Source organism: Amia ocellicauda, chromosome 4 (assembly GCF_036373705.1).
Source record: "Amia ocellicauda isolate fAmiCal2 chromosome 4, fAmiCal2.hap1, whole genome shotgun sequence".
NCBI lineage: Eukaryota > Metazoa > Chordata > Actinopteri > Amiiformes > Amiidae > Amia > Amia ocellicauda.
In genome coordinates, this window is record NC_089853.1 from 54,111,287 (window position 1) to 54,172,234 (window position 60,948).

Consider the following 60,948-nt stretch of genomic DNA (forward strand, 5'->3'; position numbering starts at 1 on the left):
GTCACCAAGAGAACAATTGGTAACACACTACGCCATGAAGGACTGAAGTCCTGCAGTGCCCGCAAGGTCCCCCTGCTCAAGAAAGCACATGTACAGGCCCGTCTGAAGTTTGCCAATGAACATCTGAATGATTCAGAGGAGAACTGGGTGAAAGTGTTGTGGTCAGATGAGACCAAAATTGAGCTCTTTGGCATCAACTCAACTTGCCGTGTTTGGAGGAGGAGGAATGACCCTAAGAACACCATCCCCACCGTCAAACATGGAGGTGGAAACATTATGCTTTGGGGGTGTTTTTCTGCTAAGGGGACAGGACAACTGCACCGCATCAAAGGGACGATGGACGGGGCCATGTACCGTCAAATCTTGGGTGAGAACCTCCTTCTCTCAGCCAGGGCATTGAAAATGGGTTGTGGATGGGTATTCCAGCATGACAATGAGCCAAAACACACAGCCAAGGCAACAAAGGAGTGGCTCAAGAAGAAGCACATTAAGGTCCTATAGAAAATCTGTGGAGGGAGCTGAAGGTTCGAGTTGCCAAACGTCAGCCTCAAAACCTTAATGACTTGGAGAGGATCTGCAAAGAGGAGTGGGACAAAATCCCTCCTGAGATGTGTGCAAACCTGGTGGCCAACTACAAGAAACGTCTGACCTCTGTGATTGCCAACAAGGGTTTTGCCACCAAGTACTAAGTCGAAGGGGTCAAATACTTATTTCCCTCATTACCATGCAAATCAATTTATAACTTTTTTGAAATGAGTTTTTCTGGATTTTGTTGTTGTTATTCTGTCTCTCACTGTTAAAATACACCTACTATTAAAATTATAGACCGATCATTTCTTTGTCAGTGGGCAAACGTACAAAATCAGCAGGGGATCAAATACTATTTCCCTCACTGTATACAGTTGACAGTGTTGTGAAAAGGTGCTTCCTCTGTATACTTTTACAAGTTCAACCTCAGCAGATAAAGTAGAAGAGACTGAAAAACTAAAAAAGGTTACAAAGAAACAAAGTATGGAAAATGATTGTGAATCTCCTTTAAGACAATTCTACAAAATTGTAAAGTAAACTTTGTTATGGATATTTCAGTTAAGTACTGGCTTCAGCATTCTTGTCCATATGAGAACATCAGCGAATGTAGGTAACTTTAGACAGGTAATGGCAAAGGTTGCCAAAAAAAGAAAAGGGATTTTTAATAACCAGGCAAAGAAAGAAGAGTAGGTCAAAGCTCAGCATAGCCATAGCTGAGTTTCATTTTTATTTCAGAAAGAGGACATAAGATCCATCTCACTCCGTATCCAGTGCCCACCTGTATCAATTGTGCAATTATCCCCACATTCCTTCTGAGAATAGGCTGTAAACGAAATTACAGCTTTCAGCACTTACAGTCTCCATTAGGGCCTGCATGATACACATGGCCAAGAGGGTGTTTGTGCCTGCTCAGTTTGGTGCTTGTTTTCTTTCCCAGACATATTCTTTAATCCAGTTTTACTCAAACTTATATGTCAAGGTTCTGTGTGTTATATATGTAGAGTGGTTGATCATTTTGGCACATGCACATGATCTGCCCGTCACATGCAACCCACATGTACCGAGTTCGAATCCCCCTTGCGTTATGATTTGTTTTGAGAAAGTGCTAGCTTTATTTGGGAAAAATACATTAATCATACCTTTGTGAATAGTCAACATATTGTATATTTTTGCTAATAGAATTATTATCCTAGGGGATTTTCTGGCTGTCACACACACACACACACATATATATATATATATATATATATATATATATATATATATACATATACACTCACCTAAAGGATTATTAGGAACACCATACTAATACTGTGTTTGACCCCCTTTCGCCTTCAGAACTGCCTTAATTCTACGTGGCATTGATTTAGCAAGGTGCTGAAAGCATTCTTTAGAAATGTTGGCCCATATTGATAGGATAGCATCTTGCAGTTGATGGAGATTTGTGGGATGCACATCCAGGGCACGAAGCTCCCATTCCATCACATCCCAAAGATGCTCTATTGGGTTGAGATCTGGTGACTGTGGGGGCCAGTTTAGTACAGTGAACTCATTGTCATGTTCAAGAAACCAATTTGAAATGATTCGACCTTTGTGACATGGTGCATTATCCTGCTGGAAGTAGCCATCAGAGGATGGGTACATGGTGGTCATAAAGGGACGGACATGGTCAGAAACAATGCTCAGGTAGGCCGTGGCATTTAAACGATGCCCAATTGGCACTAAGGGGCCTAAAGTGTGCCAAGAAAACATCCCCCACACCATTACACCACCACCACCAGCCTGCACAGTGGTAACAAGGCATGATGGATCCATGTTCTCATTCTGTTTACGCCAAATTCTGACTCTACCATCTGAATGTCTCAACAGAAATCGAGACTCATCAGACCAGGCAACATTTTTCCAGTCTTCAACTGTCCAATTTTGGTGAGCTTGTGCAAATTGTAGCTCTTTTTCCTATTTGTAGTGGAGATGAGTGGTACCTGGTGGGGTCTTCTGCTGTTGTAGCCCATCTGCCTCAAGGTTGTACGTGTTGTGGCTTCACAAATGCTTTGCTGCATACCTCGGTTGTAACGAGTGGTTATTTCAGTCAAAGTTGCTCTTCTATCAGCTTGAATCAGTCGGCCCATTCTCCTCTGACCTCTAGCATGAACAAGGCATTTTCGCCCACAGGACTGCCGCATACTGGATGTTTTTCCCTTTTCACACCATTCTTTGTAAACCCTAGAAATGGTTGTGCGTGAAAATCCCAGTAACTGAGCAGATTGTGAAATACTCAGACCGGCCCGTCTGGCACCAACAACCATGCCACGCTCAAAATTGCTTAAATCACCTTTCTTTCCCATTCAGACATTCAGTTTGGAGTTCAGGAGATTGTCTTGACCAGGACCACACCCCTAAATGCATTGAAGCAACTGCCATGTGATTGGTTGATTAGATAATTGCATTAATGAGAAATTGAACAGGTGTTCCTAATAATCCTTTAGGTGAGTGTATATACAGTAAGTGACAAAATTTAAATGAGAGCTCAAAATCTGTTATACATTTTCTAACTAGTTTGACCCAATCAGGTTCTTCAGGGAATGTTTTATTTGGTATAATGGCTTATATATACAGCTTTGGAAAACATTAAGAGACCACTTCATGTTGATTTCTGAACTTGGAGTGGTCTCTTAATTTTTTCCAGAGCTGTTACATGGGATAAATAAACATTATGTAGAGTTAAGCATTAGCCTTAAGAACTCTGATCTACAAAGCAACCATGTACTGGGAAAAGTTTACACAGAGAAGTGTTGAATATGGCTCATAAACATAGTGTAACTAAGAGTTTAATGATGGTTTGAGTTTATTTATAAAGTAGGTTTATAGTTAGCCTAGGTTGTTTATATTCAATAAAAATCACCACATACCCTCCTCACCTATCCCATTGCACAAGCACATCCATCCATCCATCCATGCATTATCTACACAGCTTGTCCTGGTGAAGGTCGTGGTGGCAGCATACTAAACAGGGTGGACCAGACCTCCCTTTCCCAAGGGACAGATTCCAGCTCGTGGTAAGGCTGCCTGTGCAGCTTTACCGGACACACCTCAACCTATCCTGAAGGGTAAGTTCAGCAACACTGCGGAGAAACCTAATTTCTGCCGTTTGTAACTGCGATCTCGTCCTTTCGGTCATTACCCAACGTTCATGACCATAGGTGAGAATGCAGATTGACATGTAAACCGCAAGCTTTGTCCGAGGACTTCACCACCACAGACCGATACAGCACCCACAATACTGCAGATGCTGCAGTGATCCACCTGCCAATCTCATGCTCCCTCTTTCCATTACTCGTGAACAGAACCCAGATGTACTTAAACTCCTCCACTAAGGACAGCTGCTCCCCCCTAACCTGGAGCGAGCAATCCGCTCTTTTCCAAGAGAGAACATGGCCTCAGACTTGTAGGTGCTGATCCTTATTCCAACCGCTTCACACTCGGCAGCGAAACATTTGAGTGCGTGTCGGAGGTCACAGTCAGATGGGGCAAGAAGCACAACATCTGCAAACAGCAGCGATGCCACCTCCAAGCCCCCAAACTGGATACTCTCCCTACCTCGGCTGTGCCTTGATATCCTGTCCATGAAAATCACAAACAGGAGTGGAGACAAGACACACCCTGAATGTTTTTGAATTAACACAGAGAATACGGACACAGCTCTCGCTCTGAGAATAAAAGGATCGGATGGCACGCATAAACGGCCCCGGCACCCCATACTCCCACAACACCTCCCAAAAGACATCCCACGGAACACGGTCGTATGCCTTCACCAAGTCCTCAAAACACTTGTATACTGTATTTGCATACCCCAATGCCCCCTCAATTGTCTGTGAGAGGACAAAGAGCAGGTCTGTTATTCCACGGCCTGGACAGAATCCACATTGTTCCTCCTGAATCTGAGGTTCAACTAACGGACAAAGTCTCCTCTCCAGCACTCCAGGCATAGGCTTTACAAGGGAGGCTGAGTGTGATCCATCTATAGTTGGAACACACCCTCTGTCCCCTTTCTTGAAGATGGGGACCACCACCCCAGTTTGCCAATCCAGAGGAACTGTACCTGCCTTCCATGCAACATTGAAGAGGCACGTTAGCCACGCCACCCCAAAACTGTCAACCTCAGCTACAGCGATAGATTCGATCTCGACGGAGCTATCCAGCACTGCCTCCTGCAAGGTTGAGGAGTTCCTCAAAGTGTTCTTTCCTAAACGATCTCACCAGTAGTGGACAGTGTTTCCCCACCCTTGCTGAGAACAGCTTGGGCGCCGTCTCGCCGTCCCCACCTAAGGCATTGAATGGTTTTCCAGAACAACTTTGAAGCCGTGCAATAGTCATTCTCCATGGCTTCTCCAAACTACTCCCATACCCGAGCTTTTGCTTTAGTGACCTCTGTTGCTGTGGCCCTCTTGGCCAGCCGGTACCTCTCAATCGACTCTGGAGACCAATGCGCGAGCATCGTTTGGAAGGCCTCCTTCTTTGACTTGACAGCTTTCTTCACCGCCGGTATCCACCAGCGGGTCCTAGTGTTGCCATCTTGACAGGTACCAACCACCTTCATGCCACAGCTTGTTGTGGCCACCTCCACAATTGAGGTCTTGAACAAGATCACTCACTCGGGATACAGGAGAAATTTGTCCGGAGGTGGGAGTTGAAATCATTCCTCACAGTATCGTCAGCCAGACATTCCCAGCAGATCCTTACTGCTCATTTGCGTCTCCCAGGTGTATTCGGGCCGGAGTCCCATTTGTCGGATCCAACTCACCATCAAGTGGTGATCAGTTGACAGCTCTGCCCCTCTCTTCACCCGAGTGTCCAAAACATACGGCCTTAGGTCCAATGATACAGCTATAAAGTCAATCATCGACCTTCGGCCTAAGGTGCTAAATTTGAATATTTATTTATACTTTTAATGATTTATTTATGGGTGGCACAGTGGCACAGTGGTTAGCACTGCTGCCTTACAGCTCCAGGGGTCCTTGGTTCAAGTCTTGGCTCAGGGTGTCTGTCTGTGTGGAGTTTGCATGTTCTCCCCGTGTCTGTGTGGGTTTCCTCTGGTTTCCTCCCACTGTCCAAAAACATGCAGGTTAGCTATGCTAAAACTGAGACCCACATGGATAAGCAGTTTCAAAAATGGATGGATGCATAATTTATTTATTTTGTTCTCTTGTATTTATTGTTTTAATTTGGTCATGGATCATCCTCCATATAGGTTAACTGTAAACTATATAAGAATAAACTAACTAGGTTAGCTATAAACAATTTTCACACAGCTAACTCTCACAATCTCTTAATGATCTTACAGATCTCTCACAACAAAGTGACACCACACATTTACATTTTTTGGTTTTGCCGCCTCGACAGTCAGGTGTTTGTGACACGAAATGAAACAGGTTTTGTTCAATATCACGTGTTTCGATACCTGGCGTCACATGACCAGAAGTGTTTTTGGAACACATCGTTGTTCTGATGCAGTAAATGTCAAAGAGATTGGGACAGTATCAAGCATCACTGCCGAGTGGCCCATCATTAACTCACACAGATCCTAAATAATTAAATGAAGCACAGTTTAGGCAAAATATTGATAAGTATAAACAGCATTTGATTTTATGTCATCCTGATAAGAGCACCATGGTATTACCGCTTGGCCACAGAAATCTATTTGAAACAGATTAACAGACTTCCAAGATAACCAATAGCTGCTATGACTGTGTCTGCCAACAGCTGTAAATGTTTTGAGTGTTTCATGAAGCCTCGACTCAAATGTTTAAATCATTTTGGTGTTTTGGACAGCCTTGTTCTGCCCATAACTAGGCATAGGTATCAGTTATATATAGCCAAGTGTGATGAGCTTCACCTGTGAATGTCCATTACTGAGAGAATTAGCAGCAGGTGTGCTTCTCTGTTGCTGTGTGGAAATTTCCACACTGCTGTCCGTGGTGCTGCTGCTGGGAGCTCCTACTGCTGTCCAGGGTCCTAACGCTGGGAGAGCTGCCTGGGTCTTCCAGTGGTCCTGAAAATAGAGGAAATGTGCAGCACACAGTGGTGGTGTATGTCTATGAGTAGTGCTGTGATCACAAAATCGAAAGGAGGTCCTTGTTCTTTGTAGAGAGAATAAAGGGGGCACAAGAAAACATACTTACATGACATGAGTTTAAGAGAAATACAGTGATGATAAGATAAAGTGCTTGGAATAATAAAAGTAGTGCTTAATTAATAGTGCTCTCATCATTTTAATTGCTTCTGGACAAGCACCGCTTCCCTAGCTTACTATGACCGCTCACCGCTGATACATACATATACACATAAATACATACACACATATCTGTATTCTGTAAAGAGCACATTTGAAAGCTTTTCCTTCCTTATCTCACATAAATCTCACATCAGTTTCCTGCAGATTTTACACAAATGCTGAAAACTATATTGTCAGATCAGTTGCATCCTCCAGTCACACAACATTATGTATGTTTTTTAGTTAATATTTGGTTTCTTACTGACGTTATGACAAAGTGGGCTTGAGTGTTTGCACAGCATCACAATAATATTTCTGTACAGCACTGATTGAGCATAGCCTGTCACCGAGCACCACAGGGATTCCTATTGTTTTTGTGTTTTTTTGTACTTGAGATTTCACTTGCGTAATTTAAATAATTGTTTGTCTAATTGGTTAAATGAAACCCACAAGAAAATCTCATTTGGTTTGTAAGCAGAGGTTAAGTGAAAGCCCCCATAGCCATTTTGTGAGGACCAGTGCTATACTACCAATGTTGACTGTTTGTATACTTCCCCCACCCACCCCCCCACTGCAAGCACACCAGTCATCACTCTCTACGCCACAACACTAACCTAGCACCTGACCTTCTAGCTGGCGGTCTGTATAATCAGTTAAAGCTTGCTTCACTAAACCCCTAAGAGCCAAAATTGAAAATGTGCTGAAGGGCTAATCATTTAAGGTCAGATCATTTCAGGGGTAAAAGTCAGTGCTTTCCCTTTCAGCATTTCATGTCCTGTTCTGAAAGCAGCAAAGCCTAAGACGTATTTTAAGAAACAGTGGCTCACACACAGTTTCCTTGTCTCAGTCCATGTCTGTGCCCCCTACATGCTGGCTTTATCTGAAATCCCCTGTGTTGCAATCCCAACCTTTTTCACTATGTCTTTCTTTCTTTCCCTTGTCTGTCTATATATGCTTCAAGGCTATCCCATATCTCAGCACCTTCTGTAAACTTTCCAAAATGCATCTCAGTTAATAGAGAGGAGTGGTGGTTAGGGTTTTTGGACTAGAGGTTTGGGAGTTTGAATCTTGTATAAAACACTGCTGTTGTACCATTGAGCAAGGTACTTTACCCAGATTGCTCCTTTAAAAATAGCTGTATAAATCTGTGTCAATAGCTTGGCATTAAAGATCATCAGGTAAGTGCATTTAAATGTGTAAACTGAATACACTATGATCTGTTTTTTTTACAACCTATAAACTGATATTCCCAGTGCAACTCAATACTTCACACTGCAGGCTTGAGCTCCAGTTATAAATGCTTTATTTTTACTTCTAATTTTCTGCCTGCTCAATACATATTGGAATATGGCACCATGTTTGCTGGTGTCTTGAACTGTAGTATTGTTGTGTAACCTGGCATGGTGTTCATTAAAGCACTCTCCACAATTCCTTGTACATTTATAGTGTTTTTTAAATGTTAGTCATGTAAGAGAGGGAGTCAGGATTTTTTTTTTTTTAACTTGGACCTGTCTAATTTATATTATATTGCAGTTCACATTAATCAAAAGTTGCTGTTAAGTGTCAAATCTGTCAGGAAAGTTTTCTTCAGAAAGAAATAAACACATAGACACATGCCTGGAAATAATTTCACAAGGTTACTTAAGCAGATTATAAGAATTTACTTTTTTAAATAGAAATGGTTAAGAGCCTATACAATGCAGAAGCAATTAAAAGTTGGTTATAAAAGTAAATAGCCCGCATAACAAGGCACACACGACCGCAGAGGAGTCTAACCCCTTGTTGCGGAGTGATTAATTCACTGAGATCCAGATGCAAGTGCCCTACATACCGCCTTTTTTGCATGTAAATTATCTTCTGCATCACATTTTTTTTGGCAGAGTCATTAAGGCCAGGGGAACTGTTTGTGAAGGAGAAGGGTCTGCAGTAGCAACAGCCACAGCCGCAGCTGTAGTCTCTGTAGAGTTGGCACTTAATTTGCATTGCCAGATTATCCCACGCAGAAATCCTCTGTGATAGAACAGCAGTGCAGAGGCACACAGTGAGACCGCCAGGGACTGTTGAAAGGGGTGGGGATGTGGGTTAGTTCCAGAAATACTGTTCTGACGAGGGGAATGAAGATTTCTTTGCACCATATAAAACCAATTACCCAGGCCTCCAAAGTGATAGTGGGTTTTGAACGTTAGTGTGCACCTATTATAGCCTCAATCTTCCACAGTCTGCCCATGTCCCGGCCTCCCCGTGTGAGTCGACACCGTATTCACTTGTTGCCAACTTGTTGAATGTTAGTAGTACTGAAAGAAAAAAGAAAAAGCAGGTACATATTGCAATACATAATCCCACGACATTTTCAGCTGTTTAATGCTGCTCCATGGGAAATTATGTGTAGAGTGAACACAAACTCTCGCTAAATTGGCATTGCTACTTAATTACGGCAAGACAGTCTAGACAGTCATCATGAAATTCAAAACAGCAACTGCATCCTGATTTTGTATTTCAGTAGACGTATTCAGATTTTTTGTCTTTGTGCTTTTATCCACCTTAGATTTTCCAAGTTTCTTCAACAGGATTCCCACACATACTGAAAATCTAGAAAACCACAAATGTAATTTCCAGGCCTGGAAAAGTAATGGAAAATAATCAAAACTGTAAATATCCTTGAAAAGTCCAGGAAAATGGCAAACAATATATATTTTGGAAGAATTAATAAAGTATTAGCTAGGGGGCTGTGTACCAGGTCGAGGCCGCCATGTCTGTTTCAAAGTGGCAGTTATTGCGAGAGTGTGGCTGATAATTGTTGGCAGGTTGTGAGGATAAGACAAGAGTAGGTAAATATATCAATATAATTCACAGTAAAACTTTGTCATGAATGCATGTTGATTATTATTATTGTCACTGTTGTATCCCACACATCCCGCAAGTCACAAGTTCACCACTAGAGGTCATCATCACCAGATTACTAAACCCTCACATTCCCCAGCAATCAGCCACTTAACATTCCTTGGCACCATATGCACTTGTTCTATCATCCTCAAACTCCCATTGGACCCATTTCTAAGTATTCCCTTTGTTATTGATTGCCTGTTTACGACCTCCACGTGTACCTCAATCACCGATTCCCGGATTCTCCTTACCAGCCTGTTCGCCTTATCATTGACCCCCTGCTTGCCTTATCGATGACTTCTGGATTTCCTTGGCCATTACTGTTTGTCGGCATTGACCCCAGCCTGTTCCTGACCACCTCTCACTCCGCACCTGGGTTCCCCACCATGGCAGTCCTTCGTTACAGAAGACTTAGCCAAACAATGGACCCAGCACAGATGTCCAGTATCAGAACCTTCGTGGCAGCTCGGGACGCTCAGTTAGAAGATCATGACGTGAAACTGCAACAGATTGCTGATGCCCTCAATCAACTGTTGCAGGGAACACCACTGAGTGCTGTACCTGCATATCCAGCAGCGGCTGCAGCTCCCCCTGCAGTACCTGTAGTGATGTCATGGTCCGGAGAAATTTGATGGCACTCCTGACAGATGAGGGATTCCTACTGCAATGTTCCCTGTACTTCACCAACCAGCCCTCCGCCTTCCCAGATGACACCGCAAGATTCGCTTTTGTCATCACCCTTTTGACTGGAAAAGCCTTGCAGTGGGCATCGGTAGTGTGGAAACAGCAAGGGACCATCACACGCTCCTTGGGGATCTTCCTTGCTCATTTCAAAGATGTCTTCAACCATCCAGCTGAAGGAAGGGGTGCGGAAGAGCAGCTTCTTACCCTTCAACAGGGCACCTCCTCAGCAGCGGATTATGCGCTCCAGTTCCGGACTACAAGCAGTGGTAGGAACGAACTTACCCTGCTTGTCGCATTCAGACAGGGACTGCATGTAGATGTGCAATCGGAGCTGGCATGTAGGGATGAGGACCTGGGTTTAGAGGAGATCATCCAGCTGGCTGTTCGCTTAGACAACCTTCTCAGGGCACAAAGACGTCCCACGACAGACTTCCCATGTCAGCCTGCCAAATACCTTCAAACACCACATTTCCTGATTGCGAACCAATGCCACTAGGACGCACGCAACTAACAACCGGAGAGAGATGGAGGAGAATATGACATCTCCTCTGCCTTTACTGTGGCCAAGAGGGGCACTTCCGTGATGTTGGTCCTGTTCGCCCAGGCTCACCACCTACTTCCTCCTTGAGTACAGGAAATTGTCCTCTGTTTATTAATCATGTCAAGCTCATGTGGGGAACTAACAGTGTGTTTGCGTCTGCTTTGATTGATTCAGGGTCGGCTGGGAACTTCATCTCCAGAACAACAGTAGAACACTTGGACATTCCCCTCATCCAGTGCACACCCTCACTTCATATCAAGGCAATAAATAATCAATCCATAGGCTCTGGTCGTGTTTCCCATCGCACCAAACCCCTATCTATGCAAATTGGCATGCTTCATCTGGAAGAACTGTGCCTCCTTGTAATTGATTCCCCTGGTGCTGAGGTCATTTTGGGACTCCCCTGGTTAACCTTCCACAACCCCCAACAGGTGCGCTGGGCACTCTTCTTCACACATTTTGATTTCACCCTTACCTACCTCCTGGGCTCCAAGAACACCAAGGCGGATGCATTATCCAGGTTGTATGATGCTGACGCTGTTCATATTTCCACAGACCCGATACTTTCCCCTGTGTGCATTGTGGCACCTATTAGATGGGACATCATGACCCAAATCCACCAGGCACTGCCCACCGTTCCAGTGCCTCCCGACTGTCCTTCACATCTGACCTATGTCCCCGCCTCGGTACGGTCTCAGCTGATGCACTGGCTCCATTCTTATCCCACGTCTGTACATCATGGGGTTCATTGGACCATCTCCCTGATCCAGAGGAAGTTCTGGTGGCCAGCGCTGTCACAGGAGGTGGCTCAGTTCGTGGCAGCATGTCAGACATATACACAATCGAAAACACCCTGGCAAGTACCAGCAGGTCTACTGGAGCCTCTTCCAACACCACAGCGACCCTGGTCACACGTGATGAGGTTTGGCAGGCTGCGCACACCCGTCTCCAACAGGCTGTTCACTGTCAGAAGGTCCAGGCGGATCGCCGGCATCGGCCTGCTCCCCTATATCTTCCTGCACAGGAGGTGTGGTTCTCCACTATGGACATCTGTCTCTGTCTCCCCTGTAGGAAACTCAGTCCTCTGTTCATCGGGCCCTTCAAAATCCTTCACCAGGTCAACCCAGTTGCCTATTCCTTGCAGCTGCCTCCCACGTATCGCATCTCACCGACGTTCTACGTTTTCCTGTTGAAGCCTTTCATGCCCAGTCCTTATCTGGATTCCAGTCCTGCAGACATCCCTTCTGCCTCGCCTGTGGTGCCTCCCCCACCTTCGTTGCTGCTGGATGATGGTCCCATTTACACCGTCCGGACTTTCCTTCGCTCCCATCGTCATACGACTGGTCTCCAGTATCTCGTTGACTGGGAGGAGTACGCTCCTGAGGAGCGGTCTTGGGTTCCTACCTCAGGTATCTTGGATCCCTCATTACTCAATGACTTCCACTCATCCCACGGCTCCTGCTCTCAAACACCGGGGTCGACCTCGCTGCTAAGCCCTGTCAGTTCTGTCACTGTTGTATCCCACACATCCCGCAATTCACAAGCTCACCACCAGAGGTCATCATCACCGGAATACTAAACCCTCACATTCCCCAGCAATCAGCCACTTAACAATTCTTGGCACCATGTGCACTTGTTCTATCATCCTCAAACTCCCATTGCACCAGCACTCTCCTTCACTGCCCTCTGTTCCCCTCTGCTACACATAATAACCCCTCTGTGACTTCCATTCTCTGCTAAGTCTTGTCTTTGTTCCTGTTGCATTTCTAAGTATTCCCTTTGTTATTGATTGCCTGTTTACGACCTCCACGTGTACCTCAACCACCAATTCCTGGATTCTCCCTACCAGCCTGTTCGCCTGATCATTGACCCCCTGCTTGCCTTATCGACCAAGACTTCTGGATTTCCCTGGCCATTAACGTTTGTCGGCATTGACCCCAGCCTGTTCCTGACCACCTGTCACTCCACACCTGGGTTCCCCACCAGTGCAGTCCTTTTTTTACAATTATTATTATTATTATTATTATTATTATTATTATTATTATTATTATTATTATTATTATTATTATTAATAATAATAATAATAATAATAATAATAATAATAATAATATATTATTATTTTATCCTTTGACCCATCCTCTAATCTCTAATAAAATACAGTATATTGGTGGGTTTCCTCTTGAGTAGAAAAAGCAGCATGTTATCCAGGCTTTGACCATTTTCTTTTAAATTAATTATTAAAATTGATAATAATAGCATTTGCCCCTGATACTCATAAGTCTAAAGTTTAGAAATTACATATCTGAACACATTATAGGCCTAATGTGCCGTGCATGCATTTTTATACAATTGTTAAAAAATACATTTTCATAACATCTAAAATAAAGAATTAGAAATTAGTACATATTTTTGGTACATAATCTGCAAGTTTTAAAATGAGAATGTACACTCACCTAAAGGATTATTAGGAACACCATACTAATACTGTGTTTGACCCCCTTTCACCTTCAGAACTGCCTTAATTCTACGTGGCATTGATTCAACAAGGTGCTGAAAGCATTCTTTAGAAATGTTGGCCCATATTGATAGGATAGCATCTTGCAGTTGATGGAGATTTGTGGGATGCACATCCAGGGCACGAAGCTCCCGTTCCACCACATCCCAAAGATGCTCTATTGGGTTGAGATCTGGTGACTGTGGGGGCCAGTTTAGTACAGTGATCTCATTGTCATGTTCAAGAAACCAATTTGAAATGATTCAACCTTTGTGACATGGTGCATTATCCTGCTGGAAGTAGCCATCAGAGGATGGGTACATGGTGGTCATAAAGGGATGGACATGGTCAGAAACAATGCTCAGGTAGGCCGTGGCATTTAAACGATGCCCAATTGGCACTAAGGGGCCTGAAGTGTGCCAAGAAAACATCCCCCACACCATTACACCACCACCACCAGCCTGCACAGTGGTAACAAGGCATGATGGATCCATGTTCTCATTCTGTTTACGCCAAATTCTGACTCTACCATCTGAATGTCTCAACAGAAATCGAGACTCATCAGACCAGGCAACATTTTTCCAGTCTTCAACTGTCCAATTTTGGTGAGCTTGTGCAAATTGTAGCCTCTTTTTCCTATTTGTAGTGGAGATGAGTGGTACCTGGTGGGGTCTTCTGCTGTTGTAGCCCATCCGCCTCAAGGTTGTATGTGTTGTGGCTTCACAAATGCTTTGCTGCATATCTCGGTTGTAACGAGTGGTTATTTCAGTCAAAGTTGCTCTTCTATCAGCTTGAATCAGTCGGCCCATTCTCCTCTGACCTCTAGCATCAACAAGGCATTTTCGCCCACAGGACTGCCGCATACTGGATGTTTTTCCCTTTTCACACCATTCTTTGTAAACCCTAGAAATGGTTGTGCATGAAAATCCCAGTAACTGAGCAGATTGTGAAATACTCAGACCGGCCCGTCTGGCACCAACAACCATGCCACGCTCAAAATTGCTTAAATCACCTTTCTTTCATATTCAGACATTCAGTTTGGAGTTCAGGAGATTGTCTTGACCAGGACCACACCCCTAAATGCATTGAAGCAACTGCCATGTGATTGGTTGGTTAGATAATTGCATTAATGAGAAATTGAACAGGTGTTCCTAATAATCCTTTAGGTGAGTGTATACATTAGTTGATTGATTTTTAAACCCAATATATATCACTATTTTAAGAAATTACTGTGGTTGTTTTATGAAGCCAAATTAAAGCTTTATGGCCTCTTTTGTTAGATGGGCAACAGGGCTGAAGCTGCAGCTATGCCAAGACATTCAGAAAGAACAGCTCCTCACAATTACAATATCCTGTTAATTTGATCAAGGGGAGTCTATGTATAACACTAATATATGTGTTAACAAGACAAATACTGGAAGCAAATTAAATAATGATTACATGCAAAAACAAATACATTATTAAATAAATAAATAAATAATTTAATTAAATAAAACTGTAAGAGAAAGTTCTACTATCATAACATTTCTAGGTAAGACTAATTAAATTAATTTCTGTTTAACATTTAATTTACACATTCATTATGTTTGGTTTAGGGATGTCTTGACACATCTGTCCAGTCTTAAGGTAACTTGAAAGTAACAAGCCAAGAAACCACCTCCACTATAAATATCCTCTGATGTAACTGCATGATGTCAGATATTAAGATGCAGGTAATTTGAAGATAACCGCAAATGTCTTTGGAACAACTTTGTAAGCTTCAGATATCAATTAAATATCACTACCCTCAAATCAAAGGAAGCTGTGATTAATTTTATGATGGATTAAATATTATTTGAAGGTGCATTAAAATACCTATTAATACATAAATGTGCATATAGACATCTCATACTGTTCATATGTGAAGTCTCAGACTTTAACAATGCATCTAAATAAGCTACAAGATTGTGTCTAGCAGAATAACGTCACTTAAATATAACATACACACTAATTACTGTGCAGCATTTACAAGAAGCCTTCAATCATAAGGGTTTATAATGGCATAGCCAGAAGCTTATTAAAATATATGTTGAAACTGGGTATTTAGTGAAAGTAGCTTTTCCAGATCTGGCACACGCTGCTAAAGCTTATTTTTAACTGGGCTTGAAAGGTGTGGCAATTAAAATGCACTGAAAGAGGCATGAGATGTTTAATATACAAGGTACTTATAAAGACCAATTCAAACTGGATCAGAAAAACTGCAACATGTAGCAATGACATTTGGTGCACACAGAAAAGGAATATACATTGGGAACATATCCCCATGAGGAGTGACAGTACATGTGTACCACATTTCATTGCTCCACAGTCAAGTGTTTTCATGATTCAGTTGTGTAACTTTATAAGGACCCTATGTATGCTGCTGAAACACAATCCACTTTGTCTGTCCATCATTTCTCACAACAGTCAACAATAGCTAATGAAGCTTCATGCAGGGAAACCCAGAAAGCACTCTCAAATTATAATACAGCAGTCTCTGTATTTTACAACTCGTTAATGTGTGGTTAATGATTTAGATCACTTAGTGCTTCACTGTGTGCTCTCTCATGTAATCATAGGTCTGGGGCAAGTCATGTCCCAGTAACTACAGACCAAGGATTATGCAGCATTTGATAAATAAATGTACCACCCCCACCTCCTGTGTTGTATTGGTAAATTAGCATGTGGTTAAATAAAAGTAGAGCAAGCTTTAATCGGCAACAAAATACATCACTTTGTCAGTAACAGACATTTTGACTTACTGAATCACTGTTTCCTAATCATCACCCTAGACAAATTCACTTATGTGCATTTCAGAAGGGAAGGGGATACTGATCCCAGCTAAATGTCTTTCTAAATCAGTATTCAACTATCAGCACCACTGGAGCACCATCACAGATTTGGATAATCCACCATCTCAGTGCCCTAAACAGAAGCAATTACATCAAACCAGGAAGACCACGTGCAATGAAATATGAAATGCTCTGAGGAGAAGAAGAATTAAAATAAATAAAGTGGGATAAGTTGAAAGTAAGCAAACTTAAAAAATATATATTTTAAATTATTTATTATTATTAAAATCACTATCGGGTACACAGCTTACAGCAACAGCAACATTTATTTTGTTTTAGGTCAGCCTCATCAGACCTCAGCCACCTGATTTTAACCACAACTCAGAAAATATGATAGGATACTTAGAACAATTTGTTTCCCATAAGCCATCAGAAAATAGCAACACGAACAATTGCTGTTGCAGATACTTGGTCATGGGGAGCACACTGAAAACAGCTATATCACAAGTTCCTTGGACTTTTCCACATTTCATTGTGTTAATGAAATCAGAATGGATTTAATCGGGAGTTTCTGCCACTGATCAACACAGAAAATGTCCATAATGTCAAAGTGAAAAATATAATCTGCAAATTGTTCTAAATTAATTACAAATAGAAAACAAAAAATACTTGAATGCATAAGTAATCACATCTGCTTCACGGTAGGGATGATGTTCTCAGGATGATGTGCGGTGTTAGGCTTAGCGCCTTGTAGTGCTTAGCGTTGAGGCCAAAAAGCTCTATTTTGATCTCATCAGACCATGGAATCTTCCTCCACTTGTTCTCAGAGTCTCCCACATGCCTTCTGGCAAACTCTGGCCGAGGTTTGATGTGTGTTTTTTTCTGTCCCATAAAGGCCACTTTTGAGAAGCACCTGGGCTATTGTTGCAGTATGCAGTCACCCAGCTCAGCTGTGGAAGACTGTAACTCCTTTAGAGTTGCCATGGGCCTCTTGGTGGCCTCCTTGACTAGTGCCTTTCTTGCCCGGATACTCAGTTTTTGAGGATGGCCTGATCTAGGCAGATGTACAGTTGTGCCATATACTCTCCATTTCTTAATTATGAACTTTACTGTGCTCTGGGGGATATTCAATACCTTGGATATGTACTTACACCAATCAGCCATAACATTATGATCACTGACAGGTGAAGGGAATAACACTGATAATCTCGTTATCATGGCATCTGTCAGTGGGTGGGATATATTAGGCAGCAAGTGAACATTTTATCCTCAAAGTTGATGTGTTAGCAGGAAAAATGGGCAAGCGTAAGGATCTGAGTGACTTTAACAAGGGCCAAATTGTGATGGCTAGACGACTGGGTCAGAGCATCTCCAAAACTGCAGCTCTTGTGGAGTTTTCCCGGTCTGCAGTGGTCAGTACCTATCAAAAGTGGTCCAAGGAAGGAAAAGCGGTGAACCGGCGACATGGTCACGGGCGGCCAAGGCTCACTGATGCATGTGGGGAGCAAAGGCTGACCCATGTGGTCCTATCCAACAGACGAGCTACTGCAGCTCAAATTGCTGAAAAAGTTAAAGCTGGTTCTAATAGAAAGGTGTCAGAACACACAGTGCATCGCAATTTGTTGCGTATTGGGCTGCATAGCCACAGACCAGTCAGGGTGTCCATGCTGACCCCTGTCTACTGCTGAAAGTGCCTACACTGGGCACGTGAGCATCAGAACTGGACCACGGAGCAATGGAAGAAGGTGGCGTGGTCTGATGAATCATGTTTTCTTTTACATCACGTGGATGGCCAGGTGCGTGTGTGTCGCTTACCTGGAGAACCAGGATGCACTATGGGAAGAAGGCAAGCCGGCGGAGGCAGTGTGATGCTTTGGGCAATGTTCTGCTGGGAAACCTTGGGATCTGCCATTCATGTGGATGTTACTTTGACACGTACCACCTACCTAAGCATTGTTGCAGACCATGTACACCCTTTCATGAAAACGGTATTCCCTGATGGCACTGGCCTCTTTCAGCAGGATAATGCGCCCTGCCACAAACCAAAAATGGTTCAGGAATGGTTTGAGGAACACAACAACGAGTTTAAGGTGTTGACTTTTTGCAGATTATATTTTTCAATTGGACATTTTGTGTTGATCAGTGGCAAAAACTCCTGATTAAATCTGTTCTGATTTCATTTCAATGAAATGTGGAAAAGTCCAAGGGGGTGAATACTTTTGAGAGCCATGGTATACATACAAAAAAGTATTTGATCCCCTGCTGATTTTGTACATTTGCCCACTGACAAAGAAATGATCAGTCTGTAATTTTAATGGTATGGGGAATTTTAACAGTGAGAGAAAAAATCCAGAAAAACGCATTTCAAAAAAGTTATAAATTGATTTGCATGTTAATGAGGGAAATAAGTATTTGACCCCTTCGACTTAGTACTTGGTGGCAAAACCCTTGTTGGCAATCACAGAGGTCAGACGTTTCTTGTAGTTGGCCACCAGGTTTGCACACATCTCAGGAGGGATTTTGTCCCACTCCTCTTTGCAGATCCTCTCCAAGTCATTAAGGTTTCAAGGCTGACGTTTGGCAACTCGAACCTTCAGCTCCCTCCACAGATTTTCTATGAGATTAAGGTCTGGCTAGGCCACTCCAGGACCTTAATGTGCTTCTTCTTGAGCCACTCCTTTGTTGCCTTGGCTGTGTGTTTTGGGTCATTGTCATGCTGGAATACCCATCCACGACCCATTTTCAATGCCCTGGCTGAGGGAAGGAGGTTCTCACCCAAGATTTGACGGTACATGGCCCCGTCCATCGTCCCTTTGATGCGGTGCAGTTGTCCTGTCCCCTTAGCAGAAAAACACCCCCAAAGCATAATGTTTCCACCACCATGTTTGACAGTGGGGATGGTGTTCTTGGGGTCATTCCTCCTCCTCCAAACAAGGGGAGTTGAGTTTATGCCAAAGAGCTCGATTTTGGTCTCATCTGACCACAACACTTTCACCCAGTTCTCCTCTGAATCATTCAGATGTTCATTGGCAAACTTCAGACGGGCCTGTACATGTGCTTTCTTGAGCAGGGGGACCTTGCGGGTGCTGCAGGATTTCAATCCTTCACGGCGTAGTGTGTTACCAATTGTTTTCTTGGTGACTATGGTCCCAGCTGCCTTGAGATCGTGAACAAGATCCTCCCGTGTAGTTCTGGGCTGATTCCTCACTGTTCTCATTATCACTGATACTCCACGAGGTGAGATCTTGCATGGAGCCCCAGACCGAGGGAGACTTGACAGTTATTTTGTGTTTCTTCCATTTGCGAATAATCGCACCAACTCTCACCTTCTCACCAAGCTGCTTGGCGATGGTCTTGTAGTCCATTCCAGCCTTGTGTAGGTCTATAATCCTGTCCCTGACATCCTTGGACAGCTCTTTGGTCTTGGCCATGGTGGAGAGTTTGGAATCTGATTGATTGATTGCTTCTGTGGACAGTTGTCTTGTATACAGTTAACGAGCTGAGATTAGGAGCACTCCCTTTAAGAGAGTGCTCCTAATCTCAGCTCATTACCTGTATAAAAGACACCTGGGAGCCAGAAATCTTGCTGATTGATAGGGGATCAAATACTTATTTCCCTCATTAACATGCAAATCAATTTATAACTTTTTTGAAATGTGTTTTTTCTGGATTTGTTTGTTGTTATTCTGTCTCTCACTGTTAAAATACACCTACCATTAAAATTATAGACTGATCATTTCTTTGTCAGTGGGCAAACGTACAAAATCAGCAGGGGATCAAATACTTTTTTCCCTCACTGTATATACATATATATATATATATATATATATATATATAAAAATTAACCCATTTACACAATAAAATGGTAAGAAAAGTATGTTTAATTTATATGAACAGCAACATCTTTTATTATTATTATTATTATTATTATTATTATTATTATTATTATTATTAATGAGTGTAATTCTATGCTCTCAAATTAGCCTGCCCCACTTATGCGTGACCAGACATTGTAATTTACATTGGATCAGGACTACTTTACTTTTTAAATGTAAAATCTTTCAAATACAGTTAACAGAAAATAAAACTTCTACAGTAAATTAATAACTGTAACAGAAAAAACACCAACCAAGTACATACTCACTCTAAAAATGGAAGATTCTTCAGCGGTTCTATTTAGAACCTTTGGGTTGTTTGTGAGTTTAAGGGTTCGTTTAAGAACTGTGAGCTCTGTGGTAAACACAAGGGAGCATTTAAGAACCCTTTTTCATCATGATCACGATTGATTTAACATACATTTAAGGTTCTTTAAGGATCCTTGTTTGCAGGGAACCTTGGTAAAAGGTTCTAATAAGAACCTTAAGGGTTCCTCCACAGGATCAACCCTGGGAATCCAAAAAGGTTCTTATTAGAACCTTCACTTCTTAGAGTTTACTTACTTACTTAGAGTACTGTAATTGTATATGAAAATATACATGTTTAGTTAAATTAGTGATACCATAAGCTTTAATTAATTTCTAATACATTTTAGGACAGCCCTATAACTCTTAATATGTCACCACAAAGTGGATAGAGAGCAGAAGATCACAACAATATTAATATGAATACTTCACGCACTGCACAGTTGGCGCCCCTTTCTCAAAATCTGTTGACTCTTCCGGAGAAGCAGGCTTGGCTGATGTGACTTGCTTGCTGTCCAATGGCATCAGTCAAATATATTTTACAATGTACTCTCCCTTTCCGTAATTGCTTCTGAAAATGCTGCAGCAGCTGCTTTATTTTTTCAGCACTTCCAAATCTCACAGCCACTGCAAATGTCGCAGTCGCTGCTTTATTTTTTCAGCACTTACAAACCTCGCAGCCACTGCAAATCTCGCAGCTGCTGTTTTATTTTTTCAGCACTTCAAATCTCGCAGCCACTGCTTTATTTTTTGAGCAGTTGCACTTCAGGGCCACCATACTGATTAGCTGATTGACCATTTAAGGAAATTAAGGAATTCAAATGCATTCTCATTCCAGCAAATCAGACAGAATTAAAGTCTATTAACTAATGAAGAATAGGGCAGTTAATTATTCTGAAATCAATAGCAGAATTAATGTAATATATGTATATAAATTTGTAAAAATGTCCTTTTGAGAAATGACTCAGTGATTAAGTCTGATCAACCACTTTTGTAGTCTTCCCATATATTTTTACAATGCAAATATCATTATTTATCAAATCATTCCTCAAAATGGAGGCAAGTATCAGTTACTAAATATTGAAGCCACAAACTCCTGTTTCTGGCTTTATTATTGTGGTTGACAACACTAGATATCCAATTGGTATGAAAAGTCAGAATATTCCTTTGAACATTGCAATGCAACACCTGTATTTTATAACCAAGATCACTTGGCTGTTCATCAAGGACAGAACATTTCCCCAATGATTGTTAGGCTTACCACTGAAACAAAACATGAAAAAAAAATGTAAAAGTGTTTATGTGGCTTTTTCAGTGCCAAACAACTATGAAGAAAAGGCTGAACATATACATTCACCTAAATTCTTTGGCTTGAGAAAGTAAATTAAATTTAAGTAATTGTTATCTATCCATAATTTTGGTACTTATCACGGAAATGCATTAATATTTCCAAAGAAGCTCTCTTTAAAATTGTTAGTACTGTAATTCATCTCTAGCTGTTTAGAGTGGTGGTCTGTAAAAGAGTAACGGCTCCTTTGCTTCCTATTCTGCTTCAGTATAATTTATTAATACAGGTTTTGCTATAATTTTAATGGTTGGGATAACAGATTTAATTGTTCTGTACAGATACAGTTTAATTTGTTTTCTGTTCTGCCTCCATTAATTAATTACTCTACCAGCTTCAGTAAACAGCTTCATTAAACTCATACCTAAAGGCCATTCTTTCAGCAATAAGAAGCGAGAGACAATTACACAATTTGAACCATGTTAATAAAATATTAGCATGCCAGCTCTAGCAGTGAACATTGTTGCTATTATCTGTACTGCAACTTAATTAAGCTAATGGTCTAGTTTCGGACTGTGCCCCTTTATTCGAATGTATGTGGTTGTGCTTTGGGGGACCTCATCGGCATTAATAAGGGAAACTGTTTAAAATACATTCCATGTCATATAAAATATATGCTTTTTCTGAATCTAAATTGCCAGCTTGTGTTTCTTTTCTAAGGAATACAGTTCCCTTTCTTAGGAATACAGTTCCTTTTTTGAATGCCATGAAAGTGTAACAAGCAATCTTTTCTGACACAAGGACTTTCTCTGTTTTCATCTTCTCCAATTTGTTTCTTTATTGTGATTTCTGGAAATAGACTGTTATTGTCTTTTTTTCCTTTCTTCATTTTGATTTCAAGAAGAGAACAGAGGTAATGAATGAGTGTCTCCAAGTGTCTTCGGATTGTAGATATATTCTGCTTCTTACAGATTTTAAAAAATACTGGACAACTCAGATAGAAAAGCCCAATTAAACTCAATCCTGATTAGACTTCACCAACATCTGCATTTAACATCCATTCCTCCTTGCAGCACAGTTTCTAATACAGTAAGAGAAGTTGTCTCATTTACCATTAGAGTTCATCCCAGAGGTGTTATATGCAAATAAGGTCAATATTTTAAACAGGCTAAATATGCTCTTAGCACAATTCTTCATGAACTACAGTATGTTGTTAATCTCCCAGCTTTGTGATGTTATAGTAAAAAAAAATGTATGTCTATGCCAAAAGAAGAACTGCATTTCTTTCCCTGTGTGTCTGTGTGAACAAGGTCACTGTCTCACTGTCTCACTGTGCTACGGTACTGTACTACAGTTCTACCCTGATGCCTAGAATAACAGAGTCTGACAAAAACCAGTTTTCACCAGCAATTTGGGCTTGATACATCATACAAACCCCCCTTATATGAATAATTCTCCCCAGTTTGACTATATATGGGTTTTCCTGAGCAGTTGTCAGGCAGAAACCAAACTTACAGTCATCACAGGACAGACATGTGGGCCTGTTATCTTTCTCTCCAGTGTGGTCTGCATGAAAGTGCCTGTAGTTTTTTACTTCTCTAAGACTGTTCTCGAGATTGCCTCTTGAACCTCTTCCTTGCAGCTGCTTGTAATAAAAACCTTTTGATTGGAGGTACATCTCTCTCTGCATTCCTGCTATTCTTCACCAATGATATACTATTGTCCTTAACATTATTGTTATATATGTTGCACCTTCACACGCAAAAAAACCCCAACAACTTCAACATAGCTATAGCCCTGAGACCTCCACAGTCAGAAAGTCCAAGGTATCAAACAAGCCACACAAACTGAATCAATCTGGACAATGATGAAGGTCATTATTTGAGATGACTGAAACCCTAAGAAATAGGTAAGTTTTTTACCCAAATGATTTACACATTCTGTGCAAATTCTGCAGGGCTCAAGACATCTCTGCTGCAGTCCAACATAAGGAAGGAAGGATTAGTTGTAATAAAGTGTGTGGTTCTGCTGGATGATTGATTATTTATTTTATATATGTACACTGGATAGATAATAGTATTACATTGAAATGGCTGCCCCAGATTTTTGTCCAGGTGGGCACAATGTATTTTTAAGGGACTGCATTGCTATCCAAACTTTTCCACCTGAGGAAGTATAGGCAAAACATTTTCTGTCATAAAGTTTATCTTTGGAGAAGAAAAAAATAATAATTAATGAGTGCCTTGTGCCTTAACAAGAGCTTGTATTAATCAACACATTATTTAATTAGCAAAGCGAGAGCTTGTGTCACCAAAACAAAATAAATTCCACAGACTCTCTGGGACAGAAATTTGATGTCTTATGTCCCTAAAGGAGTTTTGGCAATTAGACTATGAAGACCTAAATACTCTGTAACTGAACCAGTTAAGGAAGGAAACATGCAATGGCACAGATTAAATCAAAAGTTTGACCCCGAGATTTAAGGAAATATTAAGATACATCGATCCATTTTTATTGAGATTTCCAACTCGGGACGAAGTGCTCACCTTGGGTTGAAAAATGTTATGTCAATTGTTACCCATGTATTGTAGCGCCAAAAAAAAAAAAAAAGAACAATGGATCTCTGTCAACCTCCACTTACTCTTTAGTTGCAGCACGGTAACGCCCCGTAGATCAGTCTGTAAAACACTGCAGTGGGATAGAAAAGAAGGAAGATGCTATAATCAGAGGCTAACTAACAGGCAGATTCCTGGGCCCAGAGAGGGAGTAGGACGTATTCATATTGTAGGAATCCTTTATTGATGCAGTAAGGTCACTTCACTGTGGAACGGGAGAATTTTGCTGTGGCTAGGACCCCTCAGGATGATAAAAAATGTATTATTAAAATGATCAAATGCAATAATTTAAAGAAACTGTCAATACTATTGAAATACTATTTATTTTATATGCATTATGAAATCCTGCTTAGTAGCTGTCAGTTTTATCCCGATACTTTTCCCATAATTTTTTTACACTATCAAATCAAACACTTTTTTGAAGGTTTCTGACAGTCAGAATTTGGTGGATTACCATAAAAGTGGTGAAAACAGTGTTCTGTATGTTAATGAGATAATTCTCAGTTTCACATCCTCACTGAACAGGAAAGGAGGCCAAGCAAGGAGGAAAATGGAGTTGAAGTAAGAACATTTGAAACCATGTTGGGCAGGCTTCTTTGACAGATTACATAATAAGTTGTATTCAACTCATTCAAAATATGAATGTAGTCATGTGAAGGAGACAATAAATTTCACTTTTGTAACCGTTTTTAACATTATGACATCGTTAAACATCAGGAAGTTTGTAACCAAACCATTTTTTTAAAGCAGAAGGTACTGTATAGTTTAATGTGAAAGTACAGAGGGGAAAAAACTAATAAAATAAAATAATTAAAACATTGACTAAAGCAGAGAGCAGTAGTATAATTGACTGTGAACAGCTGGATATTTGAGCAATTTTCTATCTATAGATCCTTACATCACATCAGCATCTTAACTGAACATACCTGGGCCTGCACATCTCAAACTGGGATGCAGAAATAGCCCAATGGCTCAGCCAAGCCCAAGAGCTTAATGAATGAAGAACACTGTATGCAATTCTATACAACAACACCCATTATACAATCACAAGATTTATAATTCTGGTTTAGGTCTCTTTAAACAAATGGTCTCCTTACAATCGGTTTTGTTGTGAACACACCAGTATAGTGTATATCTTAACATAGTGATCTTACCCTCCCCCCCACAAAAAAAATGTAACAATTCCATGTTAAAATTAGATACAGGAGGACTAGGAGAATACCTACAAGTCTGCAGTTCGAGATTTGTGCTTTCATTTTTTTGAGGTGTTAAGTGCTCAGATGTAGTGCTGGTCATGTTTTATTTCTTTGTCTGTCATTGGGAGAGGGAGGTCTGAAGCAAATCTTACCGCAGGAGTGACAAAATCCAGAGCTCTGTGTTGACATATGGAAGAAAGAGGGGAAAATTAAAAAAAAAAAAAATCTGTGAAGATTGGGAATCAGGGTTTCAAAACAATTCTTTGCAACAGAAACAGCTAAGCAGTTCCAGCACAACAACCTGCCCAGTCTACTGTGAAAACCAAATTTGTAGGCTGTATAGCTTCCACCAATGCTTTCAGTCTTTTGTTAATAATTCCAAGTGTTATTCCATAGTCAATCCTCAGACACCTTGTATTTTTCCTCCCTCTTTAATTTCACTTACGAGATTGTCATCCACCCTTGCATGAAGTAGTTAGCGCCTATTGTTTTTCCGAGGCAAGAAGTCTGGCGAGAGTGGGTCTCTAGGTAAGCCAACTGTTGATCACACAATCTGCCGTTCAACCAGACGTCAGAAATATAGTCCAAAATATAGCCTACTTCCTGGACAGGAAGTTAATGATGGGTGCAGATGTCGATGAGAGCAGCGTTTTTTTAATCACAAAGCATTTCGTGTTGTCTTGCTTGTACAGGCTTTGTCCTCACAATTGTTTTAAATATAGTTATTATATTGCTTTAAATAAAAAATGAATTAATGCCGATGGCAAACATTTCAAATCAGATTTTCAAAACACCAACTGGCACTTCTCTCAGCTTGGAAGGGTTTTCTTTTCTTTCCCTGTTATCTTTTCAATTTTCGCCCTGTTATTGCATGCTTTTTTATATCTATCTATTATTTATTTACACCTCCAATGAGTGTCTGTCCATAGGGAATCTGCTCCAAAGATTACTTTAGTGTCGTGTCTGTCCATGACCCTTTAGCTATCACATAAAACATTGTCCTTGATGTTCCTTGATGTGCTTGATGGTGAAAAATGAACATAAAATAACACACACATACAAAAAATAATATGGTCATACAATCTATCTGAGTCAGCCAATATTTTCAGTTGAAATAGTTATACATTTATTTTCCATATTTAGCTCTTCAGTCAGTTTTCTTTAAATGCTTATCAATACATTTGCTCAAGGATATGAACCAAGGTCGAGATTTAAAAGTATTGAAACATCCTTCTTACTAAATAAGAGATTCATGTTAAAATCCTTATTTTGATTTCATGCAACACTTTTTCTTATATAGACTGTTAAAAAAACATACTTAATTCATTTCAGCTCCTCTACCCCACCACTGAAGTAAATATTACATCTATAAAGCAGTGGGCCCGCAGCACTGTGTACAAACAGAAATCCCTTACCTCGGATAGTTAGTGTGTTGGGGCCTTGTAATTAAAATCATGGAAAAATATGTTTGCTTGTAATCTAAAATTATTTGATGTCAACACCACTAATTGCACAAAGCCAGCAGCTATCCACAAGTACATAACAAAAAGGAATATAAACAAACTAATAAATAATCTGTGAATACAAAATTCCCTCCCAGGCAGTTTTGCAAAATGAAACATGCAAACATTACATGTGATAGAATGATTTAACATTGACTAAATGAATGAACAAACAAACAAATGAATGAATAAATAAATACATACATACACACATAAATAAATACATGTCAGTCAATAAGTATATACAGAACTAGAGAGATCTCCACTACATCTGGATAACAAATACTTTCTGTTCTGTGCCTGGGCTGAAACTATTCATTGCTTTGGCATCTGTGTAATTTAGAAGTTTTTTTTTCAAAGGTTTTAAGATAGCATGCGTGTCAAATCATTTACAGAGATGTTCCATGACCTCAAATTAGGGTCCATGGATCTAAGTAACTCTTTAGCACCATCAAAAATAGTGACATAGTCCCTGTTTTTAAACTAACACAGCAATGCTTTAAATATTGTTTGCAGGAGCATCTGCATCAGACCTTGCAAGTGTGTTACAGTGTGTTAGTGCCTGCTCCTGTGTGTGCTTGGTGTTGTGTCCACGACATGGTAAAACTCTGTTGTAGATTGCAGAAAGGCCCTGTATAGCCATTACTGTTAGAAATCAGAATACCTATTTCCAGACGGGACAGAATTAATGAACCCTAACCACTGCACACACCTATATCTGTTGAGAAGAATCAAAAGCAGCACATTAAAAAAATCCTTTCTTCTGTGCTATTGCCTTACACTTCCAAATCTTATCCTCCAGACTAATCACAAAACATTATACACAGTCTTGAGATTTAAAAAAAGCATGTACGTTAATTGATTTAATGGATGATAGAAACCTTGAAGCACTTTGTGCCACCTTAGTGTGTTTGGGGGGCTGGAAAAATAGAAAGCAATGCATGTCAGGTACTGTCCCAGATTAAATTAAAAGAATCAGTCCACAGTAAGAAGAAGCCAATTAGCGTAAGATGTTAGAATAAACAAAAGCAGCCTTTTCCTTCTCCTCATGTCTCAAATTCAGAACTTAATATAATAGTAGCTTCCATACTCTTTTTTCCTTGTTCACAGTCCATAAACAAGTCACTGGGTAGAATCATCCACCGGAGTAAACACTCCCACTGATGCTGAAATTTCACGCAGAGATGACAACTTGACTATAAGTTAATGGATTGCAGTCCCCTCTGGATGTTTTTACAGAGGGAAAACCAGGAAGCCGGAGAAAGTGGAATATTGCCATCCTCCTACCAGGTTCCCCTTCTCCAGTTTCAGGTAGACCTTATCCTCTTTTTCAAGGTACAGCAGCACTCCGTTGGTGGCTGCTTCGCGAGTCACATCTTTATCTCCTGCGAAGGCCGAGATTACTGGCCGCCCGTTCAGCATCAGGTTCACCTACAGCAGAAAAAGCAGTTAGAACAACAAAAAGAGAGATGTATGCATGTTTCCATCACTTTCATTCACTTCTTGAGGATCTGCTATAGGTCTCCGGACAGATTGGGTCTCTCAAGTTCCAGGGCTTACACTGATTAGATCTAATCTTCATTATCTCCATTAAGGGCAGTAAAGGGCTGCAGGGTCTCAATCAGTTAACTTAATTAACTATTTTCATAGCTAATGCAAGACATGACACCAGTTCTGTCCTACACTGAACCTCGAATGAATACTGCAAGAGTATGATTAAATATTTTTTGCTAGGAATCAGGCTCAAAAAAGTTACATTACTGTAACTCTCCTGCAAAGGCTATCCCTTCCTTTGCTAATGCACTCCACTGAGTACTGTTTTGAGACAGACCTGTCTGGTTATACTCCCTGGGGCTTACCTTACTAGCACCCACTACGTGCCTCACACAAATGCTTTTACTATCTTCTTGCCTTTCTATATTTACGGTTGGTTTGTTGCTCCACTATGCAGCAGAGACCCATCAGCACTCCTGATAAGCCCCAATTTCATCTCCGATTTTGAGGTAAATCCAAAAGGACAGACAATTGCAATCCAAGGGGTTGGAAACTATATGCATTTCTCCTGAAGAACTGCAAGAATATAAAGAAGATTGGCCTCTTCTCATTCTATGACCAGATGATGTTTTTTGAAATGACATTCACTCTAGTAGCTCATTAATTACTCTTTATAAGTATTTTAAATATGTTTTCTTTGCTTTCCTAAATGACTTAACATATGCAGATTCCTTAAAACAATACATATATTGGAGAGCACTGTGCTAGTCAACTTTTTAGACAAATTGGTACAGAACACTTCAATCACAGGAGACAAAACTCTTCTTTTTGTGTTTGAAAGTATGAAATATAGAGCATACCTGAATGGTCTGGCTCTGGTACACTTTGATCACATGAAAGTTAAAACTGTAAATCCCTTTCCGGGGTGACAAGAAGACTGATTCCAAGGTGAAATAGTTGCCCACGTTCACGAGAATCTGCAAAGGAAAGGAAGCTGTTATAGTGAATGTACAGAGGTCTAAAGCACAGAAAAACCTGACAGCAATAAGAATAAAATGGAGGCCATGAAAGCCCTCAAAGCTAGTGAGTACAGCAACTAAGCAAGTACAAGAAACCCTGTTTGAATGGTTTGCCAATGCTACCCTAGGTCTGCCATGTCTGCACTATAGGACACAAATGTGCTGAGTGGAGGTATTACCTTGTTGAGCTACTCCAGAGCCAAGGAATATGATTTTGTCCAGACCCATGCAGTTGACATAATGTATTTCATAACATACATGGGAACACCACATAATAAAGCTTTTTCACTCAAAGAGGATTACACAAAGTCATTTATCAACCTCATATTTAGATGCAAAAAAGAAAACTAATGAGATACACTATCATTCAAGATTATTCTAATAATTTCTGATAAAGAAAAAAGGTTATACAAAAGAAAACTACATGTAAAATGCATTACTCTAACAGTATGTCCACACATCTATATGTATATACACTCACCTAAAGGATTATTAGGAACACCATACTAATACTGTGTTTGACCCCCTTTCACCTTCAGAACTGCCTTAATTCTACGTGGCATTGATTCAACAAGGTGCTGAAAGCATTCTTTAGAAATGTTGGCCCATATTGATAGGATAGCATCTTGCAGTTGATGGAGATTTGTGGGATGCACATCCAGTGCACGAAGCTCCCGTTCCACCACATCCCAAAGATGCTCTATTGGGTTGAGATCTGGTGACTGTGGGGGCCATTTTGGAACAGTGAACTCATTGTCATGTTCAAGAAACCAATTTGAAATGATTCGACCTTTGTGACATGGTGCATTATCCTGCTGGAAGTAGCCATCAGAGGATGGGTACATGGTGGTCATAAAGGGATGGACATGGTCAGAAACAATGCTCAGGTAGGCCGTGGCATTTAAACGATGCCCAATTGGCACTAAGGGGCCTAAAGTGTGCCAAGAAAACATCCCCCACACCATTACACCACCACCACCAGCCTGCACAGTGGTAACAAGGCATGATGGATCCATGTTCTCATTCTGTTTACGCCAAATTCTGACTCTACCATCTGAATGTCTCAACAGAAATCGAGACTCATCAGACCAGGCAACATTTTTCCAGTCTTCAACTGTCCAATTTTGGTGAGCTTGTGCAAATTGTAGCCTCTTTTTCCTATTTGTAGTGGAGATGAGTGGTACCCGGTGGGGTCTTCTGCTGTTGTAGCCCATCCGCCTCAAGGTTGTACGTGTTGTGGCTTCACAAATGCTTTGCTGCATACCTCGGTTGTAACGAGTGGTTATTTCAGTCAAAGTTGCTCTTCTATCAGCTTGAACCAGTCGGCCCATTCTCCTCTGACCTCTAGCATCAACAAGGCATTTTCGCCCACAGGACTGCCGCATACTGGATGTTTTTCCCTTTTCACACCATTCTTTGTAAACCCTAGAAATGGTTGTGCGTGAAAATCCCAGTAACTGAGCAGATACTCAGACCGGCCCGTCTGGCACCAACAACCATGCCACGCTCAAAATTGCTTAAATCACCTTTCTTTCCCATTCAGACATTCAGTTTGGAGTTCAGGAGATTGTCTTGACCAGGACCACACCCCTAAATGCATTGAAGCAACTGCCATGTGATTGGTTGGTTAGATAATTGCATTAATGAGAAATTAATTAATTAATTAACAGGTGTTCCTATTAATCCTTTAGGTGAGTGTATATACTTAACTCTCTCTCAATATATATATTGTACTGTTACAGTACACATATATATAGTATGTGTTTGCATTTCAGTGTTAACATTTGATATTTTAATGATTTTAAATTTTAAATTTTAAAATGTGTTTAATACATTTTTGGTATAACAAATCATTGCATAGTGGGGTTGTGCAAAGCGCTGTATACCTGTGTCTTTGTATATATGTACACCACTGTATATAAACACATCCAAAACCAAATTGTATCAATGTCACATCACTGCTGTGCTGTAATAAAGGCCAAGAGTGAGTCAGTGAAGTACAGACAGTCAGCAGTGTAATAGCAAAATGTCTGCTATAAGATCATGGTCATAGTGAAATCATTTTATTTTGGGGGATTCAAATAAAGAAATGATTATTTGAATATATTATCAAAATATATTCTGAATATAGTTTTCCCAATTGGAGTGCATTAAGCAAATTAAATACATCAAAACTAATTAATACAATTTCAAAAGAGATGTTCTTTATTTGAACAATACTTATAGTTTGACCTCATGGTACATAGCTCATATACATGCAGGCCAGCTGGTTTGGCTTATTATGAAAGCACAATGCCAGAGTGGGAATCTGTGAAGAGAACCACCTGCACTCCTCTCACACTTCCTCTAACTGACACAGAGGACTGCACTTGATAAAAATAGAGGCATAATTACAATGTACAAAATACAAATTCAATGGTGTTCCACCCCAGATCTTAATTACTTAATTGAACTAATTGTCAAATCACCTGTCATTTCCAGGTATGAACCTGTTCCTAATAGAAAGGTACATTGAAAACCTGCAGGAATCTGGCCTTCAAGGACTGGAGTTGCCCATCCCTGCTCTAGGGAATACTATATTGTAACCCTTTATCGTGATTTTTGAGGTTGATGTAATCTGTAATAATGTATTTATGTGCTAATGCAGAACTCACTGTTTTGTGCTGGATGGACTAAACTTTCACCACTCTTTTGTTACTGACATGCAATCTTTACCTTAGATAAAGACATGAGCCCAACAAACAACCAAACAAACAATATTCACAGCGACAACTGTTTCTAAAATGAAGTTGTATCATATGTGCTTTCTTACTGAAAATGTGCTCTGTACCTCCATTCATACAACACCGGAATATAATGAACACTGACAATGTTATTTTCCCTGTTCTTCTCCGATTACACCAAGAAACAGATTCCTTTCATAGTTTAACACTATTGAAAGTGTGGTTTTGAAAAAAAGGGAGAGAGAGAAAAAGGTAACAAATGGGGGGGAGGGAAGGTGGAATTAAAAATACTAAAGATTTTAAATAGAATCTTCTTGTGAATGACTTACCCCTTCTGTTTTTTATATCCCCCGCACCTTAAGCTTAATTTCGGAGTGAAAGGCATTGTAAACTCATCATTGAAAAATTAGTTGAGATAAAGCTTACAGATTAGGCTTGGTGCATAAAGACCCACATTTCATTTTAATTCAAGAAGCATGTGCCATATGTCACTACATCAAATTAGACTGCTAGCATCCGAGGACATTCCCAAGCAGTATAAATTAAACATCGCTACCTAAATTTAGCAACAAGTGCAGGCCATTACCTGATGTAAATGTTTTCCTGTTTTAAACTGGGATGTGCATTTCTCTCTTAACATCGGTACAATGGGCTTGAATATTATTGTAGGGAAAAGGAAAAAGGCTACTTGCCTTTGCACATATTGTGAAATGTGCCTCTTTCTCCTGTTCTATAAAAGCTTGGTATAGTTTAAAAAATGTCTGGAATTGATTCAGCTATTTCAATTGCATTTTAACACAACTCCTCACAAGGTACATTGTGTGAGATGTTACAAATGAACAAAATTGTTCACCAAAAATGCAAGTCATATATAGCACCAATAAAACCACAATGAGTCAGTGGGACTCTCTTCACTTACAGAGGTATATTTTTACTTTAAATGAATGGTACTGCAAGTTGGAGACAGCACATCTTAAATGCCTGCTTTCATAAAGGCACACCATTAAAACACCATTAAATGTTGATATTCTACACAAAATATGTATTAAAAATACTGAGTTTGTGCAACTCTTGTACAGCCAGTCTCCTAAAAATTGAAATGACATGTAACACAAAATATACTGTCCTTAATTGGTAATGTGTATAAAAACCATACACAAGTTATTTGTAACACAGGTCAGATATATTTATTTCAAAAGCACTAATAAATTGAAACCAGGCACCACAGAACTGATTCCAGATCAAGACAAAATTCAAGCATGTTGAGTCATGCCAGGTGTGCCCTCAAAAAGTGATAGAACAGGATAAATGAAATGAACATAAATGTGCTCCTTTTTCAGCAGTGCATTTTAAAATTTAAATTATCCACCATTGCTGTAATTAAAAAAAAGGTTGTTGCATGGCTCCTGTGAAGGTCATCAGCAATGTACAGTGTTCCAGTGCTGTCCATTGATTATACAAGTAATACTATTAATGCTAAAGAATCTTGTAAAATACATTACAACTATTATTCAGAAGGCACTTCACCACAACAGGTTAAATGGCAAGAAATCTGTTTAATACATTTTCACCCAAAGCAGAATCTCTACCATAGTACTGTGTCTATATGTGTCTACTATTACCATATAATAGATGGGTTTGTTTCAAGACTGCAATAAACTGTTCAATAGATAATTCATGTGGGGGAAATTATCTATGTATATGGCTTAGTGAATGAAAATTATGCTCTCCCATCATATATATTTCCAAAAAAGTAATATCCAACATTAATTAAATGATGAAATATATATCTCCAGCATATTTATTTTCAAATTAACTGTTGTCTGTACAGTTACATTATAATTACATTTAATTTAAACTGTCAAGAGCATTTTTCAATGCATGATTAAGTAGAGAAGGTTTTTTAATGTGACCTTAGGTGGTACATTTTGGTTGTTTAATGTGCAAAGGGGAGCAGAATATGTCAGGTATTGTAAAATTATAATTTAAAATATCGCTAAATGTAACGATTGAAGCATTAACACTACAACCTCTGGTGAAGTCATTAAAGGCTAAGAAAATATATGTACGTACTATTGCAATTTCAGAGATGATCTAGGCAACAACATCGCCCCCTGTCAATTTTAAATAAATAAGATACCCAAGTGTCTGCCAGTGCCTCGTCCTGACTTTTAAAAGCACCAGTACTATTAATCTATTGCGCGAATATTAGGTGCAAATTATGTTTGCAGGGTTGGCAAATAATTACAAAAATAAAATACTTAAATTGGACCTTTGAGGTTTTAAAGCATTACGTCACTGTTTTCTATTCCATAACTATATCAAGAACAACATGCAACATGAAACTTAAAAAGACGCACGTTTGTAGAGCAAAGCACAAGTTGTTATTTGTGCTTCATTTTAGAAGCATGTATGTTATAGAAGAGCAATTCATTTGATAAAACATTAGATTTGAACATGAATCGAAATTTGTATTTGTACCAAAACGTTTTGCCTTTTAGTGTGCATGTCAGGAAAACTGCCCAACTTTTCTGAGCTATAATGGGCGTTAATGTAGCGAAAATGAAATGCCTCAGTTTACTGGTCTTAAAATATATAGCCTCTCCATGGCAATCAAAATAGACAAACTGTTCAAAGCTTGCTCGTGGTATTTTGTATATTTTATTTGTATTTTATTTTTGGGGTTTAGGAGGCCACTAACAAATCCAATGGGGCAGTGTTCATTGGTGGGATATTAGAATTTTTTGTCACTCTTTGAATCTTTTCCTAAAACTAGAGTCCCCATGATCCATCACCTGCGGATTTTGTATTTGATTTGACTTGAATTATCACACAACCAGCTGAGATTTTCAACAGTTGTGTGACTGTTACTATAATAATAATAATAATAATAATAATAATAATAATAATAATAATAATAATAATAATAATAATGTAATATGGATATGGATATGGTTTAATATATGTGTGCGTATATATATATATATATATATATATATATATATATATATATATATATATATATATATATATAGCTTATTTCAGTTAGGCTACTTGTTTATCATCGATTATCGATGATAATGATGGTGCATGCGTACAAATAACTTTGTTAATACTTCAAACATGTGTCATAATTTTTTTAATGAACAGGGTTCAGGGTGGGGCCAGGGACAGAGATGCTGCCTGCAAGGTGGGGTAATAAACACAAATTTGTTGGAGAGGCGATTTCTTGAACTTATTTTGCGCATAAACTTTTTTTTTTAAGGTCATTTTAAATCCATGAAGCAGGCACAACTTGCGCACCTGCCAACAATTCTATGAAGAGAAGACAATGGGGGTCTTTCTTACCTGGTCGAAGTAGATGATGCGGGTCTTGTTGCTCATCTCGGAGGGTTCATGGTTGGTGCTCCTCACGGCTGAAAAAGCCACCTTGGAGTTTGCGGCGCGCACGGAGATGCCCAGAGGAGAGGAGCCTTTGGCATCGGCGGCCGGGTTGGAGTCGCACACCACCAGGCATTTGCCCTCCAGGACGATGGGCTCCGTGTCGTTCTGAGCCCCAACCAGCTCGATGCACCAAATCAAGCCCATTACAACAACAAGGACTGGGAACAGAGCCTTATTACGAAGCATTATCAATACCATGGTCAACGATCCCAGTTCACACAAGTTCCTTTTTTTTATTTTATTTTTTGCGGGTCCACTTGAAAGCTTCTGGTGTCGTTTTCTGATAAAATGTGACGGTCCAGCAACAAGGGGTGGGGGTGAGGGGTGAGGGGGGGGGGTGAAGGGGGGTTGGGGGGGGGGGGGGGGTCAGCAATCTTTTTTAGACATTTAGAAGCTCCAATGTGAATTATTGATGATAGAGATCGAGAAGTAACAAAACATGGACGTGAACATGATTTATGTTCTCTCTCTCTTTCTTTACCTTAGGGTCCTTTGCCGCAGATCAGATGAGATTAGTCCGAGCGGTCCCGGTCCGGTCGGTGTGTCATCTGGATGCAATGCGATATTGACTGCAGGGGTTATATGGACTGGTCGCTCTTTTCCAGGATGCCAGGCAGGAAGCTACAGTCTGTGTCTGATTTCCTTGCGCCGTTACGCCTCTCCAGCTCTTATTCCCCGTGGTGTTGTGTCATGAGGCATTTCCATTTGCTTGAACTCCTATTAATGAACCTTTTTTTTACTGAAGAATCCAGACGTTTAGTTTCTTCTTCTTCTTCTTCTTCTTCTTCTTCTTCTTCTTCTTCTTCTTCTTCTTCTTCTTCTTCTTCTCAGAAGACACCAAACAATACCCCTCTCTCTCTCTTGCCTTCTTCACTCCCTCTGATCAGTTTATGGGTCTGTGTCTCACACAGGCGCACACACTCATACCAAGCAGGTGACAGGCATCCCTAAACAGCACCTATTGAAAATGAAACACTTGTCGGAGGAATCCGATTAGTAGAGGAGGAGGAGTAGAAGGAGGAGGAGGGGGGGTGAAAGTGTGAAGAACAAGCCGAATATAAGCGGACAACTGTTTAGCAATCTTATGCCACAGCAGGCTATGGAAACCCCTTCTCGGTCATTACGCACAACTGCAGGTTTTCTTAAGGGTGCGTTTATTTATTTATGGCATGACACTGCTCGTTTTCAGTGTTATGTCTTTTATACAGCTCTATCTGATCGCCGTGTCCTAGGCTATATTTTCTTTAATCCTTTAATATAATCCAAAGCGTAAAATAACGGACTACTGAAGTAGAAGGATGACTTGAAAATAGCGCTAGTGCCTGCTGTTGTATCTAGAAATATGGGCAAACCCATTTCTAAACAGAAATCTTGACCTAGAAATCTGTTAGGGGAAACTTGTAGCAATTAGAAATACATCCACAAATCTGATCTTCTTCATCTTCTTCAAATTATTATCCTTATCAAATATATAGTTCAATTTTAATCTACATGCAATACAATGATGAAAACTACTACTAATACATAACAAAATAGAAAACAATGGAATTTTGTGTTTAGAGAGATAAGTTAATAAATGTTTTCTAACGTAATACTACACATTTGTATATATATTAAACTAAAAATATTTTAATCTTTGTTGAAACAGCATTTAAACTGCCATTTTAAAATGGGTTTCTGAAAATTGGTGAGGATTTCCAATTAAGTTCTCATCTTCGAAATACCCTTTGAAATCCCCTAGATTTGGTTTGAAAGGAAGAGACCCTTTGAACAGTTGTGGTGCCTTATTTCAAATTCATAATGGGGTGAAGATTAGAATTTGACAAGTCACTGGAGCTGGGCAGATATGCTGAAAAGTATATCTTTCGTGTAATATGAGGTTACTGGAATTAGGTATTAGTTATTAAACGGTCGGTGCACATTCCCAATGCAGGTAGTTTTTTGCTTTCGAGTGGTAATTGCTAGGAGTAGGATTGAGTAGGCTTTTCTCCTGCAGATATTGCCTCCATTTAAAATGATATGGCATTACTTCTAGCATAGTAAGCAAGTGTGCTTTGTAAAAGGGAGCTATCATCTTGTGTAGATTGTGCTCCACATCGATTAATTACATTACTGTTCCTGGTAGCACTGTAAGGATGCTGTATCAAAAATAATGCCTTTTCTTTTCCCCATTAGATTCCCATGGAAAAAGGCTCTGGTGAGTATTTATAAAATTGTGTGTATGTGGGAGTTGGGGTTGGGGGGTTGAGTAGGGTTTGGTGGGGTTCTGATGCTATCTGTAGGGCTTTGATACATTTCTCATAAATATTTTACAAGCAACAAGCATTAGTATCCGGCTATCCACTACCTTGTACTTGAGATTGAGATTACAGTGTCCAGTCTTATCTTTTCATATCAGATCTTCTATCAAAATTAATTAAACACACACACTACAGAATTGAATGGAAATGTGTATGTTTATGTAAATTCTTACTGTATATGGTCACGCCCTACAGTTCTACCTTGGAGACAAATGAAAAATCAGACTACAGTTATCTGTGTTCAAAAATGGAAAGTGTCTACCTCAGTAATACAAAAGGAGAAACACTTATCCAGAACAATATTCACTTCACACTATCAGATAAACAAAGTGATAAGTATTGCCTGTAAGATCGTGCTACATTTACAAATGTAGTATATTTTAGTTTAACCAATAAAAACAAGTATTTTCCTCTGTATTATTAGTCCATTAGTTTGTTTTCAGGATTTCCCTTATCCCTGAGATGGTGTTATTAAAAAAGTTCCCTTTAACTCAAAATTTCATTAACTCAAAACTCATTTGGACACAGAGAACCTTGATTCTAGTAAAAAGCTTTAGATTAAGTGAACAAGGATTCTGTGTTTGTCTGATACTGCTGCCAATATTGGCGAAAATGGGCAATCATTATAACACATGCTGAAATGTAGACTCCAAAAGCCTCTTTTTGTCAAGTACAGCATAGAAGTAGGGAGCTGTAAATATAATCCATGTACCCATTAGAAAATATGCTGATTGAGTTGCAGGGAATAACCTGAAAGCAACAGTACTGTTTGCTTTGATTCCGAACAGCTGTAAAAGTGGTAAAGAGATTAAAACACAGTCTGCAGTTTAATCACATCCCAGCCCTCAAACAAATATGAAATGCATAAAGTGTGTAACAAAAACCATTAGTCCATTTGTTTGTAGATCCAAGGATCTCATCCAGCCATTTCTCGAAGGATGCCAGCAAATCTTCAATAATGGGAGTTGGTAGCTTGTTCCGAACTAGCTTGAAGTTTCTCCTATTGTCAGACATGAAGAAACTATGAGTGAATGGAGGTGTTTCTGAATTCATCAATTGTATTGATGTTGTTCAGCTTTTTCTGCCATCACGCAATTTTCATGGCTGTGTTTTCAGTACATAAATATCAATAGAGGGTTGGTGGGGGAGTGGGGGGTTAATGGCTCCTAAATTAGGAATATATATATTCCTCTAGGCTTATTTGAATATCACACATGCTAAGTAATACTAATAATGATCAAATAATTTCTGAAAACATAATTCTGCAGCAGTTGAAAAAGAAGCACTGAAAATATTAGAAAAGAAAAATGAACACATGCTTTTCAGAGCAAGTTGTGTCTGTACATATTCACATTTCAGTTACTTTTTTTCCCACCTTCACAGATGTTGCCATTCAGTCCTATCTTCACAACTCTATTTCTGTCTTAGACAGTATTAACCAGTTTTTCTGCAGGTGACGGTTATCTTATTTTTTATTTTTGCAACGTGTAGGTTTGGATTGCTTTGAAGCAGGAGGTGAATCACAGACAACTGCAGGAGAATGGGGGGATGTTCTACACTGGCCATGCTATATGAATAATTAAGTATTGGGGCTTTACGTAAAAGGTGGGTAAAACCAGATATCTTGGCAACAGCAGGGAAAGTTCTAGTGTATGCCACTCACATTTGTACCCAGCTTGACATTATGGAAGATGACCGTGACAGTGCTTTACAGAAGAGTAAATGCCTGGAGCTAAAGACAACCTCTCTGGAAACAGTGTGCAAAGCGAGGCAGAAAGTTAGTCCTTCGACTGTATTTCTACTATAAAAAGCAATGGTTGACAGCATTATGCAGTGTAGGGAAACTGCTATAAGGAATGAATAGAATACATTTGATCTGAAAATCGTTAGCCTCCAGTGAGTGGTGACCATATGGCCCCAAATACTTTGACAGTGACAGCTTTTTTAAGTTACACTTCAACCAAAAGGAAATGAGTGGTAAACCTCTGCTAAACTCGTACTGTAAATACCAGTGCAGACTAGCTTTTTCACAAATATATACATCTTTCATATTTGTTTCTTTCTCCTTTACTCTGATTTTAAATTTGTATTATTATACTTTGTCTATCACTCACACTCTCCACAAGCTATTTACAATGATTGGCAGAAAGAATCCTAACTGTTTTAATTTGGCAAAGACAAAGAAGGTATGCTTGGCTGTGTCTAAAAGGAAATGCAAAAGAAAATCTGATTGTTTTCAGTCACTCTAGTTAACTCTAGTTAAAGTGTCCAGGATATTAAAAGTAGGCAAACAAAATAATTTTTTAGAACTAGCACAGACTGGGGAAAATGACAAGGAAAATTGTCAAAATTGTGGTTTTTTTGTGTTAATTATAAATGGAGTTTTAAACTGAAGTTCGGGAGGAGGACAATCCCAGTCTCAACCCCCCCCCCCCCCCTTACGCATATGTGTCTGGCAACTTGTGGTGCACCATGCCTCTGTAACCTTCCCCTAATTTCCCCAAGATGGCCGATCCACAACCCTACCCCTGGTAAGTCTTTGTTCTAAAACAGGGGTGTCAAACTCAAGGCCCGCGGGACGAATACGGCCCCCCTATGGTTTTAAACTGGCCCCTGTGAAGGTGTTGTATCATTAAGTAATTAGGCCCACGACAGCTTGTGAATTGGGAAATTGCGTGTGAAAACTACAATTCCCTTCAGCCAATGCGAATGTCACTTTCCACCTTCCTGTTCTTTCATTAATCTGCAATAAATGTCCAAGAAAAGAAAAATCGACAAGGAAGGTAGAGTGTTTCAGGAAAGGTGGGAGTGGGAATATCTGTTTGTGGAGCAGAGTTTAAAACCTGTATGCCTTGTTTGTAAGGAGAGTTTAGCCGTGATGAAAGAATTCAAAATATACGGCAGCACTACTAGATTAAACACAAAGAGAAGTATGGGTTTTTGGAGAGAGAGCAAAGGCTGCACAAAGTGGCTGAATTAAAAAAAAAGTCTTGAACTACAGCAATCCATGTTCACAGAGCGATGCTACTGTTAAAGTGAGTTACATCGTATCATAAGTAATTGCCAAAACGTCAAGGTCTTTCTCTGAGGGTGCTTTTTTTAAGAACTGTATGCTTAAAGTCAGTGATGTAGGAAGAACAGTCTTAGAGAAGTTACAAACTACAGGCACTTTTATGCAGACCAGACAGGAGAGAAATATAGCAGGACCAACATGTCTGTCCCGTGATGAGTGCAAGTTCGGTTTCTGCCTGACAACTCGTTAGGGAAACCCATATATGGTTAAACCGGGGAAAATTAAAGCATACGTAATGTTTAATATAAGGGGGGTTTGTACGATGCTGTGAAATATTTCTTCACCATGTACACATTTGGTCTTTATCATTTTGTGAATTACACACTGCTTTGACACAATCCCTTCTCTTACCAGCATTTGTGTACTTCCTGTGTCTAACAATGCCTTAATACTTTTACCATTCACACAAATCTGAAACATCTGCTCCATACTTTTATCCTGGCCTATCTGCTCTGGCCTAGGTACCCAATTCAACTGCACAGAATCAACCTTCCTCAATGGATAATTAGGGTTGATATGACCCTCTTTCCCACAGTTATACCATACTACCTTACCCCCCTGAGGTTTACCAGTTGTAGAAGGCCGGCTCTTCATTTTACCAACACCATCCCCTTTTCCAAACCCCTCAGACTTACCAGGAACACTGGACCCTCAGGTGAAACTGTAGTTTTTCGGTCCCCTTCGAGCCGCAGTGAAAACCTCTGCCAGCCTGGCTGCTTCCAATGCAGATGCTGGGTCATGTTCCTTTATCCAGAAACACACCTCTGGGTTGACCATTCTCAGGAACTGCTCCAGAACCAATAAGTCCACAATGGTGAATTTGCAGATTGTCCCTGGTCTATGGAGTAGGGAGGCATTTACTCATAATCTGTAGTATCTTCCACACACGGCAATGAAAACGCTTCAAGCCTTACCCGTCAACAATGGTACTAGATGTATAGCCCAGTGTTCTTTCTCCCATGCTCAAGCAATTGCCATTCTCTTGAAAGTGGTCAGGTATTACTCATTATCCTCCAACTCCTCTAGCCTGGGTAACACTGGCTTCCTCCAGCCCAATACTGGTGCTCCACCAGCTAAAACAGCTGGCTCAGTCTCTGAGAAACTGCTTGCTCCTTCTTCTCCGGATGATACCTGACGACCCTGTCTTACTTCTGCTTGGAGTAACCCAAGCTGTTGCTGCATCATTTCCCACTACTGTTCCTGTTTTGCATTCTCCTTATCTGCCTTCTCCTCCCTTTTCCGCTGCACGTTTGGGAGGCATAGCCCATACTTGTCCCTATAGTACAACTTCAATCCACCACGTCCTACTGTATCCCACTCTGACACCATATGTTGTGGTCCCGGTTTTGGACATTTAAGAACAAGGATAGCAAGTCTCCAAAAAAATGAATGACATTTATTGTCTTTCAGACAAAAAGCCAAACATGCAGGATAAAAAAAACAAGTGTAGTCACTGCCAACACACATAATAAATAATAGCAGGCATAAACAAAAACAAAAAAAACAAAACAAAAAAAACAAAACAAAAAGAAACGATCTAATCCTCAAAACAGGACTACACATATGAAGATATTAACCTACACCCAGCTCTCTCCCACTGAACTCCTTGATCCCATTTTTATACAGTGGTCAGCTTAGCCCCACCCCCTAGACCAGGGGTGGGCAATAGCAGTGCATCAGACTGCAAGTCAAGCTCAAGCTGGAGATCAATAGTAGCATTGTCCACACTGAATGTGAAAGGTGACGAAATCAAAGCCATGTTATTTTCTAGCATTTTAAAATCAAAGAACCAGTGTGAAAATTCAACATTCAAAGTGAGCAGTAGAGACACATATCTTTTCCGGTTCACATCAGATATCATAATATGTTGCAATGTTGGGAGGTGTGTAAAGTTCTTGCCTTCGATTTCACAGGAAAAAATGTGCAACTCTGCCATGAAGGCTTTGACAAGGGAGTACATGTCATGAGCAAAAAGCCCCCTTCCTTGTAGTTTACAATTCAGTTCATTCAGGAGACCCATGACATCAACGGCAAATGCAAAATCAGTCTGCCAGTCTGCGTCATGCAGTTGAGGGAAGTCTGCGTCCTTTCCTTACTTTCACAAAAACAAACCGATCTCTGATTTCAGATTCCACACTCTTTAAAATATTTTAAGAAAGGGATGGGCCTTGCTCCCTCACACTCCTCCTTAGAGATAAATCTCTTTGTAACCAGTGGTTTAATTTGCTTTGAGTTTTCACAATAATAGAACTAAAGTTCAGAGTAGTTCACTTTTACCTTTGTGATAATAATTCCCCAAAATAAGTAAGTTTATCTTTAATTTGTGTATTATATATAAAGTTTCCTTGACCTATAATCATTTCCATGTTTGCAATCAAGATTTCAACAGCACCGCCGATTCTAGAAACTTGACCTGCAGTCAAAACCTGGAAAATCCCCACACTGGATCCCATCGCTTTCTTCAAAATATCCTCCCCCCATACAGCACTGAAACAAAACACAGGATTCACCTGCTATGTGCAGAGTAAAATGTTAAATATCATATTCATATTAATTTAACCTGCACGAGCACTTTAATTCAGCTCCTCAGATAACACAGTGCCAAACTGATGGAGCTCACATCATTTAGCAAGAGGCAAATGGAGGGGCATCGTATGCATTAAGAGCATGTGATGTCCCAGTTTATGTTTAGGTAAGAAACACACACATACACACATACACACACACACACACACACGCATACATACACACATACATACACGCATACATACATACACACATACACATATATATACACATATCACCTACACAATTTCTGGTGCCATTCATAAAGATGAGAATAAAGGCTGTATAAAATAAACACATGTAATTTGTAGAAAGCGATTGTCTATAACTTTCATTAAAAACATGCTTTGTTTATAATTAAATTCCAAAGTCATGTAGTTGCACCCACACAGTCTATGGTACAATCAGTGGTAAAGTCAAAGATCTGTTGCATAGTGGTGACTGTCAGACCAGAACTGTGAATTCCAACGCCGACCAGCCCACCTTGATCACTGATTGGGTTAGAAAGAACCGTCACTCAAACGTAGTGGACCAATGGAAAGCCATGACCTACACCTCCCTCTAAGCCCCGCCCTCCCAACAAAACAGTGCCAAAACTCGTAAACGAAAAAAAAAAATGAAAGCAAAGAAACTGGCAGGGAAAGCAAGGATTGCAGCATCGTAACCAAGGGCAGGGACTCCAGTGCTCTCGCTTTAACATTATTTCCTTTCAAAAAAATTTTTTTTGCTTTTGATATAATTATTTTTGATTACAATTCATACATTTGGCTTTTGATTGTTTTATTTTTTTATCTCAACATCAATTTTTTCTCAACTTTATTTTTCTTGTTTACAATATTTTGTATTTTGAATTCATTACTTATGGTGCTAATTTGAGCGCATACCTAGTAGAAGAAAATTTGATGCAATCGAGGCGAGTGGGGGCCGCCCCTGTAGCTCCCTTAAACAAAGGCATATGCATTGAGCCTTCACAATATAGCCCCCATTATAGTCTATGGAACAACTACCTAAAATTCCCGCTAGAGGCATAAAAACGCTCCTTTATCCTATGCTTTCCCAGCCCCCCAGAAGCTGGCATTCACTTGCTTCAGCCTTACATCTCGTAGCTTCTAGTTGCCGCACAAGGCATACTTTATCCCATCTGCTCCGTGTCTCCAGAAGCTGAAATGCCCTTGTTTAAACTTTACATCTCGCAGCTTCCAGGTGCACAAATGGCATGCTTTAGCCCACGGACTCCGCGCTCCCTGAAGCCGCTATTTACTTGCTTTAGCCTTATTCTCTCAGTTCCATGTGTAACAGTGCTGCATTTGTCGCCTTTCATTTGATCCTATGGAGAGGTAAATGGCAAGGCTACATTTTAAACATGATGTCTTGAAGGAGCCTTTATTTATTTGTGTATATTTCTGTATGTAAATGTAGTGTATTTAAGACAACGTAATAGAATGAGGACAGGTTCATGCAGCCTGTATTACACTCTGTATGAAAACTAGGTGCTGCCTCCAGAAGCCGCAATACACCAATGCTTCAGCCTTATTTCTCTTAGCTCCCAGGGGCCGCACACTGCATGTTTTAACCCTCTGGCTCAGCGCCTCCAGAAGCACATAGTGCTTTAGCCTTACTGGTCTCAGTTTCGTCTCTTACAGACTCCATTTCTCACATTTTATGTGATCCTATCAAGGGAAAAAATTGATAAGAACATAAGAACATAAGAAAGTTTACAAACAACAGGAGGCCATTCGACCCATCGTGCTCATTTGGTGTCCATTAATAACTAAGTGATCCAAGGATCCTATCCAGTCTATTTTTAAATGTTCCCAAATTTTCAGCATTTACCACATTGTTCCAGATTGTGACTACTCTCTGTGTAAAGAAGCATCTCCTGTTTTCCGTTTTGAATGCCTTGTAGCCCAATTTCCATTTGTGTCCCCAGGTGCGTGTGCCCCTGCTGATCTGGAAAAGCTCCTCTGGTTTGATGTGGTCGATGCCATTCATGATTTTGAAGACTTCGATCAAGTCCCCACATAGTCTCCTCTGTTCCAGGGTGAAAAGGTTCAGTTCCCTCAGTTTCTCAGTAGGAGATTCCCTTCAGACCTGGAATAAGTCTGGTTGCTTTCCTATGAACTGCCTCTAGAGCAGCAATATCCTTCTTGAAGTGCGGTGCCCAGAACTGTACACAGTATCCACATGAGCTCTAACTAGTGCATTGTACAGTATATACAGTATATACCCTAGCATTCTGTTTGCCTTTTTTATTGCTTCCCCACGCTGATAGGCTACATTTTAAATGTGTTGTGTTTTGAAGGTAGCCTATACACTCACCTAAAGGATTATTAGGAACACCATACTAATACTGTGTTTGACCCCCTTTCGCCTTCAGAACTGCCTTAATTCTACGTGGCATTGATTTAACAAGGTGCTGAAAGCATTCTTTAGAAATGTTGGCCCATATTGATAGGATAGCATCTTGCAGTTGATGGAGATTTGTGGGATGCACATCCAGGGCACGAAGCTCCCGTTCCACCACATCCCAAAGATGCTCTATTGGGTTGAGATCTGGTGACTGTGGGGGCCAGTTTAGTACAGTGAACTCATTGTCATGTTCAAGAAACCAATTTGAAATGATTCGACCTTTGTGACATGGTGCATTATCCTGCTGGAAGTAGCCATCAGAGGATGGGTACATGGTGGTCATAAAGGGATGGACATGGTCAGAAACAATGCTCAGGTAGGCCGTGGCATTTAAACGATGCCCAATTGGCACTAAGGGGCCTAAAATGTGCCAAGAAAACATCCCCCACACCATTACACCACCACCACCAGCCTGCACAGTGGTAACAAGGCATGATGGATCCATGTTCTCATTCTGTTTACGCCAAATTCTGACTCTACCATCTGAATGTCTCAACAGGAATCGAGACTCATCAGACCAGGCAACATTTTTCCAGTCTTCAACTGTCCAATTTTGGTGAGCTTGTGCAAATTGTAGCCTCTTTTTCCTATTTGTAGTGGAGATGAGTGGTACCCGGTGGGGTCTTCTGCTGTTGTAGCCCATCCGCCTCAAGGTTGTACGTGTTGTGGCTTCACAAATGCTTTGCTGCATACTTCGGTTGTAACGAGTGGTTATTTCAGTCAACGTTGCTCTTCTATCAGCTTGAATCAGTCGGCCCATTCTCCTCTGACCTCTAGCATCAACAAGGCATTTTTGCCCACAGGACTGCCGCATACTGGATGTTTTTCCCTTTTCACACCATTCTTTGTAAACCCTAGAAATGGTTGTGCGTGAAAATCCCAGTAACTGAGCAGATTGTGAAATACTCAGACCGGCCCGTCTGGCACCAACAACCATGCCACGCTCAAAATTGCTTAAATCACCTTTCTTTCCCATTCAGACATTCAGTTTGGAGTTCAGGAGATTGTCTTGACCAGGACCACACCCCTAAATACATTGAAGCAACTGCCATGTGATTGGTTGGTTAGATAATTGCATTAATGAGAAATTAATTAATTAATTAATTAACAGGTGTTCCTAATAATCCTTTAGGTGAGTGTATGTGTATATATTTATTTTAATAACCAGGACCACGCAATAACAGGGCTGTGCGGAGTGGGTGGGGGTTAGACTATAGTGCGGGGCTGTGGATGAATTTTCGGGTGGATCAGAAGTGGCTAGTATGGCCCCTGCCCTAAACCCCCACCCCTCTGTACTTCCCTGTTTTACATCCAAATTCTACCATCAATGCCCTATTGTGTCTTTCAAGAGTATATCAATAATACTATAATCACGCAAGTCGAATATTCTGCACTGATTGACGCATCAGGCATGTTTCCCTGACAACAACAAGTTGCGTCGTCCATGTGCGCAAGGACAGCGGCCTGGTTTTTGGGTCAGAACCGCAGAACAGCCTCGCTTTTTGATTGGGTCATATCTGTCACAGATATATGATGTCACACCATGCAGATATTCTAATATTGCTAGCCTATATCAATAACATTACATTAATACATACATAATATGTTTTTCCCATCTATCTGTCAACTGTGCTACCTCCTCTTTGTTCTCCTCCCTCACCTCCTCCCTTGACTCTCTCTGTCCTCTCGCGTCTCATCCTGCCCGTCCCTCCCCTCCTCAGCCTTGGCTCTCTGCTGTTCTCCGCTCAACCCGAACTAGTCTGCGTGCTGCTGAACAGAAGTGGAAAAGGACCAAACTCCCAGCCACCCTCGAACTCTACCGCTCCCTACTGTCTTACTTCCAATCTCTTTCGAATCCTCTATCAACAACCCTCGCAAACTCTTCTCCACCTTCTCCTCCCTCCTTGCCCCCCCTCCCCCTCCTCCTCCCTCATCTCTCACTGCTGATGATTTTGCCTCCTTCTTCTCCTCCAAGATTGCAGACATCCGCAGGCTCTTCAATACTCCACCCTCATCTCCCATCACACCAAAACCTCCCACCGACCTAGCTTCCTTTTCTTCATTCTCACCTCTCTCAGATGCTGAACTTTCTGCTCTCCTCCTACGTCACAAACCCACAACATGCGACCTGGACCCTCTCCCTTCTCGTCTCTTCCAAGCAACCGCTCCTGATCTTCTCCCCTTCATCTCCTCCCTCCTCAACTCCTCACTCCTCTCTGGCTGTTTCCCTTCTGCATTTAAACAAGCTGCTGTCATTCCACTGCTCAAGAAACCAACCCTTGATGCCACCTCTCCTCAGAACTACTGCCCTGTCTCCCTACTTCCCTTCCTCTCCAAGACTCTCGAGCAGGCGGTCCACCTTCAGCTCTCTGACTTTCTATCCCAACACTCACTCCTTGATCCTCTGCAATCTGGCTTCCGCACAGCTCACTCCACTGAAACGGCTCTCCTGGCTGTCACTGACTCCCTCAGCCGTGCTCGGGCAGCCTCCCTCTCCTCAGTCCTCATCCTCCTTGACCTCTCTGCAGCATTTGACACCGTCGATCACTCCATCCTCCTCTCCTGCCTCGCTGACCTTGGGATCTCTGGGACTGCTCTCACCTGGTTCTCCTCCTACCTCAGCGACTGGTCCTACCAAGTGACATGGTGAGGCTCCTCATCCACCCCCCAACCTCTCCTCACAGGTGTTCCCCAAGACTCGGTCCTGGGCCCACTTCTGTTCTCTCTCTACACTCGCTCCCTGGGCCCCCTCATCGCTTCCCATGGCTTCTCCTACCACTTCTATGCTGATAATGCCCAGATCTTCCTGTCTTTTCCCTCTTCTGACCCTCTCATCCCCTCACGCATCTCTTCCTGCTTGTCTGCCATTTCTGCCTGGATGCACTCGCACCACCTCAAGCTCAACCTCTCCAAATCAGATCTCCTCTTTTTCCCCCACTCTTCCTCACCTTCTGCTGACCTCCCCATCTCGATCCCCTTGGAATCCACCACACTCTCTCCTTCTTCTTCCGTTAAAAATCTAGGAGTCACCCTCGATCCTGCGCTTTCCTTCTCCCAGCACATCACCACGCTGACGCGCACCTGTAGATTCTTCCTGAGCAACATACGTCGGATCCGTCCCTTCCTCACCGACTACTCAACTCAGCTACTCATCCAGTCACTGGTCCTCTCCCGCCTGGACTACTGCAACTCCCTCCTGGCCGGCCTGCCTGCATCAACTACCCGCCCACTCCAGCTCATCCAGAACTCGTCTACTCGGCGCTTACTCAAGACGCATCTCTTCCGACAGCACTTGTAATATTAGTCCTCTATCACTGCTAGATTGCACTTCAGCTTATTATGCTCCTCGCGTTCTTGATTGTTTTCCTCCTTGCTCCCTTTCCCGTAGCCCTAGTCTATAACCCTGACAGCACTTAGCTTTCACCGTCCAGGATGTAGGAAGTCTCTTACTGTACTTGTGTAAATTGGAATTGGAATTGGTAAAATGTATTTTGAATTGCTATGTTTTAGCTAAGTTGAATTTGTAATGATTGATGCCTTGTACTTCTCTGTATTTTTGCACTTATGTTGTAAGTCACACTGGATAAGGGCGTCTGCCAAGAAATAAAAAAAAAAAAAAAATAATAATAATAATAATATAACTGGGTGAGGTGAAATAGATTCATACATAGTTATATAGATATATAGACTTGTATCATTACATCGAGATATTGAGAGAGAAGGAACCTCTACTATGGTGTAAAGGGTTAATCTAACAGTGGGGGAGCACTACTTAGTTAAAGTTATTCACGATTGTAATTATTGGCTGATTTTAATGTTTTAATTTAATTTGTGTAATTATTGGTATTTTAAAAATAATTTGTTCTATCTTTGTGAAACAGTCCAAAATATGGGCTACCATTTAAATTACTATATATATATATATATATATATATATATATATATATATATATATATATATATATATATATATATATATTGTAGCTGCGGCTACAAAATTTAATTTTCTTTATATATTTTTGCCTTATTTGGGCCAGCACCTCATAGAAGTGAAGACGCTATAGTGTACGGATGTTTTTTAAGTTACACATATATATACACCGATCAGCCATAACATTATGACCACTGACAGGTGAAGTGAATAACACTGATAATCACGTTATCATGGCACCTGTCAGTGGGTGGGATATATTAGGCAGCAAGTGAACATTTTGTCCTCAAAGCTGATGTGTTAGAAGCAGGAAAAATGGGCAAGCGTAAGGATCTGAGCAACTTTGACAAGGGCCAAATTGTGATGGCTAGACGACTGGGTCAGAGCATCTCCAAAACTGCAGCTCTTGTGGGGTGTTCCTGGTCTGCAGTGGTCAGTACCTATAAAAAGTGATCCAAGAAAGGAAAAGCAGTGAACCGGCTACAGGGTCACGCGCGGCCAAGGCTCATTGAGCGAAGGCTGGCCCAGATCCAACAGACAAGCTACTGTAGCTCAAATTGCTGAAAAAGTTAATGCTGGTTCTGATAGAAAGGTGTCAGAACACACAGTGCAGCGCAGTTTGTTGTGTATGGGGTTGCATAGCCACAGGCCAGTCAGGGTGCCCATGCTCACCCCTGTCCACTGCCAAAAGTGCCTACAATGGGCACGTGAGCATCAGAATTGGACCATGGAGCAATGGAAGAAGGTGGCCTGATCTGATGAATCACGAGTTCAAGGTGTTGACTTGGCCTCCAAATTTCCGCAGATCTCAATTCAATCGAGCATCTGTGGGATGTGCTGGACAAACAAGTCCAATCCATGGAGGCCCCACCTTGCAACTTATAGGAGTTAAAGGATCTGCTGCTAACATCTTGGTGCCAGATACCACAGCACACCTTCAGAGGTCTAGTGGAATCCATGCCTAAATGGGTCAGGGCTGTTTTGATGGCACAATTAAGCAATATCACACTCGCAATCGTGCAATATGGCCCTACAACAGCACTGCTGTGATTCGGCCATAGGTAATTACAGCAGTGCTGATGTAGGGCCATATCGTACGATTGCGAGTGTGATATTGCTTATATACAACAGTTCAACAAACAAGAAAATAAAAAAGAGAGAAAAAACGTAGGACTGTCATAAAAAATGCACTTGTGTATGGAACTACTTTCTTACGCCACAGAGCAGGATGTGCTGTTGCAGTTCAAACGATGCGCTTACCTCCGGCGTTCTAAAACATCGTGTGTGAGTAAGATAGAGAGAGAGAGAAGAAAGGGAGAGCAATTGTGGTTACCAGTGTGTGCCGTGACTCATATACAATTCAATTAACAAAGAAGCTAATATCGATCAAAATCGCTGAGAAAAACTTTGATGTATCCAGTGTCACGAGCCCCTTGTTTTCAAAGGTTAATGTGGCGGAGTGATACACACAGTGAAGCGTCCGAGTGCTGATGGTGTCAGACCATCAGTGCTAATGGAACGTCTCTCGTCCAATCAGATTCGAGGACCGGAACTAACTGTTGTATTTTACACAATATTAGGCAAGTGGTCATAATGTTATGGCTGATCGGTGTATATATATACATATATATATAGTAGGTGACATTATTGGTGTAGCACAGATAAACAACAGAAATGTGACCTTAAGTCATGTACAAAGATTTGCAATTTCAAATAAACAGTTTAAGGTTGAACAGTGCATTCTGCTTTTGTGTTTTTATGGTGAGGTGCAGTTTGTCTGCGATTATGTTTTTATTTGTAAACAATGATGTAAAAGCTATTTCTTCAGCAGCCGCACTGCAAACTCAACACGGCAGATGACAGAGCTCTGTTTGTAGCGCAGCGACTTCCACAGGCTAAAAAGTGCCCCTCTTGGCAGTTAAGAACATTCTTAAAACTCTGTTAGTTGCAAGTTTTAAATAATACTTTTGTTGCTACTGCTGTTGCATGTTTTATCTTTTTACTGTGTCTGTTTTGACTACTTGACTTGTCACTCTGGATATGAGAAGAGAGGGTTATAAATAAAATGTATTATAGGATTATTATTATTATTATTATTATTATTATTATTATTATTATTATTATTATTATTATTATTGTAGTTAAAGAGATACAGAAACAGTGACGTAGCTTGCGATATGCACACCAGTGCGAGAAACAGGCTGTGTACTTTGTGCTGGGGCAGAAGCAGACTGATTAGCATGTATTGGGAAATTGAGTGAACAATTAAGATGGTTTAATTAAAAAACTGTACAGCACTTTAGCACAATATCGTTTTGTGAAAGTTGTATTATTCACTTTAGCTGTAGCGCCACATTCAGATACAACAGCAGTCAGGCAGCTGGTTTAACAGGAGACTCATAGTCACCGCAGCGCTGCTCAATACCCGGATCACACACTTGCATCAGTGCCTCCGGATCTTGATCTGCTTCGTACAAAGCCTTTTCGTGATCTGGATCTAGTGAGCCCAGATCCAATCCTGTTTTGGGATGCTGTTTTTTGATCCTGTTAGTACTAGGACTGTAGCCTACTGTGTTTGTTATTCATATGCAATAGTTTCAGCAAAAATAATGTAATTATAATTTAATTTTGTTATATCTTTAATATTAGAATAGCTGAAACATTAGTTTAAACGGCATAAACCAGCACAAACGTAGCACAAACGAAAGAGGTATGTTTGGTTTGATTCTGTTGTTGTGGGAAGGCTGAGTCTTCACTCGTTTCATAAAAAATCATGATAACGTTAAAACCATAATAGTTTAAACATTAGTTTCAACGGCACAAACCAGCACAAACCGGCACAAAAGTAGCACAAATGAAAGAGGTATGTTTGGTTTGATTCTGTTGTTGTGCGGGGGCTGAGTGACGTCACTAAATAAATGTTAATATCTTCAAAACCAAAGCAGCACAGACGTTTATTTCAACGACACAAACCAGCACAAACGTAGCACAAACTAATCATATGGAATTTATTGTTTGTGCTGTAAGGGGGGGGGCAACTTCACAGAGCTGGAAGAAATTTGTTTGCTGCATTGTCTCTTTTTCAAAGTGATCAAGATGCAATGGATGTTGTGTTTCAAAATCCACATTAAATGCATTTGCTGGCAAAACGAAGGCTGCAATACAAAGCCAGACGGGGGACGAAAATGTTACCTACGATCCATGGCAGTTTACAGATACATGTCCGAAGTTGTAAGCTTTGGGGTTGACATGCAATAGAAGCACATGGGTTTGGGAGAGGAGATATGGACCGATTTTTTGGACAGACATTTTGTCCAACTTTGATAACAATAAGTGGCAAGCCCTTTTCCGAATGGCCCGCAATACTTTTGAATACTTAGTTGAGCTCCAGGAAGCATGTGATGTAGAATGACCAACTGGTACAAGTCTATTGAACCTCAAATGAGACTTGCAGTGGCCATTTCATGTTTGTTTGGTATCAGCATATCCACGGTTTGCAGATGACTGCATCTCTAGTGAATAACCTACTGAAGCGATTTATATGCCTTCCAAGTGGAGACTGTCTGCAAGAAGCAATCGATGGCTTTGAGAGACGTGGATACCCCAAGTGTGCAGGTGCTATCGATGGAACACTCATCCCCATCATTGCTCCTCACGAAAACCCTAAAGAAAGGGATGGCACTCTATCATCATGCAAGCAGTAGACAACCACAACTTCTGGTGAGCTGAAAAACAAATACAGCATGTTCAATGCATTGTAATATGTGTGTTGTAGGAATGTAACAATAAGTGTATTCATATAGTACCATTCGGTACGAGGCTTACAGTCCAGTGCGCATTATAAACCGAATAATTAATTAAAAAAAAGTGAGAAAATAAATATCTTAAATTGTGTAAAATGTTCCCAATTAAATTAAATGTCCCAGTGCTGCTCACCAAGGCAGCAGTGAGACAAGACACAATAGCAGGCAACACAGTAATAGTCCCTCCTGTCCCTCCTCCAACGAAGAAGGGGGTGAGAAAAAAAAACATAACAAAAAGAACTCCCTACTTCAGCAACGCAATATGTGTAGACAAGACTACACGTTAGCATTTCTTTTATAGAAGAAGTCATGCTGTGACATCACCATACCATATCGAACCATGAATTGTGTGAGCCATTACACTCCTAGTGTGTTGTGCGTTTTGTGATTTTACACTGGTGGCATTGTAGTTTTACAGATGTGTACATGGGCTGGGCTGGACGGACGCATGATGCAAGAGTTCTGATTTGTTCATTATTGCCGAGGGGAAGGGTGGCTATCTCTTCCCCGGAGAGATAAGTTGCAAACTCATCACTGATTATACATCAATATAATCCAATTAAATAGTTTATTATGATCTTGATTTGTGCTATTCTTACTTGTAGAAATCCAGGTATGTGAATGGAGTGGAGGTCCTTGTCCACTTAATTGGCGATGTAACCAACCCACTAAAAAACTGGCTTAAGCCAACCCACTAAAAAACTGGCTTATAAAAGCTTCACCAACCATGAGTGACTCACTCCTGAGGAACTTCTCTTCAACTTCCGCCTTGTAGCGTAAGGTACACTTATACATTTCAATTAAAGAAGTGAATTTATAGTATCACCTTATCACGAATCCTGGAATCTTGTAGAACTCAATTTCCATAATAATTGGACGCAGACACCAATTCCAAAGATATAAATTGTCAAATGTATTAAAAACAAAGACTAAATGTAGCACTACAATAATTATACAAAAGGGAAAAACTAATTAAAATTCAAATCTAGATCAACAAATCAAAGACAAATCACTTCCATGACCAAATCAAAGACCATGGGATCGCATATGATAACACACAAATCGTTAAACAAAAAAGGTTATAAACACATTGACTACAATACCGGTTAGTAAGACGAAGGTGAGTCTCTCATTAGTATTGTTAGTCGGACATCAAATAACTACGCAGGTTAGTATTTATGTCAGGTAACTTCTCGATATATATATATCAGTCTCATTTACGTTTAGGTGCCGAGAAAGATCCTATCATTACTTGTTACCACAATTTCCCTTAACTGATTATTATTCAATGATTAAGGATAGGCAGGGCCACCAATAATCTAATGTCTATTAACGTGTGTCAATTTCAGACTAAACAGTTAAACAAGAATGAGAAGATATTTCTCAGCGTTAATAAAACAGTTAAGCTTTATATTTATATTTAAGCAAAACTAAATGATATTACACATTCTAGAGTTATGAATCACAGATTCACATTTATAATTGATTTCTCAAATGTCATGAATCACAAACTCCAAACTGTTAAACTTATCTGAACTTCGTCGCAGAGAGGCCTCTCTGGCTTCGGGCTCAGATAACAGTACACGGCACGAGGTCCGTGTGGTTGGAACAAAGGCAGTCCGGTTCGGCTTTGTCCAATAACTTCCACTCAGTCGATGCACCTGGGTTTCGCGAAACAGAGTCTTTTCCAAACAGATTTTCCGCTGGTTTGAAGGATCCAAGGGTGTGCACAAAATCTTATTTGTAAGAAGGGTTCCACCGTAGTTACTTGAAGACAAAGTCTTTGAGGAAAGCAGGGCCCTGTTAGTTTCCAAGGGTCAAGTTTCTTAAGACTCGATAGCTATTTAAATGACTGACACTTTCGTATTTAGTCGACTTAGTCAATTGTCCAGCTGTAAAACTCCACTGATCAGGTGGGCACAGGCGGGCAGGCGCAGTTTGTAAAGTTCTTTATTTAATAAAGTCCTTTAAAAGAATTCTTCGTACGGCTCAATCTCCTTCTCCCAGTTTAACTCTTCTGTTGCCGGCAAAGACTTATTTGATTTCTGGTTCCGGTTCTGGCAACAGAACTACAGGTTGAGCTGTGACAGCGAGTTACTGGTTCAGGTGAGAGAGAGAGATAGAGAGATGCCGTGCGCTACCCTTTATATGCCTGTCAGATCAATAGATGATTGGTTCTTGAGTTTCAGCCCCCAGTGTCCTATTGGAGGGGGGCTTGATTTATGACTGATGTCAATCCATGCCATCTTTTGGAAATGCCGGTTGACCCAGGTTCGTAGCTCTGTGTCGGGATTTCGGCTCTCATCCATTTCAAAGAGTTTTTATTACCTACAGGCCCCCTTCCCCAGACATTTCTCAGCAGGATTCCAAACTATTTGGCCTATTCTCGGTGCCATCCTCCCAAGACTGTCACTTTGATGTAAACCAGTTCACAGCTGATGAGTTAAGGAAATCTGATAACTTTGGTGGGGAGAGGTCTTCTTTAGATCAGTGCTTCAAGCTCAGAGCTAAAATGCTCTTACCAGAATACACCCCCACATTTAACGTTACAGCCTAAAATCATGTTTGTTGAGAACACATTTGAATGCCTGAAAGGCTGCTGGAGATGCCTTCTCTAGATTGATGTAGACATTAGTCTTGCATGAAACACTGTCACACATCAATGTGTGTGAGCGCCACAAGGAACACTTCCTGCCAGAGTGCAACATCATCCATGATGAGCTTACAGCCGAGTCTGAAATAGACCTCATGGACGGGATACCCGACAGCTCCAGCCCCAGCTCTGTACACTGTACAAAGAGAGGAATGAGATCAACATCGTGTTCAACAATCATGTAAACAGACACAAACAAACCAGCTTTCAGTCTGACACTGGAAGGCGAATATTTCCGGTATTTCCTGTGCGCTGGAAGGATGGGGACGTGGAAGTAAGCGTCCCTGAGGTCTGTTGACGTGAACCAGTTGCCCGGCCAGCCGGACTGGAGGATACGCTGCACCATCAACATGTGGAAGGGTCTTTTCTTCAGAAACATGTTGAGGCCCCTCAGATTGAGAATGGGCCTGAAGCCTTGAAGTCCTTCTTTGGCACCTGGAAGTACCCCGAGTATAAGCCTGCTCGAGAGTCTTTGTCGCCCACTAGTCATGTCGCTCATTTCTTCCGCATCACAGCGATCTCCTGAGAGAGAGCTTGAGCCCTTTCGGGACAGCTGACAGTAGTGGTCAGCACCCCCCTGAAGGAGGGGGGCAAAGTGGAATTGGAGAACATATCCGAAAGTCATCGTCTTTGCACCCAAGAATCCTGGGTGCAGGCTTGCCATTGGTCGAGTCCAGTAAGTCTGCTGGGGAAGGGGTTGGTGATGGTGGCTGGTCCTGCGCCTTCGCAGTGATCTGTTGGGTGTCTCCCTTGCCCTTAGGCTTCCAACCGGAGAGCCTGTTCTTCCCTCTCGCTTGCGGCTGCCTTCTGTGACGCTGCTCAGGCTGTGGGCCACTGGTCTGTTGTGGCCTAAGTTGAGGCTTTCCCTGCCTCGGCCACAGCCTGTTGGGAGCCCCACAGGCGCTGCTGTGGATGCCGTCTAGCCTTTTGAAGATCTGCGTATTTGGATGCTGTCTCCTTCACCTTCGCTGACCATTCAATGGAGAGGTCCACCGTCTCACCGAACATCTGACCCGATGGGAGCATCAAGGAGGACAGACTTCTCCTTGTCCTGTAGTTTAGCCTGATCCGCAGGTTTGCCGGTTTTCTCCATCACGAACCTATTTTTCAGAACCTCTTCCTGGGGGCATCCACTGCCATAGAGCCGCACATCTCATCAAGGCCTTGAACTTCATGCTTGCCCCTTGAAAGTACTCAGACACCGCCTCAGTCTCCTCTGTGAAAGATGGAGGATCCGAGATATCCGAGCATGAACACCACATGGGAAAGCGCTTCTTCCGGTGGCGGTGGTGGTGGTGGTGGCAGCTGAGGGGGGGAGGTGGGCGTCCTCTTCCAGCAGAAGTCACGCCCACATGGTGTTTACCATCTGCGCTGAGAGTCCAGCCTATGCCTCATTTCCCCGAACTGGACGACTGGATGACCTGGATCGGGACCATCTCGCTCTCGGGGACCTTCGTCTGGGGGAGCGTGCTCTCCTCCCAGGAGTGCACCTGCGAGGAGGCGGAGAAGGGGAGAGAGACTGCACCCTCGCTGGTGAAGCCCAGGAGGAAGATGGCCACCGCCTGTCCTGCCTTCGCGGAGAAGCACTCGCAGAGGGTCTGCGCGTAGTCAAGCCCACGGAAGAGTGGTGAGCTGAGCTTCTGCTGCGGCAGCTGGCCACTGGGGAGTTCCTGGCTCTCTTACGGCGTGTGGCCTCCGTAAAAGCTGCGCAGTGTACACAGCCCCCTTCTCCCGTCAGGGCGTTCTGGGTGTGCTCCTCAGCCAGACAGCGCACACACTGGTCGTGTCCATCATCCGAGGGCAGCTTGCCCTGGCACCCGGAACAGCGGTGGAACATATCCTTCGGCTTCATCCCGATTAGAAAATCCATCTCTATGTCCCCTTCATCCAGACAAGTAGATTGACAGCTCTTGTGGCAGATGTACTTCACCAAACTCCTCATCACTGATACTGTCCCCCTCAATGTTTATGTTGATGTTGTTGACGTCAAGGTCCGAGAGGTCGACACGGGTGTCCAGAGGTTGAAAGAGGGTCGATGCGATGATGTCGAGGTCGAGAGGTCGATAGAGTGGCACGAAGGTCGACAGATGTGGTCGAGTGGTCGACAAGGTTAGTCAAGGTAGACAAGGGATGGACGAAAGGTGGAAATCCGATATCGATGTTGACAGAGAGGTCGAGGGGGCAAGAGAGTTGGTTGATATTGTTAGTGTGGTCGAGGGATCAACAAGGTTGGTCGAGGTCGACGTGTTGGTCAATCATTTTCCTGCTCTATTCACACAGACCCATTGCAATTGTTTCAGTGTGAATGGGGTTTAAGTTTGGTGTTATCCTGATGCCTGCTGCCGATCCAATGCATGGTATCAGCTGCCTCATGGATTCTTATCTTTCCCTCTGGAAATACAGATTGACAAATCTGGATGGATTATTATCTTAATTTTCGACCTCAGGAACCCCATATAGCCTCAAATTCCAGTGCCTTGAGTAGCTCTCTAAATCTGCGATTTGCTTCTCACAAAGTACCACTTTTTTATATCAGAGATTTGGCTCAGACCTACCCTTCTTCGAAGCAGGCAGTTTACTTGGAGTACTTACCTGGGTAAAGGGGGAAATTCCTTGCTGATAACTGTCATCAAGGGATCTGTTAAGCCCACATAGTTATGATAGTCATCAATAATGCTTGTTTCACACGATTACTCTTTTCTTTTCCTATGTGTTTTCAACATTTGACCAGAGCAAAACGTAAGGATAATAATGTCATCACAGTCCTAGAGTATTAACAAAGTAAACTGGCAGATTGATAATTAAATCTGAAAAGAGATTCACATACTTTTTGAAGTTTGGTCATTAGAGCTCATTACATCTATTCAGGATGTCATCTTGGACCGCCCCTACATCTTTTGTCCTCGCTCACTCAAGTACAGACTCTGAGATGTCAGCACAATGTCACACCAAGTGTACCAAAGGTTGTGGGGTTGGGGGGATTTGTGCATGGCTCCAGGTCATTGCTCCCCTAGTTAAGCTGGTCTAGGTAAAAAAAAAAAAAAAAAAAAAACGGAATTTACCTTGTACATACCTCTATTGGAGTTGTCCAAACTCCTGAATTCACAGACAGCTGCAGTGAAGCATTTGCAGTGAGTTTCAAACTCTGTAAAACTGTAAGGTGAGTCCAAAAAACAAATTATATTACTTTGCTTAATGAGCATTTGTTGGTTGTTGGGCTGTTTAATTTAAGGTTTCATGTGATGTTCCTGGGGTCACCACCAGCTTCATTGCAAACTCCTTCCTGCCATAACCTGGAACTTAAAGGTACACTTTAAGCAATGTATAAATGTATAATAACAATAGGTTGCATATGCAACCCTGGTTATCTGAAAAAGGAAGCACTGCCTAAGGGGGAGGGGTTTCTGCGCACTTCCGCGGGAACCTGATCGAAAAGTCACACTATCAAAGCTGCCTTTGGCCCCTGTGCTCGTCACTCAGAACAGGTCCCTTCCCACATCCTGTTCTATATAATGTAACGTCAGTGCAGGTTCGTCCTCTTTTGCCGGGAGCCAGGACTCCCACGCGACCTTGCAATCCTTGGGCATTGCTTCCTTTTTCAGATAACCGGGGTTGCATACGCAACCTATCGTTATCTTTCAAGTCGGAAGCACTGCCCAAGGGGGAGGGGTTACTGTATAACAAAACTGTCGCAAGTGAGGAGGCAGCGAGCTGATAAGGGAGCCTGCCCCGAGGTGCACCGCTAGGGGGCCTCGGCAACTCAACTCCAGACAGTAACCTCAGGGGCCCCATAGGGCTGCACCTGAGCCGCCCAGGAGCAAGGACCGTAGTCACGCTCTTACCGGGAGCATATACAAAGCGGGGCTACAGAAGTTAACTCTTACACCCTCCGCTTACAAGAGCTAGGCCGGCTGCTCTACTAGTGCAGCTAGGAGCGAGGCCGTAATCTACTTCCTCAACGTCTGGCGCGGGCAATCAAGCACTCGTGCGGCCTCTGCGAAATATCATGGCAGTGGACCCCTGATCCAATAGGAGTGGGGCCACAGACCCAATGAGAAAATACAATGTAGCTTTAAGGGGGTGGGGGTGTATTTTGATAGAGCATTTTAGCTCTGAGCTGAAGCTCTGATCTAAAGAAGACCTCTCCCCCAAAGTTATCAGATTTCCTTAGCTCATCAGCACGTGAACTGTTCTATATCAAAGTGGCAGTCTTGGGAGGATGGCACCGAGAATGGGCCAAATGGCTTGGAATCCCTGTGGTGAAATGTCTGGGGAATAGGGCCTAGAGGTAATAAAAAAGCTTTGAAGTGGACGAGAGCCGAAATCCCGAAAGAGAGCTACGAACCCGGGCCAACCGGCATTTCCAAAAGATGGCATGGATTGACATCAGTCATAAATTGAGCCTCCTCCAATAGGACACTGGGGGCTGAAACCAAAATCCAATCTCACAAACTCAAGAACCAATCACCTATTCATCTGACAGGCATAAAAAGGCAATGCACAGCACCTTTCTCTCTCTCTCTCTCTCACCTGAAACAGTAACT

The 60,948-nt window shown here is 41.3% G+C and overlaps 1 protein-coding gene across 1 annotated transcript; it reads right to left on the reverse strand.

The window, feature by feature from the left end:
• Positions 1-24,918: 24,918 nt before the first annotated feature.
• On the reverse strand, positions 24,919-35,959 carry cbln4 (cerebellin 4 precursor). Its single transcript, XM_066702765.1, has 3 exons — positions 35,575-35,959; positions 29,345-29,461; positions 24,919-28,421 (listed from the first exon to the last, which is right to left on the reverse strand). The coding sequence occupies exons 1-3, from the start codon at positions 35,866-35,868 to the stop codon at positions 28,224-28,226; spliced, it is 609 nt and encodes a 202-aa protein (XP_066558862.1). The 5' UTR covers positions 35,869-35,959; the 3' UTR covers positions 24,919-28,223.
• Between the last annotated feature and the right edge of the window lie 24,989 nt (positions 35,960-60,948).

Coding starts and splice junctions, on each gene's coding strand:
- cbln4 (XM_066702765.1), bottom strand. CDS start 35,868: ATGGTATTGATAATGCTTCGTAATAAGGCTCTGTTCCCAGTCCTTGTT. Junction 29,462..35,574: donor GCATCATCTACTTCGACCAG/GTAAGAAAGACC, acceptor TTTCCTTTGCAG/ATTCTCGTGAACGTGGGCAA. Junction 28,422..29,344: donor ACCAGAGCCAGACCATTCAG/GTATGCTCTATA, acceptor TTTCTGCTGTAG/GTGAACCTGATGCTGAACGG.